This window comes from Vigna unguiculata, chromosome 3, assembly GCF_037176805.1.
Source record: "Vigna unguiculata cultivar grain cowpea cultivar isolate G323 ecotype 2 chromosome 3, ASM3717680v1, whole genome shotgun sequence".
NCBI classification, from domain to species: domain Eukaryota; kingdom Viridiplantae; phylum Streptophyta; class Magnoliopsida; order Fabales; family Fabaceae; genus Vigna; species Vigna unguiculata.
In genome coordinates, this window is record NC_140794.1 from 23,295,846 (window position 1) to 23,356,793 (window position 60,948).

Here is a 60,948-nt window from a genome sequence, read left to right on the forward strand (position 1 = left end):
TTGTTGCATATGTGCAGACTTTTAGGCATTGTTGTCAGACCAAGTACATTGCTTCATTAAATAAAAATTTAACTGGAGAACAAAGGTCCGTAATTGAAGAGACACCATTTGAATGGTTCATGATGTTGAAAGGAAGTGTAAAAATGAGTAGGAAACTTCTTAGTTCCTCAATTAGTGTGTGGGTTGAAAGGAGGGGGGTTTAATAAGTAATAAATTTGTTCGTTTATCTTTATTGGATGTTTGTTTGGGACTCGGATAACAGGTTGTTAGTGATAGTATTAACTTAGATGACGTTTGTATGGAGAACGAGTGTAAGAAATTATTGAATAACGAAATCGTTGATGTTGAGATGTTATATGAATTTCTAAGAAGAGGTAGGGACTTAGTTAGCTTGTAGGATTACTGTAGGCTATATATTGTTTTGGGAATATCTGAGTTCCTTATTCTAAGTCGCAAGGGAACAATTTTTCCCATCTTATTTACCATTATGGATGACCTTAGAGGTCTTGGCAAATACAATTGGGGTGGCCTTGTTTATGAACACTTAGTTGAGAGCATATGCAATGCATCCATCTTCTTACAGGAGAAAGGAAAGAAGAGACACTTTCACATTGTTGGTTGTGTGTACTTGTTACAGGTAATTTCTAATTAATTGGTTTGAATTGAAATTTGTATTGTTTGAAATAGGAAGAAATGTATTAATTTAACTTTATTTTTTTGAGATGGTTTAAATATGGGCTTTTGAGCACTTTTTGATTCCAAAATCTGATGTTGGAAAATCAAGCACAATGTTCCCCTGAATATTGCAATGGATGGATATGAAAGTGGCTGAGGAAAAAATAAATAGTGCTTTGAATAACAACAAGGTATGAAAGTGGATTTAGTATTAGTAGTTAGTTTTAGGTATTCACATAAATTCTTTGAAGTAATTATTGGGTATAATGTTTCAGGTTGTCATGGAGGTTGGTGTATCAAAGTTCAAACTTTGTCATCCTTTTGTGAAGGAAGGTTTTCATAAATATGGTCAAGGATTTGAGACGAGGAAGACGAAGAAGACAAGGAACATTTAAGTATACAAATAGATAAACAAGAAGCTAAGATTATGGATTTGCAGAAGGCAATGGAGGAGTTTAAAGCCATAATGAATGATATGTCAAACAAGAATTTGAAATAGGAGGTTCTTGCTGAAGCATATCATTATGGGGGACAAGACTTTGATGAAGATGGGCTGCAAGATAGGTTTGAAGTTGTTGAAATGATTCCTCTGCAACAACATGGCAAAGAGGTTGGTGCGTACATACACCGGGATGAAGCTCAAAGTAGTAATTTGTTCCACCGGTTGAAGGAAGAACCGAGGCAGCATTTCAAGAGCATAGCGATATGAACTCCTTTTATGACTTATGACAGGAGGAGGAAGCGAAGTAGTTAGAAGTTGTTGCATGTTTGTAGTGATGTTACATTTGATTTGCTTTAAACATAGCGTAAATTAATTCTATTACGCTTAATTTATGAAAATTGTGGACGAATTAAGAATTTATACAAGTAAAGTTTGAAACAACATTTAAATAATATTGTTAACTTGTTGATTGACCTTAATATTTGGTTGTTTTACTGGTTCTTTATTGAATGTAGTTTAATGGATGTGAAAGATGTAGTTGAAGGGTGTAATGAAGGAAACCAAGATTGAGAATGACCAATGTGAAATTGTGCTGTCATGTATTTTGTAGGAATATCTGATTTTTTTGTTAAGTACTGTTAGCCTTAAGGTCTTTAATATTCATTGGTTCTGGGTGCAAGGCTTATGACATAAGTACTGCTAACCCAGGTGAATGATTTTTAAAGAAATGTTATTTTTGCTTCCAAATAAGAGTGTGCAGTTTATGTGTTAACCCTTGGCTGCATAACTACTAAGTAGTAGTACTTTGTTTTCAGTAATATTGAGATATTGAGGAGGCCTTTAATATTGATTGTACTCCATCCTGCAATACATTACAGTGATATATGCACATGCTTATGTTTGTGTTCATTGGTTTTGTAAGTGCAAAACAATGACATAAATCTAACCCAAGTGAATGATTTTTAAAGAAATGTTATTTCTGCTGCCAAATAAGAGTGTGCAATTTATGTGCTAACCCGTGGCTGCATAACTGCTAAGCAGTAGTACTTTTTTTTCAGTAATATTGAGATATTGAGGAGGCATTTAACATTGATTATACTCCATCCTGTAATACGTTATAGTGATATATGCACGTGCTTATGTTTGTGTTCATTGGTTCTGTAACTGCAAAACAATGTTTGTGTTCATTGGTTATGTAAGTGCAAAACAATGACATAAATATTGCTAACCCAAGTGAATGATTTTTAAAGAAATGTTATTTCTGCTGCCAAATAAGAGTGTGCAATTTATGTGCTAACCCGTGGCTGCATAAGTGCTAAGCATTAGTACTTTGTTTTCAGTAATATTGATATTGTCAAGAGGCCTTTAATATTGATTGTACTCCTTTCTACAATACACTAGAGTGATATATGCGCATGCTTATGTTTGTGTTCATTGGTTTTGTAAGTGCAAAACAATGACATAAGTACTGCTAAACCAGATGAATGATTTTTAAAGAAACTTTTACATGGCTAACCCGTGCTGCCAAATAATAGTGTGCAGTTTATGTGCTAACCCGTGTGTCCGTAAGTGCGAATTTGTATGGTTTACAATTATTTGGGTTATGTGAAGTAAGACATAATAAGTTTTCTGTTCATTAACTTTTTGCTTGTATCATTAAACGTTTGTACATGGGAGGTATACCACCATACAATGTCAACAAATCGTTAATGCAAAATATACAAACAAAGTGCAGACATGATATTATGTGCAAACCTACAGCAACGTATGTGTTAAACTACATTGACAAGAATGTGTGTGTTTAATGTCTGATACAAAAAAGTGGAGATAACAGCACAAGTGCACAATTAACCTTCATCCACCATTTCATAATGAAAGATATAGAAGAGGTCCAAAAGTTGTCTTTCTACATTGCATAGTGTCCAAAAAGAGAATACAAAAGAAGCCTCCAAATCATGTTAGTGATTTCTGCAACCAAAATTTAAAATCATGACATATGTTCACTGGTTTGGATGTTAATAAATAATAGTAGTGTGATATGTTACCTAATGATGTCTTCATTTCCAGACATTTGAGTATCGATATTGTGTTGTAATGACGCTAGGAGAGACATAAAACTTGTGGAAGGTGTGGGTGATAAGAGGTTGTGTGAATTACCCGTGGTCGTGTCTACCTGAACTGTGGGCACTCCACTTTCCATGTTAAGTGAATTGGGTGTAATGAAGTAATTTTAAGACAATCCGTTTAAATATATTTATAAAGTGGATGAATTACTTACATCAAGATTCCTTGTCGATTTTTTCGATGCTGCTCTACATTTCCGTTTCTTGGAAACCTTCTCCACTGTTGATTGAAGCCTATTTGTTCGGGATCGACCCTTCCTCTTAACATGTGAAGGGCTTCGTACCATGTTGTCCATAGTGTGCATTGGATGTTGGGTTAATTTTCCCTTCCCCTTGTATGAAGGAAGACTTACTATATTGAATATAGATAAGTCAAGAGTTGCATGCATGGAGTCAAGTTGGGTTAACATAGACTTTGTCCCATTCTCAGATTGACATGCAACTTCTGTAATTTCATAAAATCTCTTACACATGAAGTCATACCTTTCTACATGGGGATCGTCCTTATTATGTTTGTATGACGCTCTTATATAAGTGTTCATCGTCGAATGTGTTTGCACCACCTCTTCAAAAAGTACTTCGATGATACACTTTTGACCACCTCTTGTGCTAGTACAAGAAAGCTGTGTCGGCATAAAATACCTATAAATTCAAACAAAAGACAAATACATCTAATTTGTTGTGTCACTTTATCAAATACAACTTCATTCATTTTGTCATCACTTTGTCCATTACGTATGCACTCCTCTTTAAACATGTACTTTGAATAGATTTCATCACATTCACAACTTTTGATATTGCAATTAATCTTACTCCTTAACTCTTGCTGAACTTCAGCTAGCTTTGCATGAGTGTATTCTTCTTGGAATTGCCTTTCAATAAATGATTGAGTGGCACAAGGTAGGGTGGTATTGGAGGAAGCAAAATCGACTTCAATTTCCTTTTCGGCTTCGACCGTAACACATTGTCATATTGGACGAAAATTTGTTTCAATGTTGTGGTTGAATTTATGAAACCATCAAAGAAGGCATTCATACCCTCACTTCTGAGTGGTGGACATACCAGCCCAAAATTGACACCTCAAATAACAAGGAACCCATCTACTTCTTTCTTCGTAAAGCGTTGAAAGTCATTCGTTATGCTGTAAGTCGAAATTGGATATGAATTGTTCCCAACCTAGCTCAAAATCAATAGTGGAGGTGGACTCGTATACTAATTGTTTCAAAGCATGCTTTATGGTCTTGTAGGTTGTCAATCCACCTAACTTTTTGAGGACTTCTTCATGATGTGCCACAAACACCAGCGATGCTTGGTGTTGGGAAATAAAACAACAATAGCATTTTTCATTACTTTGCATTGGTCAGTTATGATGTCATCTGGTGCCCTGTTCCCCATGCACCTCAACCAGCATTGAAAGAGCCATGTAAAAGTTAATGTATCTTCTGAAGACAACAACCCACATCCAAGTTGAATTGATTGCCCATGATGGTTAACACCAACAAAGGGTGCGAATGACATGTTGTATTTATTGGTTAGGTATGTAGTATCGAATGAGATTACATCACCAAAGTCCACTAACGTGGATCTACTCCTTGCATCTGCCTAAAAGACATTAATGATTCTATTTTCAGCATCAGTTCAATTTCATAATAGAAGGAATTATTCAACTCTCTCATTCTGGAGAAATGTTGCATCAAAGCCTACCCATCTCCCTCCTTGCCAAATGCTCGTCTTTGCTGCTCGATGTAGCTCCTAGCATCACGCTCAAGAAACTGTAAGTTGTCAAAACCTCCCACATGACTAACCAACGACCTAAATGTCTTGTTCAAATGTACAACAACCTCGTCGTTAATATCAAGTGTTCGCTTTGCATGTAAATTCAATCTTTTATTCCCACGTATTAACCTCGATTTTGTTGGATTAATGTCATGATTGTGATCATGAACCACATCTCACAGCATGTTGCTTGTAGAAACTCTTAACGTCTTCTGCACTTTCAAATTGCATTCTAACAGTGGGCACAACACCCTCTTGACTGTTGTTAATGACTTAGGCCTTATCATACGTATCATCTCCATCAGATGTACCTAGACCATATTCTTCCTTAAGTAAAGCAATATCATCCAAGCATATTGGGTCATCTTGTTCCCCATTTTGCATTTGTTCATCAAATTAAATTCACATTCAGTTAAGTTCAACCATACATTCAACATCCTTATGGTCATTTAATGAGTTACGGTATTTTATTTATTGGAATAATTAAAGAATTGTGTTTGTGATTCATGTAAAGGGTAGCATTGCATTTTAGAAAATAAATTTTACTAAGCTTAAGATTGGATTTCAGAAAATTTCACAAAATAAAATACATATTCATGAAGTATAACGTCAATGGAAGACTTTAAGAAGAGAATAACACACCATTATAAGTGGTCGAAGTTGGTTGTTGGTTAAAGTTAATGGTCGTATTAACTTCTTCTTTAACATCTTCAATGTTGTCCAAATTCTTTGCCACTGTTACCAGCTGAACATTAATTCCAGGTTCAATATGCTTTTAGTGGCTTTAAAGGTGTTTTATTTTTTTAAATTTTTTGTAACCTGAAAATTCAGACCATGCCCTTCATTGCAATGAATGCAATTAAATGTTGATGGCTGACGGGACGAGTGTGTGTGGCTTGTTTAAAAAGTCACAGAAGAAATGCAACGGGACAGTCTTTGGAGTGGGAAAATGTCATGTCACTTAAATTACCACTTTGCAAGGGTATTTTCGTCAACAACTTTGCATCAGACCCACTTAATGGGTTTTCTTCAGCTGGAATTAGAACGTTGTGTGATTTTGCATCAGAGAAAATGGAACCATGGGAGCCTCTTGAAGTAGACGAAGCAGAGTTGCAAAGCTTCATGCGATAGTGCAGTGGAAGTACGTCTTTTATCCCTAGTCCAGCAGGAAATTATCAAGCTATGATCATGAACCGTGAGGCAGGAATAGCGCAGTCCACGCAACAATTTATGGAGGACATTGTTGCAACAACATTTGCTCGAGACTTTGAATCAAATGCTTGGAAATGGGCGACCGTGTTCATAAAACACCACGGTAATTTATGATTGAAAGACTCTATTATACATATATGCTACGAACATGTTGTCATGACTCATGACTGATAAAATATGACTGGCCTAAATAATGCAAAATGCAGGTTTGGTGGAAGGGGGTGACATAAAAAATGTTACTCCCATGTATACGAAAAAGCTTTATGACAAATTGCCCTTTGTGGCCTGTGTTGTGAAAGGGTATAAGGCAAATGGGTTGGGGATCGACTTCTAACTATTAAGGTTTTTAAAGTTATATTGTGTTCTTAATTTCCTAAATATTTTGCCCACATAAACTACTAAAGAAAGATTATAATGGTGTTGAACTATTTTATCAGGACCCAAAGCATACTACCCAGGTCAGCGTTCACAAAAAAGCAATTTCACATCCTCAATGTGGTGCACTGATTGGTATTAGGGTTGTGATTTTACTGAAACAAGTGTCTGTATTCAATCCTAAGCCAAATAAGTTGTACTTAAATATCACACTAAGGAATATTGTTAAGGTCTGATATTTAATACCTTATTCATTATTTTGTGTCATGTCCAAACACATTGTTGATTATGTTGTCATCAAATGCATAGGTGTTCAAGCATGATATCAGTGATCCAACAATGGAAGAGGTAGCAACTTCCCATACGGTTGATGTAGAAAAGGAACCAACCCAAAAATGTGTTCAGCCACATATGAACCACACTGAACCAGTTCTTGTAAACAATGATGTTGAAGCAATTCTTCAGCAAAATGTGAAAATGAATGTGGATCCAAATATGGAGCATCTAGACCAAATCCTTGTGAAGACAGTAGAGGGTATCAGTGAAGAAGAGGACATGACCTACATCAGCATTTATGACAAAATTAAAAGCCTAATTGATCCTTTCAAGAAATTCAAGAACACTCAGCTAGGGCAATTATCAAAGTCACAACCATATGGGCAAATATTACCCCTTATATATTATGGTTTTGGATGTCAAGTTGAACTAAATGTTAAGTTTAGTTTTATTCGGTGAAACGTTTACTTATGTGATTGCTTATATTGTGGTTGTGGTAGACATTTCATGTTCGTTGGCAGTTAGGTTGTCAATGGAGTGTGGACCTAAATTTTGCTTCGAAGTAAACTTCAGGTTCGCAGTTACGATAACACAGTTTTGCACTTAAACTACAACTTTTTCATATGCAATAAGTTTAAACCAAACTCCAAAATATATAAATATTATTGTTTATGAATTATTGTGAGCCAACCATTTTAATGAAGTCTATAATTTAGTCACGCCTCCAAACAGGATACTTATCATCAAAGCCAAGAAGTGTTAAACAATTTTGTTGAAATCATATAAGGCAGGTTAGCCGATATGGAGTCCTGGATTGGCACTTACGTTGTAGATCACTTTTGACAGCACCTCCTACTGAAATGGGTACATGTTGTACCACCCACCTCATCGACAAAAAATAGATGTTAAATTCCCAAAACTTAAGAGCTAGTACTTCTTTGTGTGTGAGGGAAAACAATATTATGCAAAAAAGTTCAGGTTGGCACTTACGCTAATTGTAACATCCCTAAGGAATATTACTAATTTTTTATAATTAAAATTACAATTAAAATAAATACCACATTGATTATAACTATTTCTCCTAAAACGCAGGAAATTTAAAACTATCACTGGTACCATACATAGTCTGAATGTACAATATCGAGAAATAGAAATGTTATTAAAATCATCATAAAAATATTTACATCAAAATAAAAACTATAAAGTTCCTTCAAAATCCCAAGTAGCGCATGCTCTCCGTCTCTAAGCATCTCCTGGCTCACCTGTCACATCATCTGCTCCCGGATAACAAATTAACCGATCATCGCCAAACACACACAGATAGGGTGAGTTATGCACAATAAAAATATAAACAGATATATGAAATAAATATGTTTTCCCCAACCCAAAAATACATAATTAAAATCATCATACTTTCCAAATCACCCAACCATGACCTCATAGTCCTTCATGAGTCATATGCATGAACTAGGTCTTAGGACTTCCCTGTGCTCCCACGAAACTAACTCATTCGTGGTCCAACCCTATGAGCCTATCCCGCTCATAGTCTTGCCCTACAGACTCCTCGCCTGTAGTTTAAACATCCAAGTCTCATAACTTGGACCCTGGCACGCACGCAATCACCATACTATGGACTCCTCGCCCAATAGTAGCCGACGGGAACATCACATTTCCATGCCCATCGTGCGCCCGAAACATGTAATCACCATACTAAGGACTCTTCGCCCATTAGTAGCCGATGGGAACTCAACCAGTTCCATGCCCATCATGTGTCCAACCACCGAGCACATCCCAGACCCCTAGTGGATTTAGTCCTTCAAGCAAAAACATTACACCACATGCATATACACCTAACCATGGTATAAACAGCCAAAACACACTCTCAAGCACATAAAAACATAGTAATTCGCATAAACTCACTTAAGCTAGGGACCCCTCGCCCAAGCTAGACCCTCAGTCTCGCTTAGGCCAATCCACCTCGCCTGAGCGAGTTTAAATCAGCAACAATAGCAAGTCATCTCGCATAGACTAGATCCTCTCGCCTAGGCGAGATCGTCTCTCGCCCAAACACCCGTTTCAATCTCGCCTGGACTAAAACGCAAGCAAAACACCACACATGACCACGACATCTCGCTTAGGCGAGGCCATCTCGCTTGGGCGAGACCCTGGTTCGCTCAAAACCCACAAAACCCTCGCCTGGACGAGAAGTCGCGCTCAACACGCGCAACTCCTCCCTTTCTCGCTTAGGCGAACATCACTCGCCTGAGCGAGAGTCTGTGTCGCTCAAAACCAATCCTCTTCGCTTGGGCAAGAACCTCGAGTACGTTAAGAATGTGAGTCCCTGCATGTCTCGCCTAGGCGAGACCCGCCTAAGCGAGAATTGCACGTTCTGATACTGTTTTACGCACACAAGCACTGCACTAGAGAACCCAAATACGCTCCCAGATCACAACAATTCAATTTGACAATCTTACACTCATAAAACAACAAAGTACAAACACCATAGCGACTCCCACTCTCACTTTTCATACCATACGAGTATACACACCACATCATAACAATCATAAGCATCAATTCACATGAAATTGGCAATAAAACAATACCCAATTACCCCACCCCGAATTCACCCCACATTCAACTCGAATTCTCTGCCAATAGATCACCAATCTCATACAAACAGACCAAAAACTTAACAACAAGGGTTCAACTCCCCTAACCTGAATTCTTGATTGAATTTGCGAAGAGACTAGGGATTCCTTGGTGCACCAAATTCTTTGCTTCCACCTCTCTCTCTCACTCAGCCCTTGCACTCTCACTCTTCCAATCTCTGCTCTCCTCTCACCCAAAACGAAAATAGTTGCAAAAACCCCTTTCCACCTCAATTTTTGCCTTTTATATGTGTCTTATTATTGGGTTAAAGGGCTGGAACGAATTTAGGCCTTTTGGGGTGATTAAGTCTCATTTAATTACCTTTATAAGATGATTTCCAGCCCCCTCCTTGGCTGCCCCTTCTAGGTTTACTGTTGCCCTCTCATATTCCCTCCAAAACTACACTAAAAAAATAAAATTCAAATTTCATTCCCAACCAAGTTTGAACCCATGACCATTTAGTCACCCCTCAAGTGTATAACCAATTAAACCAATTCATATTCCAATCATGATAAGATTACAATGTCAATTCCATACCCATACATAGTATAAAAAAAATCATCTGCATGAGTCCTTCATGAGTCATATGCATGAACTAGGTTTTAGGACTTCCCTGTGCTCCCACGAAACTAACTCATTCGTGGTCCAACCTTATGAGCCTATCCCGCTCATAGTCTTGCCCTACAAACTCTTCGCCTGTAGTATAAACATCCAAGTCTCATAACTTGGACTCTGGCACGTACGCAATCACCATACTATGGACTCTTCGCCCAATAGTAGCTGACGGGAACATCACAGTTCCTTTCCCATCGTGCGCTCGACACATGTAATCACCATACTAAGGACTCTTCGCCCATTAGTAGTCGACGGGAACTCAACCAGTTCCATGCCCATCATGTGTCCAACCACCGAGCACATCCCAGACCCCTAGTGGACTTAGTCCTTCAAGCCCAAACATCACACTACATGCATATACACCTAACCATGGTATAAACAGCCAAAACACACTCTCAAGCACATAAAAACATAGTAATTCGCATAAACTCACTTAAGCTAGGGACCCCTCGCCCAAGCTAGACCCTCAGTCTCGCTTAGGCCAATCCACCTCGCCTGAGCGAGTTTAAATCAGCAACAATAGTAAGTCATCTCGCATAGGCGAGATCCTCTCGCCTAGGCGAGATCGTCTCTCGCCCAAACACCCGTTTCAATCTCGCCAGGGCTAAAACGCAAGCAAAACACCACACATGATCACGACATCTCGCTTAGGCGAGGCCATCTCGCTTGGGCGAGACCCTGGTTCGCTCAAAACCCACAAAACCCTCGCCTGGACGAGAAGTCGCGCTCAACACGCGCAACTCCTCCCTTTCTCGCTTAGGCGAACATCACTCGCCTGAGCGAGAGTCTGTGTCGCTCAAAACCAATCCTCTTCGCTTGGGCAAGAACCTCGAGTACGTTAAGAATGTGAGTCCCTGCATGTCTCGCCTAGGCAAGACTCGCCTAAGCGAGAATTGCAGGTTCTGATACTGTTTTACGCACACAAGCACTGCACCAGAGAACCCAAATACGCTCCCAGATCACAACAATTCAATTTGACAATCTTACACTCACAAAACAGCAAAGTACAAACACCATAGCGACTCCCACTCTCACTTTTCATACCATACGAGTATACACACCACATCATAACAATCATAAGCATCAATTCACATGAAATTGGCAATAAAACAGTACCCATTTACCCTACCCCGAATTCACCCCACATTCAACTCGAATTCTTTGCCAATAGATCACCAATCTCATACAAACAGACCAAAAACTTAACAACAAGGGTTCAGCTCCCCTAACCTGAATTCTTGATTGAATTTGCGAAGAGACTAGGGATTCCTTGGTGCACCAAATTCTTTGCTTCCACCTCTCTCTCTCTCTCACTCAGCCCTTGCACTCTCACTCTTCCAATCTCTGCTCTCCTCTCACCCAAAACGAAAATAGTTGCAAAAACCCCTTTCCACCTCAATTTTTGCCTTTTATATGTGTCTTATTATTGGGTTAAAGGGCTGGAACGAATTTAGGCCTTTTGGGGTGATTAAGTCTCATTTAATTACCTTTATAAGATGATTTCCAGCCCCCTCCTCCTTGGCTGCCCCTTCTAGGTTTACCGTTGCCCTCTCATATTCCCTCCAAAACTACACTAAAAAAATAAAATTCAAATTTCATTCCCAACCATGTTTGAACCCATGACCATTTAGTCACCCTTCAAGTGTATAACCAATTAAACCAATTCATATTAGTGATACATTCCAATCATGATAAGATTACAATGTCAATTCCATACCCATACATAGTATAAAAAAAATCAATAATAAAACAATCAACATATAATTGTCATACATAGGACTTGAACCTAAGTCTTCTCACACAATAAAAGTACTCTCAACCATTTGAGCTAGTACTTTTCCACGTCACATAAACCAATAAATACTGTCATAAAGGTGCTTTCTACCCACATTTATTAATTAATTAAATATTTAATTAATTAATTTTTACGGGTCTTACACTAACACAACTTTCCACTAAAACTGGAAGTTTTTAATATGCAATAACTGTAAAACAATCTCCAAAACATATAAACATGATTTCTTATCAATTGGTGTGAGTTAACCTTTTTAATGAAGTCCATAATTTACTCACGCCACCAAATGGGATACTTATCATCGAAGCCAATAAGTGTTAAACAATTTTGTTGAAATCATATAACAGCTTCTCATTTACAACATTTGATGTTCTAAAAGTATCAATCTAGTGTTGGGAAATCAAATGTGTTGTACTGAATGGCGAATAGAACAGTGTCGCGGTGAATATTTTCTGCATCTAGAACCCAATCGCATATGTAGTCTTGCCTAAACTGTTGCAGCTCCGCCTGCAATCATAAATTAAAAACTTATTACATTCAACTTAACTTTTCACATCAATACATGACATAATAATTTCCTTTTTGCACCTTGAACTTACCCCACTATAAGTAGGCATACTTTGGCCATTGTACTTTTTGTTAGGTTCCCAATGCTCAAGATATTTGAGTACCATAATACCACATTCGAATCTGAACATGAAAAACAAATTCAGTAACATTAATGATTACTTTGAATGATAAACAAACATAACAACTTACAAATCTGGTCGTTGTGGCAGCTCTTCAATGATTACTTTGAAAGTTGGTTTCTCTTTGGGTGGGGGAGACATCAGCATTGAAAACTACAGCTTCAGATTATGTGCCTTTAAACATACCAATTCAAGTAACATGTCCTATTACTTAATAGACAAAACAAACTAAAAATCAATTCCACATACTGAACAACATAACACTACTTACAATATGGTTGTCAATTTGTTTTCTCTTAGGACACTTGTGTCTTAGGGAGTCAAGCACAAATAATTTTTTCGATTCTCAATGAAGGACATAGCACCACCAGTGGTTGTTATGAAGCACGGGTGCCATTAGCTGAAAGAAGTAAATCAAGTTAGGAGCACATAATTGATACACACAAGCTCAATATAGCTAGAACAAAGAACATTAACAATACTAACATATTTTGCTGTCAAAACATCATCTATAGAAAGAAGTCAATTTTGAAAAAATTCATTGTAGTCCGGTAAAGACCACACCCGTCTGTTAACTTTCCTCTTTGCACAATTACATATCACCTTATCCTGCATAAAATATGAATAGAATTAAGTTTGGCAAACAAATTGAAATTGTGTATAAATAAAGCACTACACATACTATGTACATTGGACTAAAAATTACTCTACTAATACTCTCAGTCTGACATTTTTCCTTATACATAAAGTGGCCTGCTGCAAAGAAAATGGACTACATACACACAAAACAACAAAGTAGTCAGCACCAACCTTACCATGTCAAATTAACTTGACTCACCAATCTTACCATGTTGTCAATTCATTCACGCTGCGCAAAGTTTTTCGTTTCAGAACTAGTCAGAATCTGATCATTGATTTCAACAAATAAACATATGTCATGTGAACAAGTTTATATTAAAGTCACTAAAATAACACAAACAATAACAAAAAATAAAATTGATTCCCATTACCTTTTGATTTCGAAGTTACAACTTTATACAAAACTAACTTCTTCACGTAGGGAGCAGGTACTTGAGAAAGAGGAGTAATTGGTTCACCAACATGACTATTGGTTGAGTAAAAGGACTACTAGGTTTCACGTAAGGCGCAATGGCTAGGCTATCCGGGTTCTCATAACCCACTTCAATGTTCATCACCTTTTCTTCCTTCAACATAGCCTCTACCACCTCATAAAGGGAAGCATGGCCTTGTTCATCACAAATCTGCACCAAATTTCAGACATGTTACAAGCTTCCTACTAAAAATATTAATTATTAAATTAACAGACCTCTCTATCAGGTGTGTTGTCAGCTTCTAGATCGCCTAGCTGCTACGAAACAAAGGTCAATGCCTCAACAATTATCAATGCATCGTCACTTAAACTGGAATCAATGGCATCCTTGTGCTCTTCAACAGTTTTCTCTTCTTCAGCACTTGGGGCTCTTTCAGTAGTATTTTTAGCTTCCTCAATGCCAAAAGTTGGTACTTCAGGACTTCCATGACTTGCACCATTCTTAGATTGAGATGTTGCGCCAATGTTAGTAGATTCCAATTTTGATGCTACAACGACTTCAACAGCTTCATCAATTTCATTTGTTGCATCAACCAATATCTGCTCACTGTCAATTGCATTTGCATTTCGTTGGGCGTCTGCAGCAGCTGTGTTGTCAGCCTCAATGTTGCCCTCTTCAGCATTAACATGTAGAGCATCATCTCTGCCACCACTCACCCCAACCGCATCAGAACCAGCAGGGTGTTCCTCATCAAATCCTTGTGTTGCAGCCCTGCTGTAAAAATATCTCTTCATCCTCTCCAGATCTTCTTTCATTTCCACCAGAAATTTGGAGTTTGCATTAAGCTTCTCCAGTAATTCACTTTTCTTCTTCTTTTTTTCACTGGAGGTGCCTCATCAACCAAGATTGGAAGGTTCATTTCCTCTTGGGTTAGTGCCCAATCCATTCGAACCTGCACCAACATTGAGTTTGGATCCAAATGGCAAGTCACATTTCTCAACAAACAAAAACATAACAAACACTTGTTCATATCACATGTTATGGATTTGCAATTACAAAAACACAGGTTTGTAGTTAAATACATTGAACTCAGACTGTCAAATTAAAATTCAAGTCAATTCTGCAAATAATTTTGCATGGCTTAGCAAATACCCACTACTAAACAACCACATAATTGATTCTGTATAAGCACTCAATATATTGCACTTATGCAATTCCACACTTTGCTTAGTGCTAAATTACGAAATCATAGAAACAAATAAAAGTTCAATTTTTTCCACCACCAACATCATATTTTTCTAAATAACCTTATGTAAAAATCAATTCTAATGGGTTCGTAGTTATACACTTCATACTTAGCATAAAAAGTTCTAATACACAAGTACTCAACAAATGAATACATATATGTTGGCAATTCTACACTTAACACAACTATAAACAACATAAGGCACCTGGTTGCGTTCAAATTACTTCTTGATTCTTTCTCCTCGCATTCTTAACAACGACAAAGACAAAAATCGAGGGAAGGCAAGTGTATCAATTATATCTCCCAAAGAAATCCTCTGACACGCCCACACCTTTAACAAAGTTGCCATTATTATAATAGCTCCAAAAACAAATACATCAAGTTATTATTACAATATAAACAAATCTGTACCTGAACCACAACCACTGAGCTAGACACAAATATAGTGTGGTCATTTGATTTCTCTCTATACACTATCGATGATCTATTCAATGAAGAAATCAGAAAATTATGAACATAACTAGCCCACCGATACGTCCTCAGTGTATCTAGGTTATCTAATAACCTAAAAGGTAGGTTTGTCAGAGTCCTAGACGTCCTAGGAAAAAACAAAACAGCAACACATACAAGCCCATAAAGTCGGCAAACATTCTCCACATCATCTGCCTCACTAACCAACTCACGCATCCTTTCAATTATGTCACTGATCTTTATTTCCTTTGAAGGAAAAAGCAACACCACTTCCCCACACAAATCACTATGAAAAACAACATCATTGCCCGTTGAACTTAAGCCCAAACATATACTCACATCTAAAGTACTAAACTTAACCAACTACTACCTAACTTGGATGAATTCCCCGTTCGGAACCCACTGACTCAAAACCTCTCTTAACAAGGCACATTTGATGTTCAGCTCCTTCTTTATCCATCGGCAAGAAGAAAAAGGGGTCAATTCAAGTCTGGCACAGTGATTACTGCTAAGTAAGGCATTTTCTTCAACAATGTATTTAGTTTGGCATCGGTGCTCAATGCAGACCTAAAAAAATAAATATATTTTAACTTACAATTAACACAAAGGTCAACAATGTAACAAATATATGAAATTTAATGCATATATACATTTATTATTTAAGTTACCTCTTTGTTATCACAAGCTTTCGCATCACTCACATATGCTTTCTTTGTGCTACAAAATGTCTTTCCTCTATTCACATCCTTCTTCAATTTCTTTGATCATGAATTTCTTTTTCGTTTCCTAGCCATTTCGCTTTCAACAAAAACCAAATCAGTAACAACTAGCTTGCACCCAAAACTAAAATGTAGTAACCAAAGAAAATTAAACCCCAACAAGTAACCTCATTTCTTCCTTCCAAAACAGTAACCAAAACACTCGAACATGGATATAAATCAACCCTAAACGAAATAAGAAATCCCCTTTCAGAAACAAAATTTCAACTACATCACAACCCATCATGGCAACCAAAGATAGAAATGTCGAATGAATGATTTACTTACCGCGCAATAACTTCTTCAAAACAAAAACCAAATGTACCTCCTCCAATATTCACACCAGTTACAACAGTAGTGCAAAAATGGCAGCTTTCAAACAGAAATGAGAAGGAGAACAAGATTGAAAATGAGATTCACCCACCCCCAACTTCAGCAACTCTGTCAACCTACACTTCTTCCACCAACTACATCATGGCCAACAATGGAATGAAAGGAATGAAACGACAAAATGGGGTTTCACCTGAGGTGAAAGGAATGAGCTTCACTGGAAGACGAAGAACTTCAGAGCAACAGGAAGACGAAGCACCTCTAACTGTAATGCCACTTGATTGTTTCTGCAACACAAGGTAACTGCTATCCACTCCTCACACGAACACAAAAACCTTCATTCTCTCGCGCTTCTTTCAAAACATGGCTTACGTGGATTTAAAAAAAAAATTCTCTCATTGTTGTAAGACCCAAGAAATTTAAATAATTAATTAAATAATTATTTAATAAATACGGGTAGTATGAGCCTTTAAGGCATTTAATGCGGAGTGCTATGACGTGGAAAAGTACTAGCTCAAGTGGTTGAGAATACTTTATTGTGTGAGAGGACTTGGGTTCGAGTCCTATGTATGCAAATTGTATGTTATTTTAATTTGTGCATTATTTTTAATGATATGTTTGAATGTGGATAGTGATACTGTAATCCTAAAATTTTAGGAATTATCACGAGACATGTATTGGTTGAATTGGTTGTGCATTGGCTTTGTAATTGAGTGGTTGTGGTTACAAACCTTGCTAAGAACGAATTAACTCTCTTTTTGCCAAATTTTCTTTTGGCATGGATATGAAAGGGTTTAGGAACCCTAGCAGCCAAGAGAGACAGCTTAAGGGGGCAACCAAAGGAGCTGTAAAATAACAATAATGGGCTTTGAATAGCCACTAATCCCATGATTAAGTCTAGAATTCGTTTTGGGATCATTAACCCTCATTAAGGTGTAATTAAGAGAGAGTAAATTGGTCAGAATAGGGAAATTTCGAGATTGCAATTCATGAGTGCTGGTGAGGGAGGTATTCAGAGGAATCATTGGTGTTTTGGGAGAGGGACATCTGAGTTCTTAAGAAATAGCAAAGAGAGGCCCTTGGACATCATAAAATAAAGGCTAGGAGACCAATTAAAGTGAAGATTTCCAAGTAAGAGGAGTTGTCTTCGTGTGTTTCTATTATATATAATATACATTGCATTGTGCGATCCATATTATATGAAAATTTCCCCTATCTGTGCCATTTATCGCAAGTTTATGGGTTTTCGCCCAGAAACTACCTGACGGGTTTGAGTATACTGCCAGGTGACACATCAGCACTAACCCAGTTTTAGGTTTTGTGACATAAGCTGCCTGGCGGCGACATGGAACCGCCAGGCGATGCGTGTTGGCTTTCACTGTTTCATTGTGTTACTGCGAATTTTATGAATTTCAGAACTTCCCATTGTTTCTTTTATGTTGTGCGATTGTATAATGCCATGATATATTTACTGTTTGGGTGCTTGCGAGTTTAATTTGGAATATGGACAAGGAGAGTTTGTATTAAGACCAAGAGGTCATTTTGAATTCTGGATTCAAGGAAGATTAAGATGTGATTAGAAGTGTTTGATAGGGTGGTATAATACTAGTGGGATGGGTCTAGTAAACCATGTAAGATTGTTGTATTCTGTTATAATTGGATGCTGGATCAAATTCTCGGAATTTGATATTCTTCGCAAGTACAAAAATCTGGGATTTGTACCCATGATCTGATGTACCGCTTGGCGGCCAATAAGATTGGCCACCAGGCGATAGTGAGTAATCAGGGTTGTTTTGGGAAGCTTGGAGTAGTGCCTGGGAGAGAGGTGAATGGTGAATCCAAGGTGGGAGGAATTTCGGTTCGATTAGATGATAAGAGTGGAGGAATAGGAATCTAGTCATTGTGTAGATAGTGCATGATGTGGGGAGGGTAATTAGGATGCATTGATGTCAATTAGGTAATGGAAACTTTAGTGAGGATAATAAATCTGATATAAGAAAATGGTGGCAGGAGAGAATAACCAGATTTAAATAGTGAGTGTATGATCTTGGGTCTTAGTAGGACAATTAATAATGGTTGAAGGATAAAAGAATGTATTAAATTGGTTAAGCATAAGAATTGGAGCTGAATGGAAGTATATGACAGTGGACTTAGAAAATTATTTTGATATGAGCTCGTATAGCCTAAGGTGGCAACTGAATTATAACTTTCAGATTGGAGTAATTTCATTTGGTTGGATTAGGCAATTTTTTTAAGCTTGATTGAACAATTATGCTTGGAAGGAGAACTTGGTGAATCACATAGTTAGAATAAATGAACATATGAATGAGATATAGGGAGTTAAAGTGATAGTGGGATGGCTGGAAACTAGCAGGTCCTGAAAAGCAATGTGTAATATACCTTTCGAGCAATCGGGATAGGAGAACAAGTCATTTTGGGGTGCCAAAAACCAGCAGATTCGCTACTGATATAGCTTGGCGACACTGGTAGTTGCGTTAGGCGATAGGAGCTCTAGGGAAGCCTCTGCACCGCGTGGCGCCTGGCGGCAGGGTGTGCTCTGCTAGGCGACAAACCCTAAAATAGTGGGTATGTTTGGAGCATGGCGCCTAGCGGCGAGGAGGTTCCACCAGGCGGTCTGTGCAGGTTTTGCCTAGCGGCGCTTAGGCTGCGCCAGGCGATAAAGCTGCAATTTGGACTTGCGTGCGTTGCTTTTAAGCGGTGATGCTATACTTGGATCAGGAGATGTTGTACCATGAGCGAGTAGGTTCATGGATGGTGGTGAACATGTGATGATATGAGTGGGGAGGTTCATATCCAGTTACTCTCGTGTGGGGATACGAGCGAGGTAGGTTCGTATGTTCCGTGCTCACACTTGAGAGATGCTGCGTGCATGGAGGTACGTAGCTGGTGGATCATATATGTTGGACTACCGGCGGGCAGGTGCGTAGAGCAGGACTACGAACGGGGAGGTTCGTAGAGTAAGACTACGAACGGGGATGTTCGTAGAGGCAGGACCACGAGCGGGCAGGGTCATGGATGGTGGTGAACATGTGATGATATGAGCGGGGAGGTTCATATCCAATTACTCTCGTGTGGGGATATGAGCGAGGTAGGTTCGTATGTTCCGTGCTCACACTTGAGAGATGCTGCATGCAGGGAGGTATGTAGCTGGTGGATCATATATGTTAGACTACGAGCGGGCAGGTGCGTAGAGCAGGACTACGAGCAAGGAGGTTCGTAGAGTAGGACTACGAGCGGGGAGGTTCGTAGAGGCAGGACCACGAGCAGGCAGGTTCGTATGAGCATCATAAACCCTGAATTTGAGGCTAACTATCTGTGTGTTGTGAAGGTTGAAAAGTCTTGGGGATAAGGTCTTGGCCAAGAACTAAATAGGATGAATAAGATGGGTGTATTGCTTACATTTTGTTATGTATATGTTGTTTTTATTTTTATAAGCTCACCCTTTCTTTTGTGCTTGGCGATGATCGTGTAATTATTTACACATGAGCATATGATAATACAGGTGATGTTGTGGATGGCTAGATGACGGAGAGAGGACTAGCTTGGGGACTTGAGCTAGGGATTTTACCATGTTTTTTTACTATTGTATTGGATTTTGGAAATTTTAATACTTTTATTACTACTATTTCATAATTTCTGGCGCGTTTGGAAATAATAATATTGCGACGTTTGAATTTCATTTTTATAATTATTTATTTAATTAAGTAGTATTTCTTAGGGATGTTACAACTGTCACGTCAGGTAGTGAGAGAAGTTGTTAAAAATGGATTGTTAAAATATCATATTCCAATGTCATATGCTCCCCATATAATTTATTTACATAATTATTAATGTCATTAGCAACAATGAAAACAAGAGTAAATATTAAACCAAATACAATGAGCATAAATATTTATGAAAAACAACAATTCACGTATACTTTCTAATCTGTTTGATTATTTAAAAAAGTTATTAATTTATCCATTTCCAACAAAACCAAAATTTTCTAATTTGTTTGGTTATTTAAAAAATTTTATTAATTTATCCATTTCCAACAAAACCAAAATGTATAAGTAAATTATTTTTCAAGTTTATATTCATTATACGTCTTACGTGACTAAGAATCTTCAACATAGTCTTCTTAATTTGAGAAATCTTTCACATAATACTTCTCAGATTAAAGTTACACATGACATACGCTATTCTCTAAAAAATTTATAAACTCTCTTTAATAATAAAATTACTTAAAATAGTTCAGTTCACAACAATAATAATATATTTAAATAAATAATAGAAATAATAAATATATTAAAAAATAGTAATAATATATATTAAACTTGATTTTAATATTTTATATTTTGAAATATGTTTTTTCAAGGTTCAATAGAAAAACAACACTAAAAATGAAGAAGAGAATCTAATTCATAATATTTCAATTAAGAGCAACAATAATTCACAATAAATACATTAATAATTCATCATAACAACAATAATGTTATAAAATAAAACTAATAATAGAAAGAATAATAAAATGAATAATAGTGGATAGAGAGAAACTTTTATGTGTCATATTATTGGTAGGAAGAAGAGTCATATTTATACTTATAATTTATAGTATAAAATGTAACTCATTAAGGATACAAATCAAATAGTTAATACCAAATATTTAAATCTTTAAACCTCATAAAGAGAGTAAATAATCATATAAGTAATTCTAGTAAATCAATCAATGATATCAATAAGCGATCATTAATTCGCGATCATTAATTCTTAACACTCTCTTCCCTTGGGTGTCCATTGATAAGAGAATATGTTTCATTAAAACCTTACTAGGAAAAACTCTTTGGGATAAAAACTTAGTGAAGGAAAAAGAGTACAACATTCTATATTCTTGAATAGAATATTGTTCATCACATATTATATTTCTCCCCTCTCATGTAAACTCGCATCATTAAAATGGCAAAATCAAATCTTGTGAACCATTACTCAAAAGTTCTCTTTGGTTTGTAAATAAACTTGTCAAATTTTCACATGAACAAATCTTTTGGATCTTTATATCACCATTTCAATAAAACAATGCAATGTTGTCTTCATATATGATTGTTGATTCCATTTTTTTCGAGGATAAACCACAAGTTTGTCGCACATATTGAATTATAGACCTTAACCAAACACATTCACGACTTACCTCACATAATGCTAAAATTTTGCATGATTTTATAATGTTGCTATTATGGTTTGTTTTAGAGACTGCTATGAAATCATTGTGTTACCACATGTGAACAAATATTTTGTTTGTGATCAACCACTATGACATTGTGAGGATCTGATAAATAATATGCATCTGCATAACCCATTAGATATGATTTTGAATAATTTGGATAAAATAAGCCCATATTCGTAATACTATTAAAGTAACAAAGTATATAAGGTACTTCTGGACCAAAAAGATCTTCATTTTCTTGAGGTATAAGAAGAGCCTTTATCAACATCTAACAACCTCATAGCCATTAGAGCGTATAATGGATGTGACTTATCCATTTAGAATCTTTTAAGCACCTTAATTATATAAGCATCTTGATGTATAAAAACACATTTATTTAAATACTTAATTTCTAATTTCAAACAAACTTTGGCCTTAGAAGATCCTTCATCTCAAATTCTTTCTTTAAGCAATCAATTGTCTTTGTGAGCTCATTAAGAGTTCTAAAAATGTTTATGTCATTTACATAAACAACAATTATGGAAAATTTGTTTTCTAATATTTTCATATAAATACAAGGACAAATATGATCATTTTTATACTTTTCTTTTAACTAGTACTCACTAAGACTGTTATACCACATACATCTTAATTGCTTTAATTAATAAAAGGACTTGTTCAATTTTATTGAATAAGCCTTTTTAGAATTTGTCTTGTTGGACAAATTAAATCCTTCGGGGATTTTCATATAAATATCATCAAGAGAATTGTACAAATATATTGTAACATCATTTTGTTAAATATAAACGCAAACCTTTTTGTGCAACGAGAATAGTCAAATATCAAAATATTGTTGCATCAATACTATTGAATATGTCTCTTCATAAATCAATACCATGTTTTTTTGTGAAAACCCTTGAGCAACTAATCGTGTTTTGTATCTAACAATTTCACCATTCTTATTTTGCTTTTGCACAAAAATTCATTTGTACCTAACGGGTTTCACACCCTTAAGTGTCAGGTAAAAAAACCTTTCCTTTAACATGCAAAACTAATTATGTTTCTTTGTATCTTTTCATTTTGGCCAATCATTTCTTTATCGACATTATTCAATGATCATTGGTTCTTGATCTTCATTGTCAATCATAACATTCATCGCTATATTATATGCAAAAGTCTCATCAATGTTGACTTCATTTTGGTTCCATATTATATGATTTATGACATAATTTATTGAAATCTCATCGTTTTCAACAATTTCAAGTACCTGAGGTTCTTCTAGAACAAATCTTTAATTATATCAAATAATCTTTTGGGATTTGCACCTTTTCGATTAGGTCATCAAGCATTTTAGCTTATTTTCTCATTTGAGAGTTCTTATCTTTGGAACCAATAGGCCTACCACACTTCAAGCGTGTCTTTGGAACCAATAGGCCTACCACACTTCAAGTGTGTTATGAATTAATATCAAATCTATTTGAAGCATTAGCAACTAATATATATGTTTTAGTTACCATTTCTGTTGGTAAAAAATATGGTAATTGATTGACTAATATTGTAAAGGAAGTATCTTTTGAACTTCCAATTCACATTCTTTTGTAGGATGATCAAGATAAAATAATGATAATTCATTCCAAGCAATATCTTTTATCAATTGTTTTCTTTCTCCCCGTAATGTTGGAAAAACTTATTTATCAAAATGATAGTCGAAAAAATAAATTGTAAATAAGTTTGTTGTTGATAGTTCAACATATTTTATTATTGATGGAGGGTCATATTGATCATATATTCTCTCAATCATATTTGAGGACCCATCATAGTCCCTTTTGGTGGGGAAAATGGAACATATGCACCACATCCAAAAATTCTTAAATGAGAAATATTAGGTTACTAACTGAAAACCAACTGCATAATAAAGTATTTATGATAACTTGATGGCTTGATGTGAATCAATATTGTAGCATGTAAAATTGCATATCCTCAAGTAGCCATTGGAAAATTAGCTCTCATAAGTAATGGTCTTGCAACTGTTTTTAAATGTTTTATTAACTATTATTCAAGCCCACTTTTAGTATGAACATGTGCTACTGGATGTTCAACTTCAATTCCAATTGATATACAACACTCATGAAAAACATGTTATAAATTCACCAACATTATCAAAACGAATTTTCTTAATCGAATAATTTGGGAAGTTAGCTCTTAAGTGTGCTAATAACTTTACAAATGTCTGATTGCGAGTTGATAATAAAATTAGAAACAACTAAATAACAAACACATAGAAAGGCATTATAAAGATTTAGTGATGAATTATGCAATGGATTTTCAGATGAACAATATAATTTGAAAATATGGAATAATGAGATGGGCTGAAAGACACACATAAACATATAAGAAAACAATATGAATTACAAAACACAAAGATGGGTTGAAAGACATAAGAAAAACCCATTTGAAAAGGATACTTACTTGGAGTGGTGTAAGATATTCTATGATGGGTTAAAGCCAACACTTTTATTTTCACTTGATAAGCTCCTCCCTAGGACTTAAAGCTTCTCTAAACTCTTAAAAGGGACTTGAAACCAATAAATTTAACCAATGACACTATATATGTCTCCACCAAAGCTTGGAAGTCAGGGAGTAAAGAGTGAATTGAAAATCAAATCAAATAGGTGAAAAAGATGAAAGAACACACCACCTTAAGATGCATTAAGGATTAGTACATTGTTGATTTCTCGAAGGTAAGAGTCTAGTTAAGAAAATTAAAGTATCAAGACAGTAGCGGATCTTGACTAAAAATGTTGGAGGGGCCAAAGTAATATAATTTTGAGATCATTATATTTTGTCATTAGTATAATGCTTCAAAAAATGGCTTATTTACTAAACAATTTGATCATTAGTATAATGTTTCAAAATATGTGAAGAAGTATAGTCTATCTTGTCTTCATCAATAGTTTCTTTTTCTATCACTTTTTAATAATGAATTTATTCTTTTATTCTTTATCAATATACTTTTTTTTTTGTACATAATATTAAAAAATAATTTATCATAATTTAATAAAAAATTGAGGCATATAATTATTAAAAAAATATTATAATTAAGTCACAGTTAAAAATCGATTATGAAAAAATACATGATATATTTTTTTTCTATATTCATAAAAAATGAATAGACAAAAAGCTAATGAGATAAAAAATAATGTTTTCATTATCAAGTGAGACAAGTGACAAGAAAGGAAGAGGATAAATGAGAAATGAAAGCAAAAATAATGAGTTTGTGTCTAACTTTTTTTTCTTCTTAAAAATGAAAAAGAAAATATATGAGAGTGAGAGATTATTACAATTTATGAAAAAACTAAAAAGACAATAAGAAGGAAATTAAAAATTATCTTAATAAATATTTGGTTTAAGTACTCTTTTGATTTATGTTTTCATTTAAAAATGTTAAGTTGGTCATCCAATTTTTTTAGCCTCAATTTGGTCCTAATTTTTTTGAAAAACTAATGCAATTTGGTCTTTTACTTAAATTTCTTGAAACGAGTTGATGATTCTTTCATTAAAATTGAAACTCTTAATATGGATGATTTGCTTTGTTGATGTAATTAATATAATCCTAATGTCAATTTTTTGACAAAAACAGGAATCAAAAGAGAAATTAAAGCTAAATATTTTTATTATCTATTAACATTAAATATTGTGCTTTATAAAAGAAATAAAAAAAAATACATAATTTAGTTTTCATCAATTCCTAAAATATATTATTACCTGTAATTTAAAAAATTCAATAAATTTTTAATATTATATATATAATTAAAAAAATTTCAAAATTTTGTGGGGACCATGGCCCCTCCCTATCCCCATAAACATCTACCCCTGTATCAAGACTAAGGATGACTATAGGGCGAGACAGGTGTGTGTTTAACTATCTCATCTTCACCTCCAAAGTAGGAATTCACCATCATCCTCATTTGAAGTAAAAATTTATTTCCATCCACATTCCCTTACCTAATTGATTTTTGTTTCATCTTCATTCTCACTGGGGAATGAGTATATCCATACAACACCCAAATTTGTAAGACCCGTTTTTCTTTTGTGCCTTTTCTTTAAAGGGCTGCCCCATCTTGTGGGCCTAAGGGCAGACCCAAAGGGGAGGATCAGACCTAATATGCCCCAAAACCCTAATTCTGTGTTTTTTTCGTAAAACAGAACCCTTGTGCCTCCTTGAGCAGCCGCACTCTCCGTTAGGGTTTGCCTTCTCGCCGCTTCCAAGTCCGCTCAAGCTGTTTCTACTCCACGTAAGTCATCCTACATCTCATGCCGCTCAATTCTTGGTGTCCTTCCATGTTTTACCCAACTAAGCCTCTGTGATGATCTTACCGTGTGTTATTTCCGTGTTTTTCCAGCTCCTAAGAGTGCTCCTTGTTCTGTTGAGTCTGTGTCTACCATCGAGGTCCCGTATTAACCCTTTCCAGGTAAGGGAAGCTAGACCTTACCATATCTTCGGTAGAATTTGTTTGTTTTGATGACTATATGATGTTGAGCGGCCTGTGTGTGAAAATAATCGGTTGGAAATGCCTGTTGGACTATGTGGGTGTGTGTGGGTTATTGTCGCTCGAAAGAACAGTGGCGGACACTGGTTTTCTCGCCCAAGCGAGCATGCCTCGCCTAGGCGAGACTGACAGAGGCTCGCCTAAGTTTTCCTGCACGAAAGGCTGGCTTAGTTTTTGAGCGAGGTACAATCTCGCTTAGGCGAGAAGGGGCTCGCCTGAGCGAGATCCCGCAGAAGGCGATGTCCCCTTGTCGCGCTCTCGCCTAGGCGAGATGGGATCTGCCTGAGCGAGAGGGTCCCCCTCGCCTGAGCGAGCCCTGTTAGCTTGGGCGAGGTAGCAGGCAGATTTTTGATGTTTTTGTTGAGTGATTCACTGATGTGTGGTTTGTTATCTGACCCAAATGCTTTACTAGAAGGGTTGCATGATGATGGCATGATTAATATGTTACATTTGAAATGGAAATCGCATGTTAGTTGATTGGGTATGAATTGAAAAGCATGAGTTGTATGAACTGTTGATTTTACATGATATTTATGTTATGGGAAACTCTTGATTGGTGGGTGGAACATGTTTAAAGTATGAGTAGGGCATAATTCTATGACTCTTGTAGTGAGAGATCTTGGTGGCACCTCATCGGTTGGACGTAATTCCATGGACCTCTTAAGGGGAGTCCCTGGTGGTGCCTCGACAAAAGGACGTAATTCCACGGGGGGTCGTGGTGGTGCCTCAGGGCCAAGGCGTAATTCCACGAAGGCCACATGGTGGTGCCTCCTTTAAGGGTATAATTCCGTGAAGGCCTCACGGTGACGCCTCAATGCTAGGACGTAATTCCACTGCCACATGGTGGTGCCTCAGGTACATATCCGGATAGTCAAGTCTTAGGTTTGATATTGATGAGTACTTCACATGTGGGAGTCTGCTATGTATGTTTGAATGTTAATGGTATGTTGAGTGCATGATATGATGACTTCTTCGCTAGCTTACCCTTCTGCTTGCTTGTGTGTTATGTGTGGACTCTACCTTTGCGATGATCATCAACCTTGTTGATGGGAGCAGATGTGAGAACTCCTGGTAGTGATGATGGTAATAGGGATGCTGCAGCTTGACGTACTGGACAGGTGTTGGGCCCACTGTGGGGCCCATTACCGGCGGATTCTATTATTTATGTTTTCTTGTACGAACAAGACCTAGTATTCTTAATTGTGTTATGTTCAGTATATTTCTGGTTGAGCCATGTGAGGCTCCTTTTTCTTGTAATCCGACTTTTTGACGTGTTGTATACATTCCTACCCTAAACCCCGTACTCTCTGATTATTCAAGTATGTGATGTTTTATTAATTGAAGTTATTCAGTTTTTGGGACGTTACAAAATTCACTACTTTACTATTCTAAATAAATTAAATAATATTTTTACAAACATAAAAACCACAACAATGAAAACATGATATCATTAAGTATTTAATGTCAAAAAAAGATACACACTTTTTTTCTCCAATGTTAAATATCAATAAAGAAATTGTAATTTATAAATATCAATAAAAGTATCAAATAATAATTTTTAAATAATTATAGAAAAAATAAAAAATAATTAAATATGTGCAATGTTACAGGTTAAAAATGTAGATGGATACAAGGATAAGAGTATGGGCTGAGAATACAACAAATATACGTATGATCGCGGCTGTTCATTTATATATATATATATATATATATATATATATATATATATATATATATATTAATACATTAATTCACTATTAAAAAAGACGAATTTAAATATATACTATATACCGAAACATGTTTATTTGCTATTCTTATACCATCAATGTCAGAGTCTTATTTCTTTACTTATAAGTTAAATATTATAAACGAAGTGCTATAGAACTATAAGGTAACTTAAAAAAAACTTTTTATATTGTGCAAAAGAAGCTGAACAACTAATCTAAAATTATGTTAGTTGGTTGAGAGGATATGAATTAACTTTTTGTTCTAGTAGGTTATATTACTCTATGAGACTTGATAATTCTATTTTTTTTTTTTAACTTCTGTAATGATAATATACTGAAGGCATGAATTAACTCACAGTACTATTAGTCTATGAGGCTTAATATGTTATTCTATAACATGCTATAAAGTTCTATGATATTCCAACATATTTAGAAACAAAGAGTCTAAATTTTTCAGAGGAAATTTTTATTTTATGCTTTTTAATACCCTTATATAATTTCTTTATTCTTACTTTTATTACTCTCTCTAAACCTTTATTTCACGTTTTTCCTTTTATCTTTTAATACTTAGTTTTCTTTTGAGGCTGTCCACACATTTTTTTTTACAATTTTTCTCGTAATATTCTAATGACGGTTTCTTTTTATTTTAATAGTAACTGTTTTTTAACTGTGTTAATTATTTTTATCCCTGAACACATAACTACCACAGTACTATATTTGTACCGATACCTGTATAATTATTGTAATATTTATATTATTATTCTAAAACTTTTTTATTTGAAATATTGAATATGTTTTAATACTAATAATTTAAATATAAAATATAGATATATCAAATTATATATATATATATATATATATATATATATATATAATTTTAATTTCTTTTAATATATACAGGATCAATCAATTTAGTTAACAATCTATCCGATCCATCAATTGACTCTTAGTCTAGGATCTCAATTGATTTAATAATGGATGGATTTTGATAATATTGCATCCAATACTATAAGTTTTTTTGGAAGTCTTTTTGAGTTGAAAGAAGAGGAAAAATAAAAGGGATAAAATAAGTGAAAAAAAGATTATACTGTCGTGATTCATATTTATTAATTTAATAGATCGAACTGACTAAAAACTTAATTTAAAAAATGTACTTTTCTCTTGAATCTAAAGTGTAATATTGTTTATTCATGCACGTGAATGCACAGGTTCTCATAATTAATTCTAAATAAAATTATTTATTTATGTTTTAATTTGAGTTAATGAAATATTTGCAAGCATGATATTCAAGATTAAAAATAAAAGATAGACTATTTTATGATATTAAGTTATGATTACGCTAATCTCATGAAATAAAATTATGATTTTCTACTAGAAGGAATAATAATCGGGTGTGTAAAAGTCTAAATCCCGTTTTTTTTATGTTATCCTTGCCGTTTAGTTCATTCAGGCAACAAAAAAAAAAGAAGGCAAGAAGACGAGTGCAGTTGTTTGACACTTCGCACTCTCTTTCTTTGGCTTCCAACGGTCCAACTTTGACTCTCTTTGTTCTTTCATCAACTTCCTCTTCTTCCCATGGCTTCGCAACATTCCCTAAACCCTAGAACAACTCCTTCACCGCTCTGTTTCTGATTCGTTACTCTCTCCATTTACGTTGCCACTTGCGACCATCACCATGAGCTGGACCGTTGATCCCGCGCTCTTCGCTTTTCTTTTTCCCTCTCTATGGGAGATCAAAGTCGCTGTCGCGGCCTCTGTCTTCGTCATAATCGCCTATCGCTTCTTCACTGCCCGAACCGCACATTTCCACACGGATCCATCGCTTTCCGACAATTCTGCCGCAGTCGATGTCGCCGACGATAAGGACAAGGACAAGGTTATTTTCGTTGTTTTCTGAGTTCTTCGGTTACTTCCGCACTTCCAATGCGTCGTTATTATTTATATGTGTTTTTAAAATCATGGAAGAATTTCGGAGATTCGTTTTTTTTTTTAATCTTTTCTGAGGATCACTTGTGTTGTGTTCTATAGAATGATCTTGCAGTTTAATATTGAATTCCTTTTATTTTTTTTTGTATGGTTTTAGCCGAATTGATCAGTTTCCCTGAAGTGAAGCAGTTATGTGGATTCAATTGTGTTGAGTTCGTTATAATTGTGAATTGTGATCACCAGTTCGTTATTTGTTTGTAAAGAATGGAAGTACTGGTAGTGGCTTGAAATCCTCGTGATAGTTGCTTCACGGAGAGATTTTTAACTTGTTGACGTTCAATTTTTCTCTACTACTAGTTGGTTAGCATCGTAAATTGTGATCACTTGTTCATTTTCACATGTGGCTTGTCAAAAATGGAAATGCTGTTAGGGTTTATAACTTAGTGGATCAAATTTTTTGCTAGTTACTTCATGGAGTAATTTTGAACTTGGTTGTCATTCAGTTTTATCTCTGCTTGGAGTTCCTTAGGATTTGAATTGCAATCACTAGTTATTTTGAATTTGTGTCAAGAACAAAAATACTGTCTGGGTTTATAACTTAGTGGCTCTAGATTTTCCTGTTAGTTGTTTTGTGGTGTAATTTTTAACTTGTTGACATGCAGTTCTGCATTATTTTTGTAGATGGAGCAGCCTAAAGTGGATTCTCAAGCCAGTTCAGCGTACCTGATCAAGGTATAGGTTTTCTAGCAATGTATAATCTGGACCTCCTTCCCCATGGAAGAAGGCAACTTGTCTTGCACTGTATGTATGCTGGAATTTATTGATGATATGTGAATTTGTTTTCAAATTCTCTTTGAAGTTAGAACTTTTGGCTGCTAAGAATCTTGTTGGTGCAAATTTAAATGGCACATCGGATCCTTATGCTATCATCACATGTGGCAATGAAAAGCGATTCAGGTTTGCTGATCTAGTTATTTCCCTCTTTTATTTGAATTTATCGGTCCAAAAATCTATGGGGAAGAGGAAAATTGTGTCTTAAGAGGAGGGGGAAGGGGATTTTTTTCCATCTGAAGCCATTGGCGTTTTAGTTTAGAGCTCTCTACTGTAAATCAGCCTCAGTTCTCCTACTTTCTTTTGTAGAGAAATTTAGTTTGTAGCTAATATTATTTGTACTTTGCAAGTTTAGGATTAATTAGGAGGAGGAATAATACTGTGATGCTTGGGAATAAGTGTACAGCACCCATATATCTATGTGATTGCACGCATATACATATGTATATGTATTGTTTTCATAAAGATTTTTTTACTTTAATACACATAGTTTCTGAATTGACCATAGAATGACAAGAAAATAAGGAATGTGTGCTGTTAGAGTCTGTTTTAGAGGTGTTAGAACGGATAGGATAGTACTTTTCTCATGCTCAGCATATTTTCTCAAAAGAAATATTTTTTTCTCAACATTGTTTATTGGGCCCTGGTGTGCTGATGCAGTTCCATGGTCCCTGGTTCAAGAAATCCAATGTGGGGCGAGGAGTTCAATTTTTCTGTTGATGAACTTCCTGTTCAGGTATCTCTGACTTCATCTATCTAACTTATGTGTCGAATTGGAGTAATTATCACCTATTCATGATATTTGTTTTAATTTTAAATTTTTCTTCTAAGAACATGCTTAGTATTCTTTTCTTTCTGCTTGTTTTACCTCGATTTATGTCTTAGAGGACAAATTTACATTTAATGTAATAATATATATGTTTTGTTGTGGATAATGCTTCTATGTAATTGTTTTGATGTATGAGTAGATTTTATCTCATGGACAATGCGACCTATTGACTACAATGAAATGACTATTTTATTTCCAATGTAATTAATAAAAAAAGATTTGTCCAGGAATAACACATTAGAGAGAAATTTGGGGCAACAACTTAGGTGGTTTGGGCATATGTGGTGAAGACCTGTAGAATCCCTAATAAAATAAGGAAAGAGTAGAATAGATGGAGGAGGATAGTTGGTAGGATATAAGGAGAGGGGGGATGGATGTTCATTTTATAGATTAAGCATTAGCTCTTTGTGAAAGGAAATCTTTTGTGGAGGGGAAACTCTTGGAGGACAGAGTGCTGTCTTCTTCTTGTTGTTGTTTGTAACTAATAATCTTTTACTTATTGGATTCTGGTTTTGTATTTTCAAATAAAATTTAAGTCTTAAGTTAGTTTTTAGCTTTTAATTTGGTGTAAATATGATCGTGGTCCAACTGATCTTTTTAGTCCTTTTAATTAAGAAAAAAAGAAACTTCTTTAGTCCTTCTACCCAAACACATCTACCTAAATGTCATCAAAATTAATACTTTGAAAGGAAAGTAAATGGGGTATGGTGTTTGATGATAAGAATGCAAAATTTATCATGTCAGTGACTTGTGATCCATCAGCCATAAAGTGAAATGTTTGACAGTAATTGGGAGGGACAAACAAGCTTTTTTCCAATTACTGGAACTAACATGATTAATTTAAATCTGGAGGACCAAAAATTAGCTTACTCCAAATTTGAGGGTTTAGTGTAGAAATACATTTTCTTTTATAAACTCAGACAAAGAAAACTGATGAGAAGAATAATGAAAATAAATATGCCTATGCAAGCGTAACTTTCTGAAGCTAATTATAGTGGTCAAACATATTTTTTTTGAGCATGTTCTGGGATTGGTATCTATAAAGGAGTGTCAGCATAACTTGCACTATGTCAGACAAGCTTCTTATTTGACAGATTATATCTATTATGTAGGTTTTCGTGAAACTGACTTCTTTCCCTGCTGACGTAGCAGATCAATGTCACAATTTATGATTGGGATATAATTTGGAAAAGTGCTGTTCTTGGTTCAGTGACTGTTCCGGTTGAAAGTGAAGGTCAGACTGGTGCAGTGTGGCATACTTTGGATAGTCCATCAGGGCAGGTAACCTCTTGTCAGAAGAAATTATTTTGGTTCTATTACTTTTTTATGTCTCAAAAGTATGATTATTAACATGTAACTGCATGGCAGGTTTGTCTTCATATAAAAACAATAAAACTATCTGGGAATTCTTCCAGGTGAGCCTTTTGGTATTATTTTAAAAAAAATGTATGTATTATATAATTTATGTTGGTGCTACATACTTTGGGTGTTATATTATTATTGTTAGAATGGGTAATCTTAAATAGGCTTTATTGAAATGATGCTGTGTTCTGTATGCTATACCTAGTTTCTAGGTATGACCTTTCTCATTCTTTTCTCTTCCCTCTCATTCATTTTATCTGAACTACAAATGTCATTATAAATATGAGAACATAAGAGAGGGGAATCATTCATTCTCTATTCTTTTGTATTCATCTCAATTATTATTATTATTACTATTACTATTATTATTATTATTACTGGTATATGATTATTATTATTGTCATCATTTATTGGTCTCTTTCTTATAGTCATAATTGCTCTTATAGGATAAATGGATATGGAGGAGCCAACCCCAGAAGAAGGATCCCACCCTTGGAAAGACAGGGGCCCACTGTAGTCCATCAAAAGCCAGGGCCTCTTCAGACAATATTTTCTCTTCATCCAGACGAGGTTACTGATGGAATTTGTTCTGGTTAACAATTACAAATATAGAATTTTGCTGATCTGACAATTTAGGCATATTTTTCAGGTTGTTGATCATAGTTATTCTTGTGCACTTGAGAGGTCATTCTTGTACCATGGTCGTATGTATGTCTCAGCATGGCACATTTGTTTTCACTCCAATGTGTTCTCAAAGCAAATGAAGGTAAGACTGTACTTCTGTTTTGTCAAGTACTGAACACTATAGCATACTGCATTGTTTCTTGTTCAAGGTTGTTGATTCATCATCCATGTTGGCTGTTTTAGTTTTATGATTTTCTGATAATGTTTCAAGATTAAAAATTTGAGTTGAGAGTGGTTTAGATTTCTTGTGAAGTTTCTTGTTTGGAGAAACAGTTGTATTATTAGTCATATGGTTTGCCTAGACCTTTATTTTTTATGGAACTGTATTATTGATATATATTACTGTTGGAAAAAAGCCTTTCTCATACTTATCGACACTGCCAATCTGTTATTTGTTGTCATTCTTTGTTTTTTTTTTTTTGCATTTTTAGTGTTTTTTCTAGTTTTGGTTATAATGTTAATTTCTTTGGAATATTTGACAGGTGCGTATTCCATTTGAAGATATAGATGAGGTATGATCTCAAACTCTTTTTTTCTTCCCTTCCTTACTAAATATTTCAGTGAAATTAAAACTTTCATCTGGTGTAACTATTCTACTTTTTCTTAAAGATTCGACGGAGTCAACATGCATTTATTAATCCTGCTATAACAATTATACTTCGCATGGGTGCTGGAGGACATGGTGTCCCTCCTTTGGGAAGCCCTGATGGTTAGTAATTTGTTTGAAACACTTAGTTCTTTATTTACTCGGAGGAACTTTATTTCTAATTCGTGATTCAATTCACTGCATATCCTGATTTTTTGTAAATATGTCAATCCAATTAAACTCAGCTTGTCCATATTTTATACAAATAAATCAATCCAATTAAGCTCAAGGGATTGCATCTACTTGGCACTATGGTTATCGCATTCTCTATATGTATCACAACAATTCATTTGTTGCCTGGGGATTTCCTTAATTGTTGAATGACTTTCAGTTTTTTCATAATACTGACGAATTACTATATTGCTGGATACTGTTTATAATGTTATTCTGAATTTTGGTAGCATTTCTTTTAAAAACTTACTGTTTATGGTTTTCTTTAGTGAATATAAGTGAGCACTGCATATTATCACCAATGACCTTTGTTAGATAATTTGATTAGGGCTGCATGTTTCTTGTTTATTACTTCAGGTAGGGTCAGATATATGTTCGCATCCTTTTGGAACAGGAATCATGCATTCAGAAATCTCCAGCGTGCTGCAAAGAATTTCCACGAAATGTTGGAAGCTGAGAAGAAGGTTACAGCTCTTACCTTAGTCAAATTGGTTTTGTTGGCTTTGAATAAGATGCTTTTTATTGTAAAACCTTCAAGAGATTCAAACATAGGAGTTTGACTCCTCTACTATGATGGGTACTCTTTTGAGGGTAAAGTCAGGGTTTTTCAATATATTTTGATCACAATCTATACTGTTGCTTTTTCCCTAAACCGTTATTGTTTACTATTCCCTCTGAAGTGCACCCATCACATTGACTAGTTATAAAATCTTTATGCCTTTTAGTTTGGGAACATGTTATGAAGCTGATACATGTGTTGAGATGGAAAAAACAAGGGACATTTGATGAATCGTGTGTTCCTTATCTATGCAGGAAAGGCTCTTATTTATAATGAGTGATAAATACAATGGATAAAGGTTATCCTAATTGGCATAATTACATGCAGCGCATATCTCTTATTATCCCTATTTATAAATTTAACTTAATCTCCAACACCGCCTCAAGTTTGAATTCTTGCTATGTATATAACTAATTCAAGGAACTCTCAATGGGGTTTATTTAGGATATTTTCCAATTGATCTTTGATAAACCCAAGGATGATGTCTCTAGATGAGATCTTACCCATGATGATATGTATTTAGTCCTAATTTGCAAATAGAAGTTGATGTGCATATATTTGTTTTCTTTTCCTTTCAATTTTATATTAAGTTTTGTCCTCAAGTTTTTTGATAAATAGAGGACAGGTTCAAGTAATTAAAGTGTTCTTGTTAATCATTATATAGGAAAATGCAGAGTCAGAGCAGCGTGCACATAGCAGTTCTGTAAGAGGCAATAAACTGCTGGATAAGGCTCCTGTAGAAAGCATGTCTAAAACTGGAAAACTTCCACATTTTATCAAAGAAGAGGATTTAGTTGGTATATACAATGTAGGCATTGTTTTCATCTTTTATCTTCATGAGTTTAACTATTAGGTTAATTATTTACATATAAGTTATAACCAGTGATTCTTCTACAGGATGTTTTTCCCTGCACAGCGGAGCAGTTTTTTAACTTATTGTTGAATGACGGTTCAAATTTTACTAGCAAATATCGTTCAGTACGAAAGGACACTAATCTTGTGGTAAATTGTCTTCAATTGCTATTGTGATTCCTTATCAAAGCTGTGAATTCTCATGTGGAGTTATAATGGAAATCAAATGTGAAATAATAAAAAGCTTACTTATTCATGTGTCCCCAGACACTGCTATTAATCATTGTGCAAACTAGTTTGGTGTTTTTCTAAAATTTGATGAACTGTTTATTGGCTAATGTTGAAAGCATACTAGATGCACAATGAAATATTGTTCAAATTAGAAATTAAGTCTTTGTATACCTAATAACAATAATTCCTTTCTTGTGTTGGACATTCTCATATGATCTTGTGGTTATGTCAAAGAGTAGTTTTACCAAGGTTCAGCCTGTTGTTCACAGGGAACACTTGAACGTATAATAAATTTGAAGTTATAATGTCTAGTAATGTGTTTTATAATGTTTTGGTCTCTCCAATTACAAGAGCTAGCTTTCTCCCTAAAATTGATATGCATATACACTTTCTACTTATATGCTCAAGAAAATCCTTTGATGTCAATGTTTGTCTCAAAAGCTCAGGTTTAGATTTAACTCTTCCCTTGATTCCTCAATTAGATTATATCATTCATAAACGGTGGTCTCACTGCTAGGAGTTCTCATACTGTTGTTTACTCTATTAATCATTTGCAAATGAATTGTTGATCTTATTGGCGTTGATGCTTTCTCACCCTTATAGGACCCTTCTCTCCTTTTTCCTTTGTAGATTTTTCTTTTATTGAAAATAAATAAAGTACAACTTCATATTTGTTTGTTTTCCATGTATTTATCTTTTGATAGCCAAGTGACTTTGGGTCTTAAGGTGTTGGTTTGCTCAATGGTTATGCTATTTACAGATGGGCCAGTGGCATACGGCAGACGAATATGATGGTCAAGTACGAGAGATAACCTTCAGATCACTTTGTAACAGCCCTATGTGCCCTCCAGATACAGCCATGACAGAGTGGCAACATCACGTTCTATCACCAGACAAGAAAAACCTGGTTAGTCTGTTGTTTTTATTCACTGCATACTATGCAATATCAAAGAGAATATAATGATAAATGTTGATAGCTTTGCTTTTGCAACTCATCTCCTTTCCTTTTTCTACCAACCTCTGTTCCAAAAGAAGAAGCAAACTTTTTCTTAGGTGTGTTCAAAGTAACTAATGAGATGCTCTCGTGACTTCTTTTAGGTGTTTGAGACTGTGCAGCAGGCACATGATGTTCCATTTGGATCCTATTTTGAGGTTGGGAATACTTTGGATATCTTATCTGGATAATTTTGTCTGTTTCTGTACATTTTTCTTTCAATTTATTTTTGTTCCTGTGATCCGATTTGAATGATTCTATGTCTAAATATATTTTTATTATTCATTAGTTTAATGGAGGCAGATTCACGTATGATATGTGCAGTCAAGAAAGTTCCGTATTGCCTGAATATGATGCTCTGTCATTTAAGAGTCTGCATTGCTCGTAAACCATATTCTACTGATTGTCCTAAATTTAATCTTTAAACTTGATGGTATGACGAAGAAAGGAAGGAACATGAGAGTGCCAGACACATACTTACCAAGTTCTTTATCAATAATTCTTTTAATATAATCCTCATTGCAAAAGTGATTTTGACTAACATGGAATTGAGCCATGAAACTCTAGATATATTTGAATGTGACACTGGAATTAATCCATTATCTTACCCTCTGAAGGCACATTGGTATTGCACATACAGATGCTTAGCACATTTAGAATAGTGTGAAGCTGCAATCTACCAAACAAATATGCTAGCTTTTGTTATGGTGTACCCTCCTGTGTACTTACTTGTATACCTTGTCAAAGAAACGCCAACCAGAAAGGGAAGGATAGTTGGCACTTTTAAATATTGATGTAAAAACACTTACTATCATCAGATGTTCATTTGTGACTTTCCTAGCAAAAGGGCGAAAGAACGAGTTCTAACCTTCAAAAATACCTGTTTATAAAGTCCTAGATGCTAAACTCTGAATTGGAAGGATTAAAGTTTGTAACTAATGTATGAAATATTGAATTAGAATAGTAACGTACCAATAATCGTCCCTTCATGAATCTGTGATATGTTTGTCTCCCAGCATATTGTTTCTAATGTTATATCATATTTTTCTGATAAAAGATGGTTTATGTTTTTGGTCCGTTAGGTACACTGTAAATGGAGCTTGGCGACAATTAATGAAAGCTCATGTAATCTGGACATCAAAGTGGGTAAGTTGTGGTTGAACGTCCTGAATATTGTCCCATTCACTTCTTATTATTCCCTATTTAAGTGTGTCATTGATTATGCTATCTTCTGCTAATAACCAACCACAAAAAAATGCTGACTAAAAACCCGTGATATTTTTTGTTGTTTTGGGTTATTTCCACGATTTTTCCCCTCCTGAATGATTTGATTTGAAACCATTTTCTCAGCGAAGCTTTTATTCACAGATAACACCCTTCTAGCCAGCATTTCCTGGCACACCCATTTCTCTAATTTACCCACATATAGTCTGTTTATTATTATTATTTTTTTTTTTCTGAGTCCTCTAATCAGTTTTCTTGCAAGTTATCTGAATGGAGAAATGTTTTCACTTCCACTACTACTGTTCCTTTGCTCACTCTTCCACTTTTTTTTTTTCCTTTTGTGTGGGTGATCATGTTTTGAAAGTCCTCATTCTGCTATACCTGTTCAACCTTTCTGTTCTGTTTTGTTCTGATTTTTTTCTTAGCTTCATTAATGATCCTTCATATCCTGCGCAGCCACAAAAATCACCCACTTGACTTTTTCTCATAATGTGTTTAATTTAAGACTGACTTTTTTTAGCACTTACAAATCTGGTAACATAAATTGTTTAACTTGCATCTGGTCTATATACAATAATATACTGGCCATCCTACTAGAATGTTAGAATCAGGCACAATCTAAAATTCCATTCCAGGACATCAAGAAGGGAAGCCAATACGAAAATGATTAGGGAAATATTAAAGTAAAAACTAAAACCCGAGTCATTTCCTTCTTTCGTACAGGTGCACATTTCAAGAAATGGTGTGTTATGCAATCCAAAATAAAGTCAGGGGCAGTCAATGAGGTTGGTAGATGTTTTGTTGATAGTTATTTCATATATAGTAGTTCCAAGCTGCAGGTATTAACAGCGTTTAATTAATAAAAGTAATTTTTGTTTAACAATGTAGTACAAGAAGGAAGTTGAGGTCATGTTAGATGTTGCTCGATCGTTTATAAAATCAAATACTTCTAATGACGAGAACGATGAGGTCTCTTTGCCCCTTGCACTGACCCTGGAAAGCTGATATTTTTTGGCAATCTAAAGATTATGATTTTATTTATCTGTGCAATATTGTAACTTTTTTTCTTATATGTAACACTCATAGCCGAATATATATATGTATATGTATATTTTGAATGCAATAGGTTTTTTCTCTTTTTTTTTTTTGTGTATCTCCGTTGGAAAATTTCTGAGGGGGGATTCTGCGGCTTTTTATTTTTCTAGTCGAAACGCTTTTTGTGGAAAATGAGAATTTCCTCAGCTCCTCAAATCTCATTCAAGAAAAATAAATATCTAGCACTGTGGAGCAGTTATGCGACATACGTAAATAATGGAGTGGGTAATTGGGCCTTGGCAGCACCTTCGTGTTCTTTAAAATTTCAATTTTGTTCTGTTTTCATAGAGTTTTAAAATATGCAATCCGAAAACATTCTAGACCGAAATACAAAAGTTATATTCTAGATTTGTGTATTCTGGAATAGAAAAATTGTACTCTAAAATAGAATTCAGATACAAATTTTGTACTTTATATCGTGTATTTCGGAATTCATAATAAAAATATATATTTCCGATTTTAATTGTGCATTTCAAAATACAAATTACCACTTGAAATGTATATTTTAGTGTAGAGAAAGGAGATGCGAGTGGAGGAAGAAAGGGTAAAGAGGATGCCGATGGAGGAAAAAAGAGGAAGAAGAAGAAACAATGGAAGAAGAAAAAGGAAAGAGGGGCCAACGGAGGAAAAAGGAGGAAAGGATGGAGGAAGAAGAACGAAAGAGATGTGTGTATTGGTGGAGGAGGAAATATATAGAAAAAGAAGATAAGGCGTGTATTATGTAGGGGTGCGGGTGCAGGTGCAGGTTGAAATGTATGAAATATATGGCCGACTTTAACTACTGTAACCTGACAAAGGTTGCAACGAACTCCGAAGTTAATCAACGTATCAACCCAAAATTAAAAATTTCAGCATAGTATCTTTTCCAAGTAGCTATTAATTAACGTAATGGTTTCATTTAAATTTTTTGGTTAAATCTATCTTTTTTTTTCCTTAATTTTTTATGAAAATTAGAATTAGTTTTTCTTTAAAATTTTAGTCTAATTTAGTTCTTTAATTTTAAAAATGCGTTAATTTAGTTATTATAACAAAATTTTGTTAAGTATATTTAATGTTTTAAATTCACTTTAAGTTGTTTACATTAATTGACGACACATTTTTGTTTAAATATTATCTGAAAAATATATTTGAAATAACAAATAAATTAAATAAAATTTGGTTAAAATGATTAAATTCATAATTTTTTTAAAGATAACAGAATAAATTAGTTAAAAGTTTTAAAGAAATACTAATTCTAATTTTATTATTGAAGGACTAAAATTATATTTAATCCTAAAATTTTTAAATATATAATTTGATATGTATATTTAGTCAAAGTTTAAAAATTATGTAATTTTTCATATTTTCGATTTCCTTTCAGAAAATGTCTCTTTGAATTTATTTTTCACATCATACTCGCTTATTTCCAATTTATGAATTGATCTAAGAAAATATTAAATCCAATTGTGTATCTTTTTGTAGAAAAAGTAAAACAAATTTGAAGGGTTAATTTTTTTGTACTGCGTGAATAAAATAAAGTGAAAACTGCCAAATTTTGTTGAGGTTTGGTTATTCACTTTGTTTGTTGGTTATACACACACCCTTTTATTTATTTTTTTTATGAAAAACACATGTATTGTACGTGCCCGAGATCACCATGGCTACCTAGCCTGAGATGATCTCAGTTTATTCTCAATCTCAACTCAAATAACTGAATACCTAACAATCTGTCGTACACGATCAAAATCTCTTTAGTTAATAACATGCTATGTCGATCGAGGCTTTATGGAATTGGAAGTAAATTATGGTTAACAACTAAAGCATGTTAGTAAAACATTAAGAAAATTAATCAAGTTAATTATCTGCGTGGGTTAGATCCAAGCAGGTAAAAACTTGTAGTATAAATAGTACAGTTCACAAGGTAAATTAAATAAGTTCATTAGAGAAGCTTGAAGCATTAGAGAAATTTGTCTGGACTGCTCCCTTGATAACACTTCCGGAGAGTGGGTACCTGCAGGCACTCCAACGCTCAAGTTAGGAATCTTTTGATAAAATATCTCAAGGATGATTGAACTTAGAAAATCATACTTACTGTAAACACAAACCCTTACTTAAAATTACCTACCATTACCCTAACGTTATTACCTCTTTATTACTAATAATTCTTCATCAATGTCGCATCGTAACTGCCGATACTGTCGAACACCCCGTTACATTTTCTCACTCAACCTGGAAACTACCACTGCCAATACGCCTGTACACTGTCCGCACTAGGCCAGGACATTCACACCCCTTGCCTGGACCAAGATATACTCGACCTTCTCTTATGCCTAGCTGGGCCGAGATATACCCGACCCTCTATGCTCCCCCAACTCCTTTGTACACCAACTCCTCTGTACGCTAATTCCTCTATACACCAGCACCCTTGTACCAGCTCCTTTGTACATTAACCCCTTTGTACCAGCTCCTTCATACACCAACCCCCCTGTACCAGCTCCTCTGTACACCAACCCCTTTGTACCAGCTCCTCCATACACCAACCTCCTTGTATCAACCCCTCTATACCAGTTCCTCTGTACACCAGTCCTTTTGTACCAGTTCCTCCATACACCAGCCCCCTTGTACCAGCTCCTCTGTACACCAACCCCTTTGTACCAGCTCCTCTGTTCACCAACTCCTTTGTACATAAGCCCCCATGTACACCAACTCCTCTATACATAAGCCCCTTATACACCAGTTCCCTAGGCTCGTAGTGAATGAAGTAATACGAGAGGCTTTGATGCATTATACTAGACTAAAAGAAAGTGAGAATGGGGTCCGTTGTATTCTCGATCTTCTCCCCTTTCTAAACCAATTGTTTATTGTAGGAAACTGAGAAAGAAAAAGTGGTTGAATGTGCTATTTTTTGAGGCATCTCCTATTGATGATACCTCATTGTGGGTGAAAAGCAAATAATGTGTGCCTTAACCACCGTTGGATGAGATTAAATCTGACGGTACCAAATGCTCTTAAGCGTGGAGGAGGACCACTATAAACAGGAGAAGGGGCCCCCTAGTAGGGCACACATTCTGGCTAACAAGTGAACCTGCCTCACAGCCGAGATATACTCGCAACGCGCCAGTCCTAGGCATGTCGTCCTCCTTTGTTTATTCTTATTCCAATAGACCTAGTTCTGAAGAAGAGTGGCATGCGTCCAATCTCCACAATACCACTAGTTCGTAATGGGAGAGTGAGTGTACTGTTAGTAAGGGAGCGTACTCGACCCTACACCATCCTAGGTACGAGTGGATAGATCCTAGAGTTAAGTTGTCCCTCTCCAGGTTCGGGGAGGCCAGTGCCATAACGACCTTACGCAAAAAGGTCAACATAATTGCAAATATAGTGGATGGGAAAATCGTAAGGGTAGAACGAGTTAGAATCGGGGATAGCGTATGTCACGGTCGGGAAGGTCAATCCCATGAGTTCTTCTACATGTAGTCGGCCCTAGTTACGACCCTGCATGTGTGCCTCCCCTTTGTTGACTTCACTATGGGAGTCTTGAGGGTATTGAATGTGGTTCCTAGTCAGCTACATCCCATAGTTGGGCCTCCCTTCAAGCCTTTAGACTGATATGTCATGTCTTCCATTTGAAACCCTCCCCTCAAGTGTTTTTGCAAAATTACAGTACGCAACCAGGGGAACTGGTAAGTTGGCTATCGTTAGTTGGCCAAAGTCATCGTTGTTTGTTGGCATCCTACACCCAATCTCTTAAGAAATTCAAAATCGGGTTCTTTAAAGTAGCAATAAGGTCAGCCGGGGCATTGACAATCATATGCCCAAGTTCCCATTTTACTCGACCAAAAATCCCACCCAATATCGTGTTTGGCTAAGAACGAGCCTTTTCCTAGAAGACCATCATGTGCTATCATATTTGGATCAGTTGTCCATGAAACTTACTTCTAAGAAAATCATCAAGGTGTGTAGATTGTCGCACTCACTCAATGACCTCTTTGGTATGTATATTCAATTATTTGAACGTGGTCATCCTGTTGTTAACTTGTTGTAATACCTTGAGGTCATTGTAGATATCATGACTACCTCTGGTTCGACTAACAAGGATTTGTTCCTAGAATTGAGGAGAAAAAGGGTAGAGGAGGAGAAGAAGAAAGTTAATGGAAGCTCTGGCATAACTATTACGGAGGCGTCGACTCATAGGGGTGATATGATGCCCCCACCTATTGAGAAGAGTAAAAGCAAATGCAAGGACCGGTCTTCCAAGTCGGGTACACCTCGTCCTTCCTCACCAAAGAAGGGTTGCACGACATTTTTTGAGGGTGGGGTGGATGCTTTAGCCACTTTGTTTGACTCCACACTGAAGATCAATGAGGGTATTAAGGTGACATTATCAACGGATGAGGCTGACATAGTCTCGACCATACGGCTAGAGGCTCTGTTATATGCCTTGAATGAGTTTCAAGCCAGGGCCATAATAATGGTCAGCACTTGGAGACAATATTGAGCAAACTACCAGACACCAGTAAGCTAACAACGGCTGAGATAGAAACACTACAAGAAGATTTGGCAGAAGCCAACAATAAAAGGCAAGAAGTATCTTTATAGTTGGGAAGTGTTAAGAATGAAAGATCACAACTGTTGGCCGAGCGCAATACATGGAAGGCTTGCTGCAAAGATCTGGAGCAACAAAGCGAAGAATCCCAAGCGTCTGTGAAACAACTAGAGGAAGAGTTAGCAGCCTCCTGTAGCGAGCACACTGCAGCTCTGAGTAGGATATACGGGCTAGAGGTTTATGTCATGTCTCAACACGAAGAAGGTTTCTACAAAGCCTTGTGCCAGACTATCTACCTATTTTAGATCAACGCTGAAGATGAGCGCTTTGACATCGACAAGGACATTCATAATGGGATCTTCATGGCCATTGAGGACATACCTTCTTCAGGGAGACCATCCTCCCCCCAGACACATGAGATCGATCCCACCCTATGATGTTTAGACAAAACCTGATCTCCCCTATATGCACGATGATGTACCCTTTAATTTTTATGTTGTACTGTGGTTATTTCTGTAGTTAGGAATGTAGGTAGGAATCTAGGCATGCCTAATTTGCCGCTTTGTTTGTATGTAAGTCAAACGCTTTTGGTTGGAATGATAATGCACTTACTTCTTTGGCCACAATGTTCCAAATTATTACTACGGTTTGATTGCATATATGAGGGCTCTTGCACCAACTTGGCCGAGTGTTCCTCATTCGATGTGAGGCCAAGAATATCTTGTTACTTTTGAAATTGTTGAAATGCCAAGAAGGGGGGAGTTAAATTGGCTAGTTAAAAATTTAGGTTATCTTTAAAAGCTAAAAACCACTTTGATTGAATCAATTCGATCACCAAGTTAGGATGCAAAAGCCACTAGACAGTATACTTTCAATCGGTCAAAAACAGAGTTAATCGATTGATTTTACTATACAGTTTATGTACTGGTAAAATCAACCGATTAAAACAGAAAAAAGAGTCGACTGAAATACTGGGAAAAATGTAGAAATGCAGATTCGAGTTTTGAACCAAGAACAATGCACAAGAATGATCAAGACAAGTTCTAATTGATTATACAAACATGCTCACTATTGCAGATGCCATCAAAACACATAAGAACATGAAAAAGATGATTTAAACTCAAGTTCTTTAAACTTTAAATGATTATGCAAGAGAGAAGGGTTAGAGAAAAGATTGGATCACAAGATTTTTATACTGGCTCAGTGAAACCTGAGCTACATCTAGTTAGTCAAGGCAACCCGAGCCTGACTTTGCACTATTTCAAAATATTTACAAAGTTTCCACTCTTTACACTTTCAAAATAAGCAAAACCACACACAAGACTCTTGAATCACACAAGAATCACACCAGCACAGTAAGAACCCTCTTGCAAACCTGGAAAACTACCAGGCATACACACAAAGCTTGAGAAAGATCAAACCTTAGTGGTAGCACAACCCTGCCTACCACAAACCACCTTCTCCAAGCTTCAAACACAAGCCAAAAATTCCAAGAATTGATCCAATATTAATTGTTAGAAGTGGGCTTTAAGCCTAACTCAACCCCACAAAACCGATTTTGTAATGTGAGGTTTGCACCTCACTTATATACTATGAAATTGTCTTATCTCTAGTCGATGTGGGACTTCCAACACACCCCCTCACGTCGAGGTATATACATCTCGTGCGTGTGACTAGAAATTAATGGGTAGTCCATTAACAACCCGATTGCGGGTGGAAGAGAATGAACAAGAAATCTCACTAGGATAGGCTCTAATTTGGCTTTGATACCATGTTAGAAGTGAGCTTTAAGCCTAACTCAACCCAAAAAAATCATATTTGTAAGGTGAAGTTTGCACCTCACTTATATATTGTGAATTGACCTTATCTCTAGTGGATGTGGGACTTCCAACATTTTTTTTAATAATAATAATAATAATGAATTAATTAAAATTTAAATAACCCGACCCAAAACCTAGTTTATAATTGTATATTATACTAATTTAGGTCAATCAAAGAAAAAATTAAGGAAAATAAAAAGATCTAAGAAACAAAACCTTTCCGCCATGGATGATTTCTCTAAAGACTTTACTCAGGACTTCAACGTCGGAGAAGGAGGATCAGGTTCTAATGTCGGAACAATAGAAGGCTCCAACAATGTCGTAGAAGACTTGGATCACGATTTTTCTTTTGCTTCGAGGAATGAATACGCCGCGATAAGGAAACTCCATGCCTTTCGCGCGAGTCACCATTCTAATATCGGGAATTATGGGGCCGCCACGGAAGAAAGCAATGCGGCAGCCAAGTGTTACGCTGCGACAACGAACACCTACGAGGGTTGTAGGAAGCGGAAGTTGTCGCCGCCCAGCAGCGTAGGAGGGTAAAACCTCACCTTACAAAGTCGGTTTTGTGGGGTTGAGTTAGACTTAAAGCTCACTTCTAACACACTCCCTCATGCCGAGGTATATACATCTCGTGCGTGGGACTAAAAATTAATGGGTGGTCCGTTAACGACCTGATTGCGGGTGGAACAGAATGTCCAAGAAATCTTGCTAGGATAGGCTCTAACTTTGCTCTGATACCATGTTAAAAGTGAGCTTTAAGCCTAACTCAACCCCACAAAACCGACTTTGTAAGGTGAGGTTTGCACCTCACTTATATACTATGAAATTGCCTTATCTCTAGTCGATGTAGGACTTCCAACATTAATGTTCAACAGCTGTAGTTTGAATGATCACGAAAGATAGAGATTTCCAAGGTTTCTAGAACAATTTTGAGCTAAGAAATAATCAAGTTACCTCTCTTTTGAAAATCACAGAACTTATAGTCAAACTGTTACGAAATTCGAACTATTACTACTACAACCAACCTTTTAACTTGTTGAAAAACCATTCAACAGATTAAAAAAAGGCATTTTAACCTGTTAAAAAACCATTCAAACATTAAAAAAACACAATAAAGTTTAAAGTAAGCACAAACTAACTATAATAAAATTTCAAGTTGGAAGCATTCCAGGTTGTTGACATAGGGACTCCTAACAAATGTTTTAGTATGTACGCACCCTTACCTACGACCTCTCGCATCCGAAACGACACCTCACAGTTAGGTGAAAACTTTCATGCTTGAAGGCATCACTCGCCATCTTCCAGACTAGATCTCCCTGTTGAAATGATCTGGGTTTCACCTTGGAGTTGTACCTTCGCCGAGCCCTAGTCTTGGATGTTTCTTCTCGGATCCTTATGTTATCCATCAGTTCCTATACCAGATTCAAGCTTGTAAGCATGCTTTCTTCATTCAGACGAATATCAAACAAGCATCTTCGTAGACTAGGCTCCCCTATATCCACAAGGATCATTGTGTCGACCTTATACGTCAAGCTATAGGGTGTTTCCTGAGTTATGGACTAGGACGTGCAACGATACACCCATAAGACTTCCAACAATTCGTCTGTCCATCGACCTTTGGCATCGCCCCAACCTCTTTTTTAATTCTTGGAAAATGACTTTATTGGCCACCTCAACTTGCTCATTGGTTTATGGGTGCTCTACCGAGCTTGTGACATGATGAATATACAGTCCCTTCTAGAACTCAGCCAAGCCCTTATCAACGATTTGCCTACCATTATCGGTTATAATAAAATTTAGCATTCCAAACCTGCAAACCACGTTTTTTAATACAAATTTCTGCACCTGGTGAGCTGTAATTGAGGCAAGAGGTTCCGCCTCAATCCATTTAGTAAAATAGTTGATTGGTACCAGCAGAAAGTTAACTTGGCCCTTTCCCGGGATAAAAGGTCCCAAAATATTCATGTTATCATGTTGTTGACACTGAATACACTTCTTGACGTATTTGTCGCAATCCTCTTTTAGAGTTGGCTAGTAGTAACAAGCACGCAAGAAACAGGAGGTCATGGCCACAAATACTTGTATGCAGCTTCTCTAGGATATACTAAACTTGTGTCGCCGTTACACATTTTAGGAGAGGGTTGGAGAATTCTCGCTTATACAATTCTCCTCCCACCAACGTAAATCGAGAAAATTTTTTCCGAATTGGCAGGGTATTGCCACCTTCTTCACCATCTTGTATGAACTTGATGATAGGTTTCATCCACTCTTTACTTTCAAGTGCCCCCACCTCCGCCATATTACTATCTTCCATGGTTACGGTAAGTTGGTCGAGTGTAGCGTGAATCATTGTGCGGTGTTGACTCTTCACCTTTGCAATAGCTAGCTTGGAAAGCAAATCGGCCCTAAAATTTTGAGACCTGTTCACGTGTTCTAGTTTGGTTGTTTTGAATTTTTCCAACATACCCTTCACCACTTGGTAATACCATAAGAGAAGGGGATCCATTACTTGAAAGGTACCCTCAAAATGTCCTATCATCAGTTGAAAATTCAACCTTCACGTTAAAGTATAGACTCCCATGTATGCTGCTAGCAATAAGGCCGTAAATAAGGCCTCAAATTCCACTTAATTGTTTGAGGGCTTGAAACATAACTGTAAAGATTGTTGAGTACCGTATCATTCTGCCATTGTAATACAACACTAGTTCCTCCTCCGTTCGTATTAGATCAACCATCCATTGAGAGGACCCATTCACCTTCGTTCAGATCTAGGCCTTCAGCTAACTTATTTACAAAATCAGCCAAACATTGTGCTTTAATCAGCCTCGTGACACCCCATGAATGTGGTATTCAGATAGCTCCACTGACCATCCCACCATTCAGCTAGCTAAATAGTGTCTTTTGAGCACTTTGTGTATCGGGTAATCTGCCTTTATAGTAGCCTCAAACCCTTGAAAATAGTCTCATTGTTACCATCAGAGCTAAGACTACCTTTTTGACCATCTGATAGCACACCTCTACCTCATGCAACACCCTACTGATGAAATATATTGGTTGTTGCTGCCTTTCGTGGTCTTCTACTATCGTTGTGCTTATAACATTATTAGAAATTGCCAAGTACACTAGAAGGGTTTTACCCTTTTCAGGTTTGTGTAGTACGAGAGCAAAGCCAGGGATTCTTTCAACTCTTTAAAGGATATTTCACATGTCTCATCCTATACAAACTTCTTCGCTTTCTTCACCAATCGTAGCATGGGATGCACCTTTTTTGCCAACTTTGGCATGAATCCTGATAGCACTGTCAACTTACCTATTAGCCTTTGTGCTTCTCGAACATTAGCTGGACTTCGCATGACCATCACTGCCCGACATTTGTAAGGATTAGCCTCAATGCCTATGTGGGTTAGCATGAACCTTAGGAAATTTTCGCTAGTTACCCCGAACACACATTTGTCGGGGTTCAGCCTCATGTTATACTTGCGAATAGCTGCGAACACTTCCTCCAAGTTCCTGACGTGTTGCTCAAGTGAATCCAACCTCACTACCACATCATCAACATAGACCTTCATACATCTCCTAATGAGGTGTCAGAACACTTGATCCATTAATATCTAATAAGTTGCCCCCGCATTCTTCAAGCTAAAAGGCATAACTTCATAATAAAAGTTAACTTCATCTGTAATGAATGCTATTTTCTCCTTGTCATACGAGTACATTTGAATCTGATTGTACCAAGAGTAGGGCATTGAGAAACTAAGCAATTTATGACTATCTGTCCCATCCACCAAACTTCTATGCTGGGCAACGAGGATGTGTAAGACCCGTAGAATTTAATTAATTAATTAATTAATGCGGGAGGGGAAATAATTATGACATTAAATTATGGTTGGTATGACGTGGAAAAGTACTAGCTCATGTGGTGTAAAGTACTTTGATTGTGCGAGAGGACTTGGATTCGAGTCCTATGTATGCTAACTTTTGATGTTATGGTTTTATTATTTAAATCTATGAAAACATGTTCTTGTATATTATGATAATTGAATTATGATTTCTAGCAAGAACTATGAATTGGTTAAATGGTTTGATATAGATTTGGTGATTGCATGGTTATGGGTTCAAGCCTTGGAGAGCTTACATTAATTTTATATTTTTTTGGCATTTTGGATGTGACTTGAATATGGAAAGGTGGAAAGGAAACCTAAGGGAGTTGGCAGCCAAAGGGGGGTTGGAAAGGCAGCCGTAAGGGGGGAGTTGAATGGCACAATATGTCTTATTCAATGCCATTTTCGTTTTGGGTAATTAAACACTTAGTTTAGGCACACTTTAAAAAGGAAAATTAGGTTAAGGGCTAAGGTTTGACAAGTTGGGAAGCATACCAGAGAGAGAGCACGAAAATCTGAGTGTTGTGAGACTTGAGGGAAGGGTTGTGTCGCTGAATAGTGAGGAAGCAAGGAAGGTGGGTGATCACAAGGGGAACCTTACAATTGTCAAGCTTAAGCGAAGGAGAACCAGGTTAGGGGAGCTGGTCTCCGCTTTTGACTTTGTTATTACTTTATTTCTCGAATAATATGTTAGTCTTGATGAATGATCATTGCTGTTCTGGTAAAATTCTGGGTTCTGGGAAATTTCTAGAAACCGCCTGGCAGGCTCTACATAGCCGCCAGGCGGCTCATATGTGTGTGTGTGATTTTCTGGGTTCCTGAAGGAACCGCCTGGCGGTGAAACCCTGTACCGCCAGGCGACGCAAACCTGTCACTATGTTTCTGGGCGTTCTGTTGAACTGCCTGGCGGTGATGAATTCCTGCCAGGCGATACGAGCCCGTTGAGCTCGATCTTTCTGTGTTTTTGGGGGGTTTTGGAGGGAATTGATCGAGGAACTCGAGGAGGAGTGGTACCAGGGACGATTAAACTTGATTGTTTGTGTAATCCAGCGAAATGCATGGTTTGATTTGATGAAACAGTGTAATGAAATGGTTAGGGTGAGGGTATTAGCAGATTGGTAGGATTAGGATTTACAAAAGTTAATTATAATGTAACTGGTTTGTTGGAAATTAGACTATGTAGTGCAGAGTAACATTATCATCGGGTTCTTAGAGAAAATGGGTTGCGAAAGAGATAAGAGAGCCTTCAAATTTGAAGGGGATCATTACGCAGGGGCTGTGAGACTGGGAAATGCCCAGAAATCTTTGTGCCGCCAAGCGCTCTCGCGGCAGTGAGACTTGGGTGAGTGGTCGCGTGAAACAGTGAGGGTAGTGGCTGTATTGGAAAGCAAGTTGGAGGGTGAAGAGGAAAGATGTGAGGAGAGAGTATGGGAGGAGATTATATGATTTGGAAAGAACAGAAGGATAAGATGCAAACTACTGGAGGTGTAATGGTTGTATAGAATAAAAATTAATGTCGCACTAATGAACCTGAGGTTCGATAAATCAGAATTTTGTGTTGGGTAATAACGACTGAATGGGGAGAACTTAAAGTTAATTAATAATGCTAGCTTTGGATCCTGAGAGCAAAGGTAGTTATCAAAATGGTGAGAGATATTGGCCCTAGTACTACTGTATTCATAGCTGGATAAATCAGAGGGTAACAGGGGTAGGAAATGCTTAAGGGTACGTCTCATATGTTAAATAATAGAGTTAAACCAGATTACCCTCTTATAAGTAGGGGTAGCGAACCCAAATGGAAGTGTAGAGTTTGTGTAATGGGTAAGTTATTGGGAGTGTGTGTAAGATGATTAGAAAGAAATTACATAATGAAGTTGGTTGAATTGAGTCATGGTGTATTCTGGTCGAGCAATCTAAAGATAGTACTGTGCAACTTACTGATATGGCGCCTGGCGGCGGGGTTGAGATCGCCAGGCGATAGCCAATACACAAATGGCTCTGGAGTGAGTGGCGCCTGGCGGAGAGGGATATTCCGCCAGGCGAACGAAGCAATAACAGTGACGTTTAGGAGCGTTGGCCCCGGGCGGTGGCGACGAAACCGCCGGGCAGTGGCGACTAGGATCATGTGTTTTGAGGCGCTTAGCGCCTGGCGGTACGTGACACCCGCCAGGCGGTCTGGAAGCTGGCAGTGCCTGGCGGTACGTGTCCCCCGCCAGGCGATTTATACTGTTGCAGCTTTGAGTTTTGATTATGAATTTGTGATCTATAGTGCGTCTAGTGATGCTTTAAGGGTGAGATTGCTGGTGTTCCTTGAGTTGTGGCTCGGAACGTATCCCTTGAGTTGTGGCTCGGGATAGGGGTTAAGGACGTGATATTCCTCGAGTTGTGGCTCGGAATAGCATCTCTTGAGTTGTGGCTCGGGATGGCGGATGAACACGAGGAACACTTGAGTTGTGGCTTGGGTTGGCGAGTGTTGCCGGTGTGAGTGTGCTGGTTGTGGCTAGTACGGATGGGTCCAAATAGATTGCCCTTCTCAGTTGTTGGCTGACGAGTTTGGTAGTCTTGGGACAATACGGGCTTTGTTCGTATATGGGAACTCTACTTGGCGTTGCGGTGTATGATCTGTAGCATGTTTTCCCGCACGTGCTCTATCGGTTGTGGCCGATAGGTATGGCAGCAAGTCACCTTGAAGTAATCCTTAGACGTTGTAGAACACGAATAATCCGATTGGGAGTCAGATGGTAGGAATTAAAGAATAGGGCAATGTGAGATATTTATGTTATGTATGGTCGCTTGTGTTTATATGATTATATTTCTGTAACTTCACATATGTGATTTAATTGTTAAGCTCATCCTATCTGCGTGTGTGTGGCGATGATCGTGTACGCGGTACACGGAAGCAGATTCTGTTGATGCAGGTGGCTCAGGTGACGCTTAGCCGCGGAGAGGGGTTAGACTTGGGAAAATGCTTATGTTTTCTTTATTGCCTTTGAAAAAAGTTGTAAACCCTGATGGGTAATTTTATAACATTATGGTGTTGGTATTCATAGACTTTATTCGATGGTTTAATAAAGTTTTGAAATTTTCCCGCGTTTTGGAAAAATGAGGTATTATTAAATGCGCGCGGTTTTAATTTATTTCTTTTATTTATTTATAAATCAGTAATATCCTGACGGGATGTTACAGGATGTATCCTTAAGGAAGCTTTTGTTAAGGTCAGTGTAATTAGTGCACAACTTCCACTTTTCGTTAGACTTTCTAACTAGTACAATGTTGGCCAACCAAGTCATGTAGGTGGCCTCTTTGATGAATCTCGCGTCCATCAACTTCTGCACCTCTACTCGAGCCACCTCCCTCTTTTCACCTCCAATTTTTCTTCTCTTATGGGCCACCGGTCTTGCCTCAGGAAAAATGGATAGCTTGTGGCTTAGAACTTGGGGATCGATACCTGGCATGTCAGCGACGCTCCAGGCAAACAAATCAAAATGCCACTACAATATCTGTTGGGCCTCCGTATCATTGACAAAGGCTTGCCCAACGTGAGTATACTTATGTTCACTATCAAATTGGTATTTTATCGTACTTTCAATTGGTTCTACTCTTACTTCGTCATTTAGACGAGAGTCTAAGTCTACCTCATCTCCTCCTATCACATTTTCAATATTGTGCACCGGTCGTCGGGGAGTTGACTTCAGCATTACCTTAAAATTGTTTGTGTAACATTTGCGCGCCATGGGTTGATCTATGTGAATCATAATCACATCACCAAGTGGATGGAAACTTCATTGCCAAGTGGTAAGTTGACAGCACTACCCCTAGCTCGTTTAGGGAGGGTCTCCTTAGTGATATGTTGTAGGAAGTGTGAGCATCCAATATGAGATACCTGATCTTCACCGTTCGCGTCGCCCTTCCCTTTTCAAACTTGGTAAGAAGATCAATATAGCCCTTGGTATCCACGCGCTATCCCGAGAAGCCTATAATCGGTTCCGAATATGATTGAATCTTTTTATCCAACATCTTTAACTTTTAAAAGTACTCCAATACAAGATATCTACCAAACTGCCCTAATCTACTAACATTTTTCGTACTGCAAAGTCCTTAATCTCTATTGAGATTACTAATGGATCATTATGTTATAGGTCAATTGCCAGGAAATCCTCATCACGAAACGTGATTGGAGGCATATGGCTACGAGGACATATGGACACAATGTTCACACTTTGTATTGCCTTTACGTACTTTTTCCTAGCCGATGTGGATGCGCCGCCTCTTGCAAAGCCTCTAGTGATAGTGACAGTTATGAGATCATCTTGTAGGGCCTCTTCCAGAATTCTCGCCCTGTTTGATATGAGAGACGTGTATTTGTTATACTTCGGCTGCTTGTGTTCCTTGAACCTGTTTCCCGGCCGAACAACTAGCATCTTGTCCTTCTCTGGGTACCTTTGGTCGGCATTTTCTGCACTAGTGGTGCTGTGAAACTCCTTGAGTTCCTTTATCTACATGAACTTAGTCGCTCTCGTCTTAAGTTCATCGAGATCAACTACAAGCTTCTTACATAAGCAATCAACAAATGTGTCTGGCCTTAAAGTTGTAATAAGATGGTGTATCGCCACCTCTGGATTCAAGTTACTGAATATTTAGCGAAATCTTTGCAAACTGCTCCATAAACTCCCTCAAGGATTCTTCCTTTTCCTGGCGTATGTTCACGAGGGCCAGGGAGGTAAGACAATGAGGCTTGTTAGTGGCGAACTAAATGTTGAAACATGTTGTCAACGTTTCGAAAGAATCAATCGAGTTAGGTGGGAGTCTCGTATACAAATTGAGGGCAGGGCCTTTTAGAGATGTTGGAAAGATACGACAAAGGATTGCGTCTTCCGAGGTGTACAATCCTACCTAAATGGTGAAAACATTGATGTGCTCCTCTGGGTTAGTGGTACTATCGTACTGACTCATGGTTAGTCCCTTCTACTGTCTTGGGAGCTCGACATCCAGGATCCCATCCATGAAAGGATAACGTCTCGATGCCCCTATTCTCACCCCTGTTTGGTTGGTATTGGTCTGTGCCCTAGACCCTTCCTGTCTTAAGTTGGGAATCTTTCAATAAAATATCTAAGGGATGATTGAACTCACAAAAGCATACCTTATGTAAACACAGACCCTTACTTTATAGTACCTGCCATTAACCCTGACTTCATTACCTCTTTATTACTAATAACTCTTCATCAATGGCGCATCGTAATTGTCGAACATTGCGCTGTATTTTCTCACTCAACCTAGAACTACCGTTGCCAACACGCCTATACACTGCTCGCACTAGGCGAGGACATTCACACCCCTTGCTTGGTCCGAGATATACTTGACCTTCTACGTTGCCTAGCTAGGCCGAGATATATCTGACCCCCTATGCTCTCATGTTCCCACCCCTCCTCCTAGCTCCTTTGTACACCAGTTCCTCTATACACCAGCACACTTGTACTAGCTCCTTTGTACATCAGCCTCTCTGTACCAACTCCTTTATACACCAACCCCCCTATACCAGCTTTTATGTACACCAGCCCCCTTGTACCAGCTCCTCTGTATACCATCCCCTCTATACCAACTCGTCCATACACCAACACCCTTGTACCAACTTCTCTGTACCAGCTCTTTTGTACACTAGCCCCTCTGTACTAGCTCCTCTATATACCAGCCTCCCTGTACTAGCTCCTCTGTACACCAGCCCCTCTGTACCAGTTCCTCTATACACTAGCTCCTTCGTACATAAGCCCCCTGTACACATTCAAAAACATAAAACATAGAATTGAAACATAAAGCATTAACCCTACTTTCTTACATTCTAAGGAGTTTCTCAAAATGATAAAGACCAACTAAATTGCAAATAACAAAAAGACATACTAAAAACACATTTGAAAATAGATCTGGAACATATTACGATTACTTGTCATTGATAGAAACATCAATTTCAACATCCTGACACCCCTTTTGTGCATGGAAAACGATAACATTTCCCTTCTTCAATTCTTGAGCACTACAAAACATCTTCCACCTAGCTCTACTCTTAGTGGACCTCTTTGGGGAATTTTAGATGAGTATCTTACACTTAATCTTCTTTTAGCTTCCCTTGAGTACGACGTATGTAAGCTTCCACTTTCGCACATAGTCTGCAAATTCAGTTTGAAGAACGTAACAAATTTCACAAATAGAATTTAAAACAGAAAAAGTCATTGCACTTTAGTTGGTATTAAGCAAGGTAAAATCAGAGAAAACCATTTAAAACAACATTACCAGATGGCTTCCTCTACATTGTGCTTCAGTGAGTGTAATCCATAATACAGAAATTATGGTTTGCCTTGCCTCTTCAAGGTAGAATCTCTCTATAAGTGAATCCTTGCATTGGCCTAGAAGAACTATTACTTGGAAAAAACAGTAGCCGACGTACCTTTAGAAAAAAAAGTGACAACAAAATAGTTAAATGTAAAAGAAGTACAAAAAAGTATAAAATGTTTCGAGAAAAATAATGAAATGAAAAAAAGAGACCTAAAGATGACATGTTGAGATGTTAAAAAATTTTCTAAGGTCCCACCAGCCTTTCGTAAGTCTTGGACGGTGCACATCTCTATTGTAAATAACCACAACTTTGTTATCTAATTCATCTACCAAAACCCATTCTTCTAGGATTTCTTTGACAAAAAATGAAGCAAAAATCATGTCGACAACACCTTTATTCTCCATCTTTCAAAATTATTTGAACAAATACAGTTAGAAAAAGGAAAGGAAAAGAAGAAATAATGAAAACGAAGAAGAAATGACAAATCTGAAAATAAACAACAAAGGAAAGGGAAAGAACACGAAACATTACCTCATTTTCAAAATGAATGGTACAAAATTCACCTCTAGTAAACCTAGCACATATTGCTGCAGAAAATTCCATTCAAGGATAACAAAGAAGCACACAAAAATTGAAGGAGGGATGTAGAAATGAGAATACTAAAAAAGAAGAAGCTCAAAGCAGGTATTTAAAAGAATCTTTTGACTGTTTGTATTAAGACTTAACTTTCCCCAAAATAATTTGAAATCAATCAGTCAATAAAAAAAGTTGGCTTTTGGCTTTCCAATAATAATGATGTAGAATAATAAATTTTACTTTTTTTAATGTATAATAACCGACACTTGTAAAATAATAATTTTAATTTTTCTAATGTATAATAACTGGTACTTGGCTAACTTGTGGCACTGACACTTGGCTTATTCCTACTTATACTTGCATTAGCCATCTAACAACAACTACCACTAAAATATTTGTTTTGATAGTTTTATAATCACTATGAAATTTCTCAATTCATTCATAAAATACACAGCTTTTACCATAATTGTCTTTCAAAAAATTGTAAAACGTAATTCAGATTAAGAAAATGAGATTCATGCTAATAATGGTTCAAAAAGAGTTTATCATGCTCCTTTCCATTTTGAATAAAATGAAATTCATTTATTAGTTGTTAAAAATTCCTAAAGTGTAATAATTTTAATTAGCCAAGCTACAAATTTAACCAAAACTACATCACCAAAATTAACCACATACTAAATGCTAACAAAAACAGAAATCTAAGAAATTCACACCATTTGTCTACTTGATTAGTATCCTAGAATCAATAAATGTTTGCTTTATAGTAAATGAAAACGTGAATCTAAGATTAGAGAGTGGTTTCCACTTGTGAAAGGTAGATAAATGTTTATTGTTCCAAAGCATGCAAAACCATTCGTCTACTTTATTAGTATGCCAGAATGAATAGATGTTTGCTTCATAGGAAATTATATATACCATAGTATTTTTGTATGGGGCAAGGGTTGCAACTGATTGCATTTTCATTTCCAACTGGATTAATAACGAAATCAATTCTATAACCATTACAAAAAAAATTGTTAAATACGATGATTATTTGGAGTATAAAATGGCAGTTACGACTGCTATATTTTGCGCATATGGTGGGTACAAGTACCGCCATATATCCTGCCGCGACAATGAATAATATGACAGTCTTGGGTGAAACGTCGCAACACCCACAATTAAATGTACTGTGAAAATAATAGCAGTTTTGACCGTCATATTTTGTGTGCAAATAATGATAGTCAAAATCATAATAATTTATTTATTTTAAAGGAATTCTAATGCGAAATACGACAACTACAAATGCCATTATTATCACTATATTAACACGTTACACGACGTTTCAACTGCCATAATTTGAATCTAAATTTTTTTAAATCATTTTTTATTTAACATGCTTTCCATAAAAATTTAGAAAAGTAAAAAATCACATAGACAACATTTCAATGATTAATATTTTCATTCGTAATTCATATTAAAGAAGTTGATATTATGGAACACCATCCAAAAGTTTGCATATTGAAAAATAAAACCAAAAAAAAAAAAATCCTACACATTATTATCATACATTTTTCTAAATTTCTATAGTTATGTTCCTATAGCTATGTTCTTAACTAGTCTTTTCTGCCCCGCTTGATCTTCTTATTCCAATAGTGATGGATAGAGCACCACTTCCAACATCGGGTACCTATAATAGAAAAAAGAACTTATAAGCCATTCAAATATTCAAATTCACATGTGTATTATGATAAACTTATATAATTTCTTTTTGAAAAAATATGTTTCCTGTTACAACAGAACATGAGACCAATATGGAATCATCCATTTTAGCTAAACCCGAGACTTGAAAATGTAAATCTTGTTCTTATCATTCCAATAAACACCTACAAAATATAAATATATATATATATATATATATATATATATATATATATATATATATATCTCCTATGAGAGTTTTCCGTTACAGTCTAATTTATTCTAAATACCCCAAATTCAATTTAAATATTAGTCAAGTATAGAGTTATAATAAGTGTGATATTGAAATCTAATTTAAGAATGCACATATAATTTCTTAGTAGCCAACCATGCACATAATATGGTTTGTTCATGAAAATAAGTGTGCCGAATAATATGATTAACCATATACTAGGTTACACATATTCTGATTATGATTCAGGTCTATCATATATCAAATGTATTAAAATAAGCACAATTACAAGCATGCTTTACTTATCTAGTATGTGCATGGCTGTGAAAAGTGTTAAGATGTTACAAAATATGATACTAAATAAGCCTAATTTGGATATATAGATATATGACCCATGTATTGTTCTAAGTCACTATAATTTTATTTATATTGTTTAAACAAGCAAACCAATTTTTAGTGATACGATAGTAGACAAAAATATGTGTTAGGAGTTTGGATTTTCTTTCTATGGGAAGAATAGACTCAAATATGTAACATTCACTTCTCTCACTTATTAGGAGGATCAAACTGTGATGAGAGTGTTTATTGTGAGGAATATGTATACTTTTTAGGATGAGAGTGTTTATATTGAAAGGGTTTCATATTTTAGTATGTTTTTTTTTTCTGTGTGTAAAAGGTAATTACAATGAAAAACACCCTTTTAAGGATTTGGAAAAAGGGTAATCTAGAATTAAACAAAAGAAGCTTGTGGTGTTTATTTATGTGCATATGTAAGATGCATGGTGCGGCACATAGACATGGGTGACGCAACGTGGGGGAAGCAACTTGGGTTAATGGATAGTTTATTTTATTTCTAGCACAATCTGTGCCACTTGTTACATAGATCAAACCATTGTTTTAATATAAAACAAGCAAAAAAAAGAAAGTTTAGAAGAACCCTCTTCTTCTGAAAAAATAGGTGTGCAATAATAATTAACCCCCTTACAAATCAAAGATTATAGTTTCTACTTTTATGGCTTAGCACTAATAGATATGATGAATCAACCTTTATCCTTTTTTGGTTTCTTAAACCTGTTTCAAATTCGTATTCAAATAGGCTAGGCTTTGGTTCTCATTGTGGGGCAAAACCAGTATGAAATCACACAATTTCACAATGAAATTTATAGAACTAATTTTCCAATTTTTATCCAAATACACATTCAAACTCACAATAACAGGGTAACAAATTTCAAACAAACAGATGTTAGGAACCCATATCCTATGCTTAAATATGTTGCCTTGCAAATCGATTTCGCAACCCCACTCATTAAATCCCTTCGTTTCATTTCCAAGTATTTCATGAATTCAAATCAATCGAACAAATAACCAACACACATCACATCATCAGCAAAAAGGTGATTTTATTTTCACTATTGAAGAATGGTGCACTAACTTGGGGAAGAAGAAGAAGAAGTGGGAACTCCATTGGGGTAAAAGTTCTAACTGATGTAACAATTTTGAAGATAAACTGCGCGAAAATGGAGTAGCCAACACTCCTCATACAAACCCCACAATATGCATTTCCCAAATTACCCTCGCACTATCCCAACACATAGAGGCTCTGGTAAATCCCGGTGTAGAACAAGTTCCCACTACTCTGCACATCGTTCTCCACCATCCCAAACGCCGTATCCTTCCTCGCCTCGAACCCCCCACCATCAACCACCTTGTGGGCACCGCAGACCTTGTACAACAGTTGTGTCGTCGCAACTTGCTTGAACCCGACCACCTTGTACCTCAAATAGCACCCACTAAGCTGGACTCGCGTCGTGCAACCGCGTCGTCGCACAAGCAACCCAGCATGTCCGAAATTTGTTCCACGCAGCTATGGCAGTCAGAGCCAGTGAGGTCTCATCGGCATTAGTACGCGCCAGTGAGCCCATTCTGCATAGTCACAATGAGGCATTCTGGAAACAACTAGGTGTTGGCTGAGGGTGGGGATGATTGAGTGGATTTTCTAGGTTTTGTCTTCACTTTGTCTTGTCTCCTACAAACACTATATTAAAATTCAATTTTTATTTGGTAATAAAAAAATTAATTAAATGAGAGATGAATAAAAAAAAGTATTGTGAGGAAAAGATAACACCACGAAAAAGATGTCTGCCAAGAAAGATGTATAATGGGAGTATAATGACGCTTGTAAATGCCATATTTTGCATACAAAATGTGGCAATTATAAAATTGTCGTATTATAAAGCAAATTATGGCAGTTTTTCATAACTACGATATTAAAACCACCATATTTATCTCAATTTTTTGTAGTGAACTTGAAACAAACTAACAAGCTCCATGATCAGATTAAGATATTTAGCAATCTTTAGAAAATGCAACATAAATCCACACCAAACATGTAATCAGTATACAACATCAACTACGTGAGAGATAATCACCCAAAGAGGATTTCAACATAAAAAATTTACATCGATGAAAAACTTCAATAATCCATATGAAACTTCAAAACATTGACATACAAATTCTACTTGTATAAAAAGAGTC

At 36.3% G+C, this 60,948-nt stretch overlaps 1 protein-coding gene, 2 long non-coding RNA genes and 1 pseudogene across 7 annotated transcripts; 2 read left to right on the top strand and 2 right to left on the bottom strand.

Moving 5' to 3' along the window:
* The first annotated feature begins 25,811 nt into the window (after positions 1-25,811).
* Positions 25,812-27,555, top strand: LOC114175623 (uncharacterized). Of its 2 annotated transcripts, XR_003602868.2 has the most exons (4): positions 25,812-25,982; positions 26,091-26,159; positions 26,848-27,092; positions 27,294-27,555. It is a non-coding gene; the product is annotated as an uncharacterized LOC114175623 (long non-coding RNA). The 2 variants fall into 2 exon arrangements; XR_003602867.2 differs by lacking the exon at positions 26,848-27,092.
* Positions 27,556-29,404: 1,849 nt separating this feature from the next.
* LOC114179182 (C2 domain-containing protein / GRAM domain-containing protein) lies at positions 29,405-39,414 on the top strand. Of its 4 annotated transcripts, none has more exons than XM_028065422.1 (18): positions 29,405-29,840; positions 30,572-30,622; positions 30,750-30,847; positions 31,382-31,457; positions 32,703-32,831; positions 32,919-32,965; positions 33,359-33,482; positions 33,562-33,678; positions 34,079-34,108; positions 34,206-34,305; positions 34,771-34,877; positions 35,637-35,780; positions 35,870-35,974; positions 36,816-36,962; positions 37,154-37,207; positions 38,132-38,195; positions 38,997-39,058; positions 39,140-39,287. In XM_028065422.1, the coding sequence occupies exons 1-18, from the start codon at positions 29,640-29,642 to the stop codon at positions 39,140-39,142; spliced, it is 1,659 nt and encodes a 552-aa protein (XP_027921223.1). In that variant the 5' UTR covers positions 29,405-29,639; the 3' UTR covers positions 39,143-39,287. The 4 variants fall into 4 exon arrangements, with proteins under 4 accessions (XP_027921223.1, XP_027921224.1, XP_027921222.1 ...); XM_028065423.2 differs by having other exon boundaries at positions 29,406-29,840; positions 30,553-30,622; positions 39,162-39,414; XM_028065421.2 differs by having other exon boundaries at positions 29,406-29,840; positions 39,162-39,414.
* A 1,683-nt stretch (positions 39,415-41,097) lies between these two features.
* LOC146887612 (uncharacterized) lies at positions 41,098-41,764 on the bottom strand. The gene is made up of 2 exons (XR_014993529.1): positions 41,493-41,764; positions 41,098-41,358 (listed from the first exon to the last, which is right to left on the bottom strand). It is a non-coding gene; the product is annotated as an uncharacterized LOC146887612 (long non-coding RNA).
* Positions 41,765-59,187: 17,423 nt separating this feature from the next.
* On the bottom strand, positions 59,188-60,342 carry LOC114175179 (plasmodesmata-located protein 3 pseudogene; annotated as a pseudogene).
* Positions 60,343-60,948: the final 606 nt, after the last annotated feature.

Coding starts and splice junctions, on each gene's coding strand:
- LOC114179182 (XM_028065421.2), top strand. CDS start 29,640: ATGAGCTGGACCGTTGATCCCGCGCTCTTCGCTTTTCTTTTTCCCTCT. Junction 33,483..33,561: donor TTTCTCTTCATCCAGACGAG/GTTACTGATGGA, acceptor CATATTTTTCAG/GTTGTTGATCATAGTTATTC. Junction 35,975..36,815: donor GAAAGGACACTAATCTTGTG/GTAAATTGTCTT, acceptor TGCTATTTACAG/ATGGGCCAGTGGCATACGGC.